General features: G+C 38.2%; 1 long non-coding RNA gene across 1 annotated transcript; it reads right to left on the bottom strand.

Annotated features, from left to right (window-relative positions):
- Positions 1–17,852: 17,852 nt before the first annotated feature.
- On the bottom strand, positions 17,853–70,708 carry LOC124387830. The gene is made up of 3 exons (XR_006926237.1): positions 70,531–70,708; positions 21,646–21,805; positions 17,853–21,563 (listed from the first exon to the last, which is right to left on the bottom strand). It is a non-coding gene; the product is annotated as an uncharacterized LOC124387830 (long non-coding RNA).
- Positions 70,709–72,089: the final 1,381 nt, after the last annotated feature.

Below are 72,089 nucleotides of genomic sequence, written 5' to 3'. Positions count from 1 at the left end.
TGTGTGGTGGCAATTAGAAAAAAGCCAAGTGTTTAAATACCCAAGTCTGATTCTGGGCTTGTTTAGATTGGATATACACTACAGTATATGAACAAAAGTCGGACGTCTACATGGGAGTTGAAAAACCTGGGAGTAGGGGAAATTTTCCATGCTGACTCCACCCCAGGCCTCCTCACCTCTTTCTAGTTTCTACAGTTGCTATGGTTTGATAATAATGATTTAATAATAGATTTCAATACACTATGTAAGTGTAATGGTTTTACTGGTTCAAAGCTGAATTGTAATGGGATTTGTAGTGAAAAACACTAGAATTTCTGTGATGGTGTCTATTTCTGCAGGAAGAATCTGCCACCTGGTTGATACCTAGCAACCTGAGAAGTGTAGGTTTGTATACTTGTCAAATCGAGTCCAAGATGTACTTTTTGCTCCTAAGCAACTGAGCGAATAATAGGCAAGTAAAGACAGTTTAAATCTAATACTGACTGACAGTAGCAGTGAAAACAAAATGGCAGAGAGGTAATAGTTCAGCGAAAGTACGCTGTGGATTAATAACAATAGTTGAAGTATACAAATAAAAAATGGCTACTGTGAGTATTTAGTAACAGTTCAGTGTTTTAGTGATGGGAAGATCGAATCGTTTTAGTGACTCGGTTCTTCGTTAGTCAAAATAAACAAATCAGTTTCATGACTATGGCTACAAAGGTTGCTTATTAGAAATCTGGTAAATAACCGCTATTTATCATTAGCTAGAATGAAACATGCTAATTTAATGATTAAATTAAGTTTCCAATGAAATGGATAATAGGCTAAACTGGTATTAGCAGAGGCTAGCATGGCTAAAGACAGCCAGTTAACATTAGCAAGTTTGGCTAATGTGACTATACTGGACCTTTTTTTCCCCAAATAAGACTTGGGTAATGTTTTCTATGAAACATAAATTCTATAAAACTTTAGGTTTTATATAGGAGGCTTTTGATGTATTTGACTGACAAAGGCTCAGAGACACTCAAGGTTCAGTTGTAGCTTAGTGGTTAAGACTTTTGAAGGGTTGTGAGTTCAAATCTCATCACCACCATGTTCATTTGAATGAGATAAATATATGCAATAAACACAAGTGTAAATTTGATGGAAAACTCGATTGGACGCTTTAAACTGAATTGTAAATCAAAAATAAATAAAAAGTGTAGTGTTCTGTCATTGGCTGCATGTGTAAAGAACAAGAGATATTTTTTTATATTATTAAGAATAAAACTTAAATCATACAATTGTCACAACTAATATTTAAATATATTAGCAAAGTATATTTACTGAGCTTTGTAGTAGTTTTTGTTTGTTTGTTTGCGCTAAACTGCTCTTTTTATTAGGATTGCACCAGCATGACCGTTGCAGTAGTCCAACCTGCTAGATACAAAACTGGATTTTCAAGACTTAAATGCTAAAACGGTTAAATATATTTGTATCTCAATATTTGCGCATGACAGAAAATGCCGTTAGAAAGCATCTGCCATGTGTTGTTTAGCATCTGGCGAGAACAGTTCCGTTAGCAGATTTCCAGGTTCCACAAGCAAGCAAAAAAAAAAAGCAAATGCTCGATAATTCACACAAGGCCAGATGTACTAAGCAATTTATTGTGGCAGTAAAATGTTACTCAGATTAGATTCAGATTTAATAATCATCTTCATCCCCTTCTTTTTTACAGGGTGCCATTAATTTTTTATATCTAGTACATATAATTAAGTACTCAAAAGACTTGGCAAACAACAAATAGAAATCGGTGTGCTGCTAGGGCAGTCCAATGTTTTGGAGAGAAAACCACACACCTGGCAACCCACCTCAAAATGCAGTATGGATTATGGTAATTTATGTCATGGTGTTTACATATTTGCAGTTGCATAGAAGTTTTAAATGATACAAAGTCAATAATATAAAAAAAAGTAAAGAAATTGTGATGTCATACTGTAGCCTTTAAAAAGGGTGCCATTACTTTCAGATATCTAGTAGATATGTCAATATATAAATATAATTACGTATAATACCACACACTGAGCAAACTTCTAGGCAACACAATATATATATATATATATATATATATATATATATATATATATATATATATATATATATATATATATATATGGGCTGTCAATTGATTAAAATATTTAATCGCTATAATCGCATGAATGTCATGAGTTATCTGGTGATTAATTACCAGTTAATCACACAATTTTATCTGTTTTACATGTACCTTAAATTTATCATTATATCATTTTGAATACTCTAATTAACATGGGCATCGATGCTTTATGCAAATGTATGTTTATTATTAGTAAGTAAATCATCAAGATACCAAACAGAACTTTTGCTTTAGCGCGGACGGTTTTAATTGCGGATGTGTTCATCATGGCGGATTTTGGTGCTTGATTTGAGACTTGGAGCATCAGTAAAACAAATGTTTAGTGATTAAATATAATGAAGGTTTATATATATATATATATATATATATATATATATATATATATATATATATATATATATATATATATATACCTTAGTAAAGAAAGGATGTCATGAATGAAATGTGTTTTAAGGGTTTTAATTTTACCTTTTTTTATTTTTTTATTAATATTTTTAATAAAATTGTCAAATAGAAATGTGCACTGCATTAATCTTGCATTTAAAAAAATGTGTTTAATTAATTTTGCAATTTGTTTTGACAGCACTGATATCCTAATATACAGAGTTTGTGTAGGTATATCAGGAATGTATTTAGTGGTGGATTTCAGTTATTTTTATTTTTATTTTTGTGTCAGTAATATCAGTGCCAGTATTGTCAAGAGCAGTAGTTTTAGTATCAGTAGAATTAAGTAACAGTTTCAGAAGTTTTAGTATCAGTAAAATTAATGTTATTAATAATAAGGTCACTAATATTAGTGTCAGTAGGATAAGTATTAGTAGTATTAATATCCTTAGTATTAGTGTCAGTGGGATAAGTATCAGTAGTTTTAATGCCAGTAGTATTAGTGTCAGTGGGATAAGTATCACCAGTATTAATGTCAGTAGTTTTAGTGTCATTATGATAAGTATAATTAGTACTAATGTCAGTAGTATTAGTGTCAGAATGATAAGTATCAGTAGCACTAATGACAATAGAATTCGTGTCAGTATAAATACCAGTAGTATTAATGCCAGTAGTATTAGTGTCAGTAGAATATCAGTAGTATTAATGTCAGTAGGATAAGTATCAGTAGTATTAATGCCAGTAGTATGTGTCAGTAGGATAAGTATCAGTAGTATTCGGGTCCTCCCATTCGGCCTAGCACTCTCGCCCTGCACCTTAACGAAATGCGTCAACGCAGCATTGACCCCGCTGTGGCTCCAGGGCATCCACATTTTGAATTATATTGATGACTGGTTGGTACTGACTCATTTGGAGCACCAGGCGGTTTGGCATCGAAATGTTGTTCTCGCCTGCATGAAGGTGCTTGGGTTCCGACTAAACGCAGGCAAGAGTGCGTTTTCTCCGGTGCAGAGAACCACTTTTTTGGGCGTGGTGTGGGACTTGACCAGGTTGCGGGCACGGTTGTCTCAAGCCCGGATCGAAGTCATCCTTACCGCAGTCAGGAGGGTGAGAAAAGGCCAGCCACTCACTGTGAAGCGGTTCCAGAGGCTGCTGGGTTTCATGGCGGCAGCGTCCAGTACAATTCCACTCGGCCTCCTCCACATGAGGCCCCTCCCAGGGGCAGAGGGTTCTTCCCCAGGGGAAATCCGCATCGCAGCATGCCCTCCGAGCCTTGGATGAATGGAAGGACCCAACATTTCTGTCCCAAGGCCCTGTTTTAGGGACTCTTTGTCGCTGCGTAACACTAACGACGAACGCTTCCCTCACGGGGTGGTGAGCGGTCATGAGTGGCCCAGGGTCTGTGGAGCGGCCCACGTCTTTCGTGGTACATAAATTGCCTGGAGATGATGGCGGTGTTTTTGGGGTTAAAGCACTATCTCCCAGACCTAAAAGATCGCCATGTGTTGGTCCGCACGGACAATACTGCGGTGGTCTCATGCATCAACCACCAGAGCGGTCCTCCGGTCTCGCACCTTGAACAAGCTGGCGCGAGAGGTCCACTTGTGTGAATGTCAGTGCAGACGCCCTGTCAAAGTCCTGGGAATCTCCTGGGGAGTGGAGCTTGATTGGCGAAGATTCTACAGAGCCCAGGTGGATTTCTTTGCGTTGGGTCTGGATGCTATGGTACAGTCGTGGCCGAGGTTGACGCCTGTACGCCTTTCCCCCAATTCTGGAGAGAGTTCGCCGGGATGGAGTCCGTGTCCTCCTGGTAGCACCTCAATGGCCAGGCAAACCATGGTTCGCGGATCTGGTGTCCCTACTCGAGGGCCCTTCATGGGAAATTCTCCCAGGAGGGATCTCCTCTTGCAGGCGTTCACCCCCGCCTGGAGTTTTGGAGGCTGTGGCAGTTCGAAGCAGCTGGTCTCTCTGCCGAGGTAGTAGAGACCCTTCTCCACTCCAGAGCTCCCTTCACGAGGAGGTCATGCGCCACACGTTGGCAACTGTTCACCTCATGGTGCGAGCACCATGACTTGGACCCAGTTAACTGCCCAATCGGTTTGGTTCTGGGGTTTTTACAGGGTATATCACACTGCCGCAGGGTTGACCCCTTCAACCCTGAAGGTTTACGTGTCCGCCATCGCGGCATATGTCACCCCGCCTGCGGGGCAGTCACTGTGTAGGCACCCATTGGTGATGCTTTTCCTCCGCGGCACCTGGAGGCTGAGGCCCAGGACGCAAACCAGAGTGCCTGTCTGGGACTTGGCAGTTGTGCTGGCAGCTCTATCTGAGCGCCCCTTTAAGCTCTTGGCCCAAGGTGACCCTTGGTTTCTGTCGTTTAAGACCGCCTTCCTTCGGCGGTTTCCTCACCAAAGCGAGTCAGGGATCTGCAGGCTCTGTTCCTGGCCTTGTCCCACCTGTAGTTTGCCCCTGGCATGGCCAGAGCGTTTCTCTATGCGAAACCTGGTTACATACCTACGGTGCCTTCGGCTCCCACCTGACCTCCCCGTACCGCTGGGGTCCGAGCTCACTCCACCTGGAGTGTGGCGGCCTCTACGGCCTGGTCCGCTGGAGTGTCACTCCAGGACTTTTGTGACGCTGCGGGTTGGTCCACCCTGCTGACCTTTGGCAGGTTCTATGATGCAGGGGCGTTCCCAAAGCGTTACATCGCAGCGTCTCGTTCCCTCGGGGAACTAGGGTTACATTTGTAACCTAGAGACGTATTCATGCCAGTAGTATTAGTGGCAGTAAGATAAGTATTAGTATTAATTGCAGTAGTATTAATGTCAGTAGGATAAGTATCAGTAGTATCAGTGTCAGTAGTATTAGTGTCAGTAGGATAAGTATCAGTAGTATTAGTGTCAGTAGGATAAGTATCAGTAGTATTAGTATCAGTAGTATTAGTGTCAGTAGTATTAGTGTCAGTAGGATAAGTAAGGAATTTATTTGCTTTGCATTAAATTTTAGAATTAATCCTTTACAAGGAACGTTTTTTACTTTGGATCACAAATAACTCAAATACCTGAAAGGCTTTTCTATGTGCCATTTTTCGATCTTTTTTGTATGCCTTTATAAACGTAATATCATAAGAAAGTGGGAAATTCTCTTGTGTGTGGTAGATAAACTGATACAAGTGATACTAAAAACAGGGTCAAGGTCACATCAAGGTCAAACACATTTGTGTAAGTGTTTTTTGGATTATTGAATGTATTTGTAAACATTTCTTACCATTTGTGGTTATGATTATTATCTATGATGTTGCCTATAGAACGTGAATACTGATTGTGAGAAATGTTCTAGATGCAGCATCATGAATACATTTGTTACATCAAGATCACGAGAAAATTAGGTCGTAATCACAACAATACAAGAAAGAAAAAAAATTACACAGTTTAATAATATACAACATGTATAACAATTATTTGTATTTCCTTATTCAATTTTTTTACATAATCCTTTACATGAGTATGTAAGTAAGTAAAATAAATAAATAAATAAATTATTATTTTTTTTACAAAAAGATCATCACATATGATTAATACACCAACACACCAAAAAATCCCATACTGACACATGTTGTCGGTTATGTCAGTGCAGAACGAAAACAAATTGAGCCATTGTTATAGGCAAACAGCAAAACGCACGCCCCTGCCAAATATCTGCCAAAGGATACAGACGTCTCTTTATTTCCACACCTGTAATAGAATGTCAAGTGGTGGGGTCAGATGACAAGGCCCTCAGGTCACGATTCGCTTGAATGCCTGTACGGATTCGGCTCTCATGGCAACCCGAATGAAACAAATACAGATGTAGGTGTGTGTGTGTGTGTGCGTCTGTGTAGTGTGTGTATGGCAGTTAGGAAACCAGTTCCAGAGAAGAGAAGCCATGCGATTTGGAGAAGTTTTAATAATGGCATCCTTGACGTGTTTGTGGTTGGACTCGATAATCACTCGGGTTATAAATAACACCCGGTAACAGCTCGAGTGTCAGGTGAAGTGTGATTTATCGCTGTTTGGGTTGTCGATTCCTGTGTAATACGCTCAACTATGTAAATGTGACTGACGTCGGCGGTTATAGAGAGGGCATGCGAAAACATCGCTTCGCTTTCATTTCGAGATTTGGGATCCGATAGCACTCGTGACACACCCATGACATTTTCTGATGTTATATAGAAATAAGTAGCTACAAGTCCTGCTGCAGATTAGCATTTGTTAACTCTTTACAACTTTTAGATATTGAGATACAAGGGTTTTTGGGTTTTTTTTTTGTTGCTATGAATAGCCATAATTATGGACTACATTTCCCAGCATCCACTTGGCCAAGTGTCACTAATCACTCACACATGTTCTTTGTCACAGAAGCACTTGCAAATAGTGTTGTTTATTGTTTTAAAGTACTCTTTAGGTCACGTTTGTCTTCCATGGTTGTTGTTAACTTTCAAGGTTTTCTTAATCACGTTCTGTATTTATTTTGTTTTCATGTCTCGTTTTTTTTTGTATATTTTTAAAACAATTAATCTTCTTTGATCCTTGTGTTACATCATGACAATTAATTTCATTTTTTATAATTATTATTTTTATTAAAACATTATGGGGCCAAGTTATTTCCTAGTATTTATTATAATTCTTTTTATTTTTCACCATTTTCATCATACCTCTTATTACTGGAACTGTAATGATTAGATATTCAGTGTTGAGGATGAGGACTGGTTCCATTTTGAGTCTGGTTCCTCTCAAGATTTCTTGCTCATGAAGTCTCAGGGAGTTTTTCTTGCCATAGTCGCCACTGGCTCACTCTTACAATTATAACTCATAGGCACTATTCTTTTATACGACTTTATAGGCACTTTATCTGTGTAAAGCTGCTTTAAGATAATGTCTATTGTTAGAAGAGTTCTAGAAATAATAACGAATTTGATTGAATTATGTTTTCTTGTATATTTTCAGGCTGTGACAGTCATATCTTTATAATACTGTAGATGCTTATGCATGTACCATGAACAGTACAGCCTATATATATTTATAAACTTTTATATACCTGTCATTCAGATCCCATTTATTGTTTTAAAGATTATCTTTATGTCTATATTTTATATTTTGGAAATCTTCAAATCTTCTCTATTGCTGAAAATCGACCAGGAAAGAAAAGGGATAATTGTTCTATATTTTCCACCCACTGTTGAATCATCTTCGTTTTTCCATCGAATTGAAATAGGCTGAAAACCGGCTCCGTCTCAACCTGCTGTTATACAAAACAGACCTGAGCTCGCCGACCCGAATAATGACATCATACAGCGACGAGCGTTCCTGTCTGACAGCTACGAGCTCGGCGATGATGTCATGCGAACCCCTGGTGCATGGTTTTTGCTTCCCTGACCCTGCAGGTGATGTTATAGTTATATTACGTTATATAGTTAACTTATGTATAGTTTAGTTTAATTGCAGTTCTCAAATCTGATTGGTCAGCTATATTTTTTGTTGAAAGCGACTGATGAACACATTTGAAATATTGTGATGTTTTCAGTAATGAGAAGTTTTGTGAACATTTGTGGAAGGTGTCTTCAGTTTCAGGGGTTTATTACAGCCAATTGAAATTACTATATATCTAGCTCAGAGGGTAAGATGTTCATGTGTTCAAATCCCAGCACCACCATTGTGCCATTGGGTCCAGCAGTGAACACCCTTAACCTTGGTCAGTTGTATAAATGACATATTTGTGAATGTGTGTCTCCCAAATGCTGTAAATGTAATGAAAATTTCTTTCTTTGTTTTGTACTGAAGTAGTTTTTTTGTGTATCTGTACTTTACTGAAGCACTTTTATTTAGAGAGACTTTTACTTTAAATTCACTACATTTCAAAATCGTACTTTTTGCTCAACTACATTTTGTGAAATCAGTTTTTCCTTTTTATTTATGAGGATAAAAATGTAACTGGTCAAACATTAAGAAAACCACCAATCAGGGTCGAGCGGGTGTTCTGTTTTGATTGGCGCTTGGTGTATCTACTGATCACCAACATACAGTTAAGTGTCAGTTCAAAAGCAAGCAGAACCCCTGAATTCCCAACAACACACATGACCTTATTTGCATGATTCCTTTTTAAGTAGTTCATGATCATTTTAATAGAATCAGTGTTTGACTCATTAGTATCATTCTAACAATAGATCAGTGTGCTGAGAGTAACTGAGTACACTGTGTTGATTAAGTAAAGAGTCTTGTGATAAAAATGATAACAGGAAATTTATAGTCATAATAAATCATAGTACTTTGGAGGTGAAAAATTTAGTACTTTTACACAAGTGAAAGTTTACTTTTACTGGAAAAAACATTTGTATCTCTAATTTTAGTCAACTACGTTCTTTGTGTACTTCGTCAACCTCTGGTTGATTTCCACACAAGTTTATTAAACTATCGAACAGTGAGGCCTGCTGTCTGTAAAACACGTCACTGAAGCCAAATCAACTCCAGGAAAGACCTCAAGCAACCTATACTGAGCCTATACTTGGAGTAAAAGATCCTGCTTAAACAAAAAAATTTAATTCTATCAATCATTTAATAAAATTCTCGACAATTCTTCATCTCGAAAAATTTCATGTCGAATAGGATAATGATATTGTTTTCATAAAACAGACACTAAACATGAATACAGTCTACACAACACAAAACCTAGTAACAATAATAATAGTAACAAGTAACAATACCAAATAAAATAAATAAAACATTTACAATTAAATACATAAATAAATACAGTCATCAAACACTTTTTTTCTTAGAACATAACACCAATAACTAAAACATAACTGAGATTTTTTTTGTGTATAAAAACAGACAAAAACATAGACACCATTTTCCAAAACTTAAAGTTAAACAAAAGAACAAGTCTAATAATAAAACAAAAAAGATTCAGTCCATCATATTTAAATTGTATTCATTTTAATCCGCAACAAATGTATACACGATTTTAAAAAGCCTTTATTTATGTGTTTGTTTGTTTGTTTACTTGTTGGATCAATTGTATTTATTTCTTTATTTGTCTCATGTTTATTTATTCTTTCTTTTTTAAATGATTATTTTTTAATTCTTTTGAAAAAATCTTTGTTTAAATTTTTTAGTTTTTCAATTAATTAAAATCATTTTTTGTTTTTGTCTTATTTATCCTTTTTTTTTTTTCAGCGAAAGCCACAGACAAGATTTTCATGTATTTAGAATAAAAGCAATCTTGTGTTCACGCCTACTAAGAGACACCCCACACACACACACACACACACACACACACACATACACAGATTAAATATGAACCTCTGAACTCCTCACTCTAAACCGTTGCTCTGTGACTCAGTGTGTCGCTCCAAGCTGCTCTTTAGCTTTTTATCCCTCTGTCGCACATATCCCTCTGAATTCACCCCGTGACCTTTCACCCCTCGGCCAGATCCGAAGCAGACGCCATTTTAGGAGGTAAATCACAACCACCTGAAGCCATGACCTCCATCAGGTGATGCTCGGAGCGCTGGTCTGGGACTAATTAAAGCCGAGGGCACAACCTCGGCCGGGTTAAACCAGCACATCCAACCTGCAGCTCCTCGCTCCCTTCAACACGTCTGCTTCCAATAGCCAGCAAATTACAGCAGTATACAGAGCGACCCAGGGCCATGTGCTCGCCTTTTATAAGACTGATGTGAAACAAAAGGGCGATCGTCGAGTAATTAAGGGGAATCTGGTGAGTTAGGATAATAAGAGAGTGAGTAATTTGGTCAGAAGCGCGCCATCAAATGGCGGCGAGAATTAATTATTTATTTTGTCTAAAAAAATGGGACAATACATCAAAAAATGACGTCTAGACACGACGCATGGGGAACACGGCATCAGTCATTCGAGGATTTACTCTCAGCTCTGCTACGGGGTTTCTCCAGGATTAAAGGAGTCAAATGTGTGATTGTGTGTGTGTGTGTGTGTGTGTGTGTGTGTGTGTGTGTGTGTGTAAAAAAGAGAAAGAGAGTGTGTGTGTATGTGCTTTCACACTCACTTAACAGCCATCCTCAGAGAGCCATTCCTTACTGTCACAGCTGAATCAACATGTCCAGAAATGTCAATTATTTCACTTTCGGACGTTTCCAAATAAATCCACAGAACCTAAAAATAAACGCAGCCCTCGTTCTTTCAGACAGAACGGGATAAATGGATTTTAGAAAACAAAAAGCTTTAACAGGAACAAAGGTATTGGGACACCTGACTTTTCCTCCCATACATGGATGCTGCCATCTTTGGATGCTGCGGCATGAAATTCTCCCTTCGCTTGAACTAGGAGACACAAACCGCAAACCTCCAGCATGACGACACAAAGCTCCAAGAAGATCTGCTTTCCATGGGTTGAGAGATGTTAAATATCTCCTGCTATAGAGCTCCAACCCTGTTAAACATGATGAATGTGAACACCGTCTGAACCCCAGGCCTCCTCACCTTCTCACCTACATCAGTACCTGGCTTTACTAACAGCCTTCTATCTATCTATCTATCTATCTATCTATCTATCTATCTATCTATCTATCTATCTATCTATCTATCTATCTATCTATCTATCTATCTATCTATCTATCTATCTATCTATCCTGTCTGCCTCTTTGTGTTATTATTTCTGTTCATTTTTTTATTCTTCTTTGCATCGCTCTTCCTCCCTCTCTCTCTCTCTCTCTCTGCAGATGAAAAAAACCCAAATAAATAAACATGGAATGGTAATGCACATTATAACCTGTAGAATATGAAGCAAAACTACAATAATGTAAAAAATGTTATAAACTGCTAACGTTGCCAGGTAACTGTCGAATCAGGGTGAAAATGGTGGATCTGGCAACACCATGTTATCAGTGCATAGCATCAGGAAGGACACGTTCTGCCCTTTAGAGTCATGTGTGACTTGTTTCCTTACTCCTAATTCTTTACAGCATATTTGATCACACACACACACACACACACACACACACACACACACACACACACACACACACAGCTCTGAGCTTGTGTCATTATTTATGGTGGCTCCAGTGTTCTTGAAGGGTGCAAAGTGTTTCTAATAAACGGTTTCAGATTTCCCCACGCCTCAACTGCATCCGTGTGTGTGTGTGTGTGTGTGTGTGTGTGTGTGTGTGTGTGTGTGTGTGTGTATACACTATCAAAGAATCCCAGACTGCTGACAACCCAGGGGTCATCCAACTCTTCTCCCTCTGAAAGAGAGAGAGAGAGAGAGAGAGAGAGAGAGAGAGAGAGAGAGAGAGAAATCGGCAAGCAGACAGAATAAGACAGAGGGAAAGACACAGAAATAAAAAAAAATTGAGGGAGATAGGAAAAGACACAGAATGGTAGAGAGAGGGAGGAGAGAGAGAGAGAGAGATAATAGATAGATAGATAGATAGATAGATAGATAGATAGATGATAGATAGATAGATAGATAGATAGATGATAGATAGATAGATAGATAGATAGATAGATAGATAGATGATAGATATAAATTATGTTATAAATTCTCTCATTTATAAGTTCCATTTTTATTTAATTGATGTTTCTTATTTTTCTCTCATTTTAAAGTTTTAATTTATTACTACTTATAATTTATTTAATATATTTTTTATTGTACATTTTAGTTTATCGACATGTTTATTAATTCTGTTTATTCACAGTTTTGTACATTTGGATGAAATAGAAATCCATAAATTGATTTAAATTAGAATTCACTTTGTTTAGTATCTGATTCTGAGTTTCAGCTTCTAAAGATTCTCTGCTGATCTGAGTGAGTGTGTGTGAGTGTGTGTGCAGGTATGATGGACTGAGACGCTGTTATAGAAACTCAATCTTCAGCTGTGTGTCTCCATGCTGTGGCATGAACCGTCTCTCTCTCTCTCTCTCTCTCTCTCTCTCTCTCTCTCTCTCTCTCTCTCTCTCTCTCTCAGACCATCACACGGCGACAGCAGCTCTTACAGCAGAATTTAGCCAACAGAGAAGATGAAACCTGAGAAACATTCTGCATGTTATCTCTGTGCAGCATCGGAGGCCAAACAGACGAGGAATTAAAGAGGTAATATTTGATATCGGTGGGTTTTTCTCTCACTGCTGGATGGTCACTGTGAGGAGACATCTGTCTTTTGGGGACAAAGGAGTGCAAAGCTTTAAAAAAGTCTGTCTGTCTGTCTGTCTGTCTGTCTGTCTGTCTGTCTGTCTGTCTATCTATCTATCTATCTATCTATCTATCTATCTATCTATCTATCAATGCCTCCCTCTCTGCCTTGTTCTCTATCTATTTCTTTGTCTCTATGTAGTAAAAGTAACTGTTCACATCAGCATTGTTAATATGAAATGACCATTACATGCTTCCTGAACAACCTATTCCACATGTATTCCCCATTTGCTGTTATAATGAGCTCCACTCTTCTGGGAAGATGTTCCTCCAGATTTAGTGGAGATTTGTGTGAGATTTCTTTCAGAAATGAATCAAAAACATGAATCAGGCAAGAACCCCAACACTCTCCAAGTCTGGATCCTACTGTATCATCCTGTACTCATTTGCATATCAGATGTGATTGGATGAAATGTGCTGAGCCTTAGTGACGATTGTTAATTTTTTTCTCATGCAAAAGAATGTTGTAAGTTTTTATCTATTTGTTTATTCAGTTGATTTTATTTGAAATAAATAGATACATTTAGAAAAATACCCCCCCTAAAAAAAAATTATAAAATATATATATATATATATATATATATATATATATATATATATATATATATATATATATATATATATATATATATATAAATATATATATATATATAGGGTTTTTGACTTTTTGTGAGTTTCTTTTTGTGAGGGCATGTCGAGAGCCTAAATGATGTGAGAAGAGATAAAACGAGCAGCAGGCGAAGTTTCACAGCAGAAACGGGAAAATAAAGACACACGTCTGCAAAAGTACACCATTAACCCTCAGCTTTTTTTCCCGTATTTTCCCCGCTCCGCCGTCTGGATCTTACGTGGGAGAACCGAGAACGTCAGGCAGAGGGGTAGAGATGGAGGGCAGAAGGATTTATATGAGCAGAGGGCAAAAGGTCACCGTCTTCCTCTCTATGGTCAGCTGACTGGCTCCAGGAGGACCTCGAGAAGAGCTCTGTGCCATCGAGTTAAGTCGATTGTGGGGTTAAAATTCTCATGAACTTTGGTCTGTTTTTTTTTTTCATGAAACAAAAAAAAAATCTGACTTAACTCTGATTAATTAATGTGAATAATATAATGTTGTTGTTTTTTTTTTTTTAAGCTACACATTGTGGCCAAAAGTATTCGCCTTTTCCAGCTTTTGGATGGTCTTTTAATGCAGTAGCATGACATTTTCCTTTCACTTTAACTACAAGACCTAAACGTGTTCCAGCGTGATGATGCCCCTGTGCACAAAGCCAGCTCCATGAAGATCTGCTTTCCATCAGTACCTGACTTTACTTACACCCTTGTGGGTGAATGAGGTCTCACACAAATCATAGAACATCTTTCCAGAAGAGTAAAGGTTATATTATGGTCAGGTGTCCATAAACTTTCAACCTATAATGTACTTTATTAATTAATTAATTAATGCTGATCTTCTGACCTTTTTTTTTTGCCCCAACCTGTTCAATCAAACCTTTGCCCTTGTACATCTTAATAAATAATCAAGTAATGATCAGTATATATGTATATAAGGGCTGTCAAAGATAATGTGTTAAATAATTAATTTTGATGGTTCTGTTTTACCATTATTAAAAACAATAAAAAAAAGAGGTGGAATTACAACCTTAAACTTCTTTTCTTTACTTCTTAGATATAAAAATAAATAAACTCCATTAAAAATGTTTAATCACTATACATTTGTGTATAAACATTTTTTTCCACTATACACTATACATTGATGCGCCAAGTCTCAAATCAGCACCAACATCCGCCATGACATCCGGCAATTAAAACCGTCCGTGTGGAAACATAGCGAGTTCCGTTTGATGTCCTGATGATTTACACCATTCAAAACACTATAATTACTTTCAAACATTTACAAGAATATTTTGTCTTCATGCTCTGTGTTAAGTTTAGTTTCACTACTAATAAACATACATTTGCATAAAGCATCAATATTTGTCCATGTGCATGTTGATTGGAGTATTAAAAACTTAAAAAATATTAATTTAAGGTGCATTTAGAAGCAGTTAGAAGTCACACACTTAGTATTAGCATTTCGGCTCAAACATCAAGAAGCTGCTTCAAGCAAAGTTCTTAAAAAAAAAATAATAAAACCCAAAAGTACACCAAAATGGGCAAAAATAACTGGAACACCCTTATTGTAAAAAATTACATTCAATTTCACTTATTTTTGCAAAAGTTGTTGATTAAGATATGAACGCAAGTTTGGGTGCAAATTGAAGAAGAAGATGAAGAGGAAGAAAGCACTGTTATATATACACTTTTATACAGCATAAAATTCAGTGTTTTTTCCATACTTTAGTCACAAAAACATTTTGCTACACAAGGGTTTATTCCAAATAACTGCACCACAATAATATCTGCACCATATTGATGTATTTATTTTGTCCAGTAAAATAAAATGTGTAAAATATTCACCTGCTACAATTTCAATTCCAATGTTCATAATCCACATTATCCAGATATGCACTTGTTTGGTCATTTTGATGTATTTCCTAGGCCTATTTTTAAAGAATTTTAGAGACCTGCAAGTCTACATGACCCACATATTTACCTACTACTACAATTCCATCCACTATTTATCTATAAAAATGCTACCTATGTAAACCTTCAGTAGCAGCTGGACATACAGGACATGAAACTACAAAGCTATATGGTGTCCTAACTTCTGGGCCAACGAGTTCAAAATACAAACCCAGGGAACATGAACGCGGTGTGTAAATTTGACGATGATTTCATCGCCGCCGAGACGGATCTCTGTGACAGAATGCGGACCATAATGGAGCTCTGTGCCGTACCTCACAAGTAATGAACCATGAGGTATTTCGAAGGCATCTGTCCGTCTGTCAGCGTTCCGAACAACGTTCTGCCTAAAATTAGCAACCTGTGAAACGGTGCGAGAGTGATGTCTTGCATCATGTCATTCATGAAGGACTTCTTTGTTCTTTCTTTACTTTTCTGCAATATTTAATATATAAGTTCATGTGAACTCGTCCGTGTTTCGGTTCAGCCGGACATCTGCAAATATGCACACAAATATATACACATATACACACTCATCGCACAAGCACACACACTGCGCTTCCTCGCTCAGCTGCAGAGTATAAACTACTGTTTTAACGTTCGTCTTTGGCATTTATTACTGTTTCAATAGGATCAGGTTACGCCTCCGTCTTGGGTTACGACGCTACACGCCGAGCACCGAAACCCGAGATACTTAAGGCATTTATCTCACAGTGTCCACACACAGAACACTTGGCGCTCACTCACTCGGTGTGGCCCCTATAAAGCTCAATCCACATTAAATCAACGCTTCACCTCTCGTGTTTTTTGTTGAAGTTGGACGCAGGCTCTTGAGCGAAGATGGACTGCCTGAACGGCTTATCTGCACCACCGGCCATGCTCAATCACACATTCCTGCCACTGCATATCCTTAAATAACACCGTCTGGAATATTTAGGAAAAAGCCACTTTACATTCCGAAAACACAAAGAGAAGGAAAAACATGAAGGAAGGAAGAAAGTCTGATGATTTCTCCTACATTAATGTAAATAAATGTTCAATATTTTATGCTACAGTATATAGTAATAATGTATTTTTTTTTACAAAAGCTCCTATGTCATATTTTTATTTTTTATATATATTTTATTATTATTATATTATATTATTGTATTCTCTTGTATATCCATAACATCCTTTTTTCCTTAAAATGGTATATTTCTCCAGTTTAAACATTTTGATATGTTTTGTTGTTTTATTGTGAATGGAATATGGATTTATTGCATTCTGGTTTTATTTATATTTTCTCAACTTTTTGGGAAATTGGAATTGTATATGAAACACGGTATTAAGTAAAGATCAAATCAAAGCAAAAAATATATATTTTTGTTTCTCAATTTATGGAAATGTCTTTGAGATTTATTTATTTATTTATTTATGTTATTATTTATTTTTGATTATCATTTTTTTCTGGCTAATGAAATTCGATTCCTAAAACTTAAACTCTAAAATGGATACAAATTAAGGTGCAAAAACCTTCAGTTTACATGAATATTCATTCAAATATTCCTAATCTGCCTACTAATGTTATATGCTTACAGAAATCATTGTGATAAAGAATTGGTTTCTTGGTGGGTGAAGATATTGGACTTCTGATCAGAAGACCCCTGAGCAAAGTCCTTATCTCTGAACTGCTTGGGTGCAGAAATGAGATGAGTGTAAGTCGGCAATCGCTGTAAATGTAAACGATAAAAACCCGACTGTCTTTAAATTGAGTCTAATAATTAAAGAAATAAGAAAGACAGCCTACAGGGAAGAGGTTCAGGATCCGAAACATGGTGTGTAGGTAACAACCTGGACCTCAAACTGAAGAAAAAAAAACATTGAACTGATTGTGGACTATCGATCAAGGCATTGACGAACCGCAAACACACCTGTATGAAAATGTTTATTTATATATATATATATATATATATATATATATATATATATATATATATATATATATATATATTTATTTGTAAAAAAGGAGTGCTAATTTAAATAATGCTGAAAGAGGTAGATATTTAGAAATGGTCCTTAGAACCTCAGCTGTTTGGAGATGAAGTAAAAGTTTATTGGCACCAGAACAGAGAAAAGTCTTGATTCATGTCTTCCCTGTACCCTGAGAAATGGTGGGATTAGTGTTTTGGTGGTTGAGGATTGGGGGGGTGAAGTGGGAGAGATTTATTAACACAAAAATGAATTCAGCATTTGCTGATATTATTTTATATTGATGCTTATCAGTGTTTCATGTTTGTGAAAAATATGGCCTCTTTTACAAAATGGCCATTTCAGGACCGTAGTTTCACCCAAGAAATGTTTTTCATATTAAATTTTTGCCCATTTGTGGTAACAGTTATTGTTGTAGAAAAAGATATTGGGACACATGACATTCCCAGCCATATCTGGTTCCTCCCCAAACTGTATATAATGTCTTTGCTGTAACATGAAATTTTTCCTTTACTTGAACTACAAGACTCAAACCTGTTTCAGCTCCATGAACAAAACCAGCTTCATGAAGATCTGCTTTGCATGGGTTGGAAGATCTCCTGCCATTGAGCTCTAAACATATTGAACATGATGAACTGGACCACTGACTGCAGCCCAGGCCTCCTCACCTCACCTATATCAGTACCTGTCTTTATTAACAACCTGGAATAAGCACAAAATCTGCAAAATCTGAAATGCTGGTGGCTTATTGGTTAAAGCATTGGACTATGGCTCTGAAAGTTTTGAGTTCAAATCCCAGAACTATTAAGTTGCTACTGTTGGGCCCTTGAACAAGGCCCTTGACCCCATAGCTGCTCAGGTGTACGGATGAGATAAATGTAAGTCTGTCTGAATAAGAGCGTCTGCCAAATGCCATATATGTAAAATGTCCTTAGTGATAACATTAGAACGACTACATACGTACTTCTTCAAAACGTGATTCGCACATCAGCTGCATCTACTGTCAGGCTTCTGGAGGTTCTGAAGGAACGTAGTTTCATTTCACTGTGTACTGAATCAGCTATTATATGGTTGAAATGACAATAAAAGCTTCTTGAATTGACTTGACTGTGATAGAAAATAAATCAAGACTTCAGACGCAAAATCAAGAATCAGTAGTTAAAATCAAGAATCCATAATCAGGGATCTATATTAAGAATCAAAAACAGCTCAGAACCTCAGTGAACAAATGCATTATAAACATGTAAAACACATTCTATAAATATAAAATCATTTTCACTATTTTGAAACCTTTTTTTTTCCCATCTTTCAGTCTCGCCTTCACAAAGCTGTTTCATGACACATAACTTAGATTCACAGACTCGTCTCTCCACTTGCATTATCGGATAATACGACACCCGCGTATCACAAAAACTCTCAAATCCCACTCATCTCATCTCATCTCATCTCATCTCATCTCATCTCATCTCCTCTCTTTTTGTCGGCTCTGAGACAGAGACAGACGGAGCGAGTCCAGGGTAGAGCTTAAGCTCTTCCCGGCTCGTCTGAGGTCGCCGTCAGACGAATGTTGCCCTCTCGGCCTCGTCTCCTCCTCCTCTCTTTATTCTTTATTGCGGCGCTGCGGCATTTGTTCCCCCGTCTGATGGGCAGGAGGGAGGGAGCGAGGAAAAACAGATAGAGCTCAAGAGTACATGATATTCTTCATCTCCTCCCTACAGCCTTAATGTCTTTCAGAGAGAGGGGAGGAGAGAAAGAGAACGACAGAAAAAGAGACAGAGGGCTGAGGCTACGTCTACGCTAATCCGAATAAATTTGAGTAAAAACGCTCCACGTCCACATTATCGGTTTCAATTATTTTCAAAAAGTTGCGGATTCACACTGAAATGTCTGAAAAGTTTTACGTTGCTCTACTGCGCGTGAGCAAAACGCCCGCCGTTTATTTACTTCCCGGTTCTTCGAAACGTCGCGGCAACATCGCGCCAACATCAAATTGCTCCCCTTGGGACCGTTTTTAAAAAGCTCAGTTTGCCTTGTCTGAGTGTGGACGGAAGGCCAAACCAGGGGAAAAAAATGTAAATGTATTAGTGTGGACATGACCTTTTTACATATTACGCGGTTGCTATAGTAACAAATTAGACGTAAAAGCTGTACTTTATTTGTTCTACGGGAATGTTTTACAAGACATTTACACGTTACCGTAAACTGATAAATTAACGACCCTACTAGCTTCTGGGCGGAGTTTATAACTCCACCCCCAAATTAATTGGAAAAATCTAAATTATTTGACAGTATTGTGCATATGATTAATGCTCATCAGCCATCTCGGGCGTTCTGATCAAAGCCTGCAGCACCGTAACGCTTCCCTGGCGTCAGGGAGGCAGCGCTCGGTGCTCACGCTGCCGTAACACACATGATGAGTGGCCGCGTAATACTCACACTGTTTCATGTACAAAGGCAGAATCCAGCTGCGGCATGAGCTTTAAACCTTTCAGAGGACAGGACGTGGATGGAGGGAGGGAGGGGAAAAAAAATGAGAGAAAATAATGCGGGGGTTCCCGGGCCACTGGAGAGCTTTCAAAGTGAAGATGGAAAGCAATCTCATATTCATCCACCACGACCTCCACCTCCCCCGCTATTCCTTTAATACACATTGGGGAATAAAAACGCAACAAATAAAACGTGGAGGGTCAGACTGCATGCCGGTCATTTTTCTCCCAGGAAAAAAAGAAAAGTAGGAGAAGAATCTGCAACGGCGGGTCACAATTTTCCCGACATTCCTGGCGGGAGACGTCGTAACGCAGCCCTTTATCGCAACAGCTCCCGGGTTGGTTTGGCCAAAAGAACTCTTAACTCGGCTCCGACGCTGGATTTGTTCTATCGAAGAAATTAGACCTGAGCCATGGTCAACAAGAGCATTGTTATTGTAGGCAGCTCTAACGGCTTCTCTCCTCCTCTTGTACTTTCACGCTCTTCTGTCTTGTTAACTCGTTACAACTTTGGCAGCGGTGCATGCGACGCCATTGTTTTTGTTCGGATTTTTTTTTTTTCTCTTGTACGTCCCGCTATAAATCTCTGGATATACAGTGTCGCAGCATTAAGGGTTTAAATCCTCCTCGAAAAGTTGGGAGTTGAGAGAAATCTCACACACAATAGAAGCGTTAGTCCATGAGCGTAGCTCCTAAAAATGACAATTTTTCTAAACTTTGTATTAAAAATCTCAATTATAATATTGTTTACAAGGATTTGTTATTTTCTACTCTTCAGTAACAAAGAGAAGTTACTTTTCTTTATCTGGGGATTTTCAAGAAATTCGAAGGACGGCAGATTAGTTAGTTAGTTTGTTGGGTATTTAGTTAATTAGCATTTAAATTAGCTAGCATTTATTTTCCATAGAGTGCAAAGTTGTCTCACTATATTATACAAAAAACTCATAGTAATCTCATAGTTTACAAGGACTTGTTATAAATCAAGCATTCTTGTCCTAGTGATGTCATCATTCAGTATCACAATACCACTATAATAAATAAAAAACGAAATTGAGATAATTTCCTTTCTTTTCCTTTCCTTTCCTTTCCTTTTGTCCAAAAAATGCAAAGTTGTCTTTGGCTTCACAATCTTATAAAACAAAAAAACTTATAGTAATCTCATAGTTTACAAGGACTTGTAATAATTTATTTTTTTAGTAATCAACTGGATTGTGGGTTTTATTTTTTTTGCTTGTTTAGCATCAAATTTGTAAAAAAAAAAAAAAGAAAAAAGGAAGAGGATATTAGCCTCCTTGTCCTAGTGATGTCATCAATAACGATTACAATATCACATAATAAATACCGCCGGCACCCACTCGCAAATCGACCCGCCTTTCCCTGACATCCACCTGTCTCACTCGCTTTCTCTGGCATCCCCCTGAGTGCCCTCGCCTTTCACCGCCACCCGCCACTCGGCAACCCTTAGGCCCGGTTTTGCTTGGTGGAGGTTGGCATCTTTCCCCTCTTTATTGGCGTCACCGGACTGAAACAGAGCGCACTGATAAGTCTCATCATCTGCAGGTATTTCTTACTGCTCATTCGGTCTGGTTTTGCCCTCCACTTTCACTCTGCTGGCACATACCCCCAGTGCCTGAATCAGGCCAGGGAACTGTCCGGCCTGAGCTGATTCCCCCCAGCATGAGAGGCGAAAGCTGGTGGAAAGTGCTCCCAGAGTCTGAGGAGCGGGTGAGTGGGTGGAAAAGGTTGGTCCACAGCAAAGTCCCCCTGGTGTCATTTCTCTCTTCCAGCATGGGTTTCGGCACCACTGTAACACACCACTTGGTTCCGTGCTGGAAGAAAGAGGCAGGCAATAGTTCAGCTTTCTTTATTTACTTACGTTTTCGCCCCGGTGCTTTTCTTTCCAGTACTCACGGCCTGCCTTTCTCTGTCTTTCACCTGTGTCACTCGCGTTCTCTCTTTAGCTCCTAACCATGTTTCTACGTGGACCGGGAAGCCCAGTCACCGTTCGGCGGCCCTTGGTGGCTCTCTCTCCGAGGCTGGCATCTCTCTCCTCTTTATTAGCGTCGCTGGACTGAAACAGAGCGCACTGATTAGTCTCATCAGCTGCAGGTGTTTCTTACCGCTCGTTTCTTCCGGCTCCGTCCTCCACTTGCTCACCGCTAGTACAGCATGCAATTGGGGGTCTTTGCAATTAACCTGTAAAATGCAAGCAAGTCAGGTACACAGAAGTTACAAGAAACTGTAACCTGAGCATGAGGTTTATTGGACATGTAGTAAAGTTTCTTTACAGCATTATCCTGAAAGGTACTCCATGTATAAGATCATTTACCCTATTCTACATTTCCAACGTTGCAAATAATTTATAGAATATTTCTAAACAAAATAGTTTGATATTTTAGTAATTGTTATCCAATTGACAATACAGTAATCCCCCTTTTATCGTGGTGGTTACGTCCCTAAACCGCCAGCAATAAACGGACGCCACCCCAAAATGTAATGTATATTTCTACTTGCTGGTTTCCGGAAATTACAGGTTTGTGATTGTATTGTTGTTGTACTCCTATACATGTTTCCAGAAATCCTTTAAATAGAAAAAGTAAAATAAATAAATAAAAAAAAACAAATCTATTAAAGTGTGACTTTAAAAGATCTATTAGGTGTAAAATGTCCACTAGAGTCCCATTGATATTCCCAAAACATCCTGATCTAGTTTCCACTAACTTTTTAACAATGAAGTGCCACTTCTATGACGAAAAATAGCACAATCCACCATTCTGACATGTTATAGTTAGAGAAAACCGTTCTGTAATTGAATTAGCACAAATCCTAAACAGCAAGTAAACAGTGACATTATTACATTCGATTGCATTTATAACATCATCAAGACGTGTTTGTTTAAGAGCCAAACAATACGGATCAATGTGACAAAACAAATGTAAATAAATATGCTAATTTTTCAGTTCAAAAGAACGAGAATATACACTATCCTATGTGTGTGTGTGTATATATATATATATATATATATATATATATATATATATATATATATATATATATATATATATATACCAATTTTAGCAAAAACAAGTCAAGCTGTTTGTTTGTTGAATAATTCATGTAATTTTTTTTTGTAATTACTTTTTATTTTAATTTTTTCATAATTCTCTTTTTTTTTATTATTATTCATTTTTCTTTGACTGAAAGCTTATGTGTTTATTTCATACTTTCCTGACTCAGTTTTTTAGCATTCTCTTTATGTATTTATTTTATTTTGAGTCGATGTTTATTAGTTACACAGAATTTGAAAGGGTATAACAAGAAGGGAATAATAATAAGAAGAGTATAGGAATAAGAATAAGAAACAATACTTTGGAACTAGAACATAATTTTACCGACATTTTGAATTAAATTAATCTCTTATATAATGAATCTCTGTATAATTTGTTTTTTTTTTTTTTGTACACATTTTTTATTCTTAAATTTTCATATATAACGAATCTCTGTGGCAGATGAGACTCCAGCCAGACTATAATCAGCTACACTGTTCCTCACAGATAATTAAACTGTGTGAGGTTTGACCGCAGAAGAGATGCTCGTATTGTTTTTTCCCCCCAGCTTTAGTAGAAATGATTTTATATATAAAGTTCGAATAAGGACAGGGGGAGCGAGCGATACCCAGACAATCTGCGAGCCACAGATCGTCTAACGGCAATGAAACACTAATCGTTCCACATCATCCATCTGCAGAATTAATCTGTCAGATGAAATAGTGTACATTCATCTCTCAGAGCTGCGTAATCGTCCGCTGGCTCAGCTCGCCAGTTCTGAGGCTGGAATAAACCGGTCTCGGGTCCTGCTGAAAGCCGTGACGGCCTCGCTGACAGTCATAAGCCCTGCTTTGACTCTACTGTCGGGGCACACTGGCCCTTTGTTTCTCCCAGTGACGAACCCCCCATCACCCCAGCTCTCTCTTACACACACATACACACACACACACACACACACACACACACTTACTCAGGCTGACTGCCAAAGCACCAATGTGTTCGCAGAACCCTGGAGTAAGCAGCCATCAGCGAGCTCGTCAATATCCAGGCCTAATGTGACAACATGGCACAAGGACACTGACAGACACGGCTGTGGGATTTGTCCGGGTTTAATGCACTAGGAATGAACGAGGATACACACAAACCCTTTCCCTTGTATGGGTATAGAAAAAATAAAAAACATGATATTCAATTGTTTTGTTACTTTTTATTTTATTCTATAAGTGGAAGTCAATGATGTCTCTCTCTCTCTCTCTCTCTCTCTGCTGTTGTTTCTCCCTTGAATAATTGACACAGATGGAATTTCCTAATTACATTTTTTTCTCTTCATTTTTCAACCATATGCCCACATTCAGGATTTTTTTTTTACTTTTCTCTAATCCTCTGCGGTGTGACAGCATGAAGGGATTAAAGGCATCAGAGCGCAGACAAATTGCCCCAATCCTGTGCAGTTATGTAAGTGTTGTTGTGGCAGGAGAACGCCTGAAAGGCAGGAAAGACAATATGGCTCAGGTTCTAGTCAGAGGTGGGAAGTAATGAAGTACAAATACTTTGTTACTGCACCTAATTATATTTTTTCTGGTATCAGTATTTTACTTTACTATTTATTTTTCGGACAATTATTTACTTTCGCTTATTACATTTTTACACAAATATCTGTACTTTCTACTTCTTACATTTTCGAAACAGACTCGTTATTTTAGTTTTAAACTATTCGGTGACATGATCAATATTTTTTCTTCTCATTATGTGCCATTTTCAGACCATCAACCTGTTTCTTCTTATTGCGCAATTATTTCAATCTTTCTCCGGTGTTTATTTCCTGTCAGATGTAGGCTAGTTTACAAAGCTAACAACAAGCAAGTCAGAAGGCAACAAGAAGTATGTGGTTAACGTGGATGAGACAGAGGGAGTCAGTGATGTAAACAAGACTGAGAACAGAGACATTCCTGATCACCTGATCATCATCTTCATCTTTGCTCTGCTTGTGTTCTATATGGTTGTTCAGCCTGGATACATCCATTAGGTAACACAATTTAAAATTAGTTTTGTAATTTGTAAATTTTGTAAGTTAGAAGAGGTACAGTTTCTCCGGTATCACCTCATTAATCGAGTTTACTCATGACAATCACGCCATTAATCACGATTAAATATTCAAATTCAATTGACAGCCCTAATATTAATATTATATAAGGTCCAGTTATCAGTGTGACACTAAAACAGGTAGTAGTAAAGGCTACTTTTTACTCAAGTATGTCACACCCCAAACTTCTTTACTTTAACTTGAGTTAAAAAACATGAGTATCTGTACTTCTACTTAAGTGAAGGATGTGTGTACTTTTGCCACCTCTGGTTCTAGTTGATATCACATTCCTTACATCTCTCACTCTCTCTCTCTCTCTCTCTCTCTCTCTCTCTCTCTCTCTCTCTCTCTCTCTCTCTCTCTCTCTCAAATGCCTGTATTGTCCAGCATGATCTATTTATAAAAATCACAAAAAAAAGTCTTTCCTAATATATAAAGGGTTAATTCAGGGCTCAGCAAGCACAAGATAATTTCACTGCATGATTTGGATTATCACTGTATACCAATGGCAGGCTGTACATTTGGCATTGGCTATAAAAAACATTAATGTTATAGAGGAGTGCAGTATAACAGAGAGCTGCATCACAGATGGGTATATACAGCGAGAAAAAATGTTATTGGAAAAATTGAAATGAACTTTCCCTAGATGTCCGTAAAGCGGAGTCTCAATCTTTAAGGCGACGGTTGGATGGTTGAAACACTTAAATGAGCACTTTCCAAGTTTGCTTTGTAGAAATCAAGAGTTATAGTCTGATTTATATTAAGGTTGTAATCCAGCATACCAGTGTAGATTTATTAATTGATAGAGACTCGAAGCACTTTTGGCGTCTGCTAAATGGCGCAAATGTAAGTGTAAAAATAGCATTACTAAAGCAAGAAACCCAATGAACACCAATGAACACAATTCATTACATCTCCTTTCACTGGAGCCACAGCTGCACCGCCCACATACATCATCTCTAGGAGAAGGATCGATATTAAACTCATAAAATCATCCCGGGTTTTCCCTGCATTCTTTCTGTTAATTTCTTCTCCTCTGTTAGTCAATAAAAAAATAAAAATAAATAAAAAATATCAAATCCACACAAATATATTTGAGCTTGTGCAGTTTGCTACAGATGCAGGTTGCGAGTTCTGACTAGCACGTTCTCTGACCGTCCAATCAGCACTCTGTTATACTGCATTTCTGTTGCATTGTAAGGAGGAGGAGGGGAGGGGGTGTATCAACATTCAATGTGGACAATCGCTGACACTGAAGACTCCTTCCTTTGAAATGTTTCGGAAATGCTACAGACAATGTATTTTAGAATGGAAACACATATAATCCCGCGGTCAGAGTGAGACAATTGAACAGTGTAAGACTTTCATGCAAAAGATTTGCAGCAGGATTGATGATTTTGGAAAGCTAATTTAAGCTTTAGAAATGTACAGAAAGGAAAAAAAAAACCCAGAATGCTCTGGAAAGAATGTAAAAAAAAAATAAAACATACACTTGAAAGCAATCTTTTTTGGCCCAACTCCGAACCATCCTGTGATTTACAGATTTATTTACATCCACATCCTCCAACAAAAGCTGACAGCTTACTTGCTAGACACGTTTCCACCAATTGACTCGGAACAAGTGCAAGACATCTGTAGGAAAAACAAAGAACACAGAGGCGCAACCGAAAGAAAAAGTCGGCCTGAGGTGCGATCGATAGAAAAACGGACGTGTTTATAATATAGCTTCTGTTTGAGAGATGAAAGTAAAGGATGTTCTCTATCTGTTTCCCCAGAGGAAGCCCTGTATAAGGAAGCACCACTCTTTCCAGATCATATAAGAAATAAAGAAGTGTGTGTGTGTGTGTATATACACATTTTTCCATCCACTCTCTGGATGAGAGCAGCTGCTTGACCCTTGTCCCCTTTCGCGCTGTGTGAATTCGCCCACTTCAAACCAGTAGCTTTCCAAAAAACCTCTCCTAGGCTCTATAAATACTTCGAATCGCCACGCTTTTTAAAAACAAACACGACGCCGAAATAAGGAAAGAAATGCAGCTTTTAAAGCTCAGAATAACCCGGGCTCTGGGCGCCGTGCTTCTTTCATGTCCGAGGAAGCAAGAAACAATCTCATTGTTACATTGTTACATTTCCTCCTCACCCCATGAAACTTCTCTACTTCTTTATTATGAGGTCACCGCCAGGACCCGAGTCCTCCACCGGGAGCGCTCACGAATATGGCGGCATCCTTTGAAGGTGCAGAAGATCGTGTTGAGGGTTAACGGCGAAAGCACTCAGGTATTAGGATCGGGTCGGGGTCAAACATCGAGTCGATGCTACGGATTTTCTGGAACAAAAATGATGACGAGTCAGGGCTTTAGGAGGTTGTTTTAAAAAGTTACGCTGGAATGCAGATCACAACCTTGTGACCGACATGGGTCATGCTATGGGGTGAAACCTCGCTGGCATCGGGAATTTTTTAGTCTTAAATTGTTTTAAAGACCCTTATTTGAAATTATGTCTTTAAATATCATGGTTTATCTTTTAGAAAGAAAGAATAAAAATGTTCGTTATAATCGTAAGTTTGTCCATAATGAGTGAGCCGGTGGCAACTGTCGTGAAGGAAAACCCCCTGACATAGCATGAGGAAGAAACCTTGAGAGGAACCAGACTTAAGAGGGAACTCAACCACATCTGGGTGACACAGAATGTTAATTTTTTAAAGATAAATAATGTTGAGTTGTGCAGTGATGGTGATCAAATGCAAACTGTAGTCCTGTAGCAGACTGTTGACATTAAGTACAATACATAATTAAGGGGGAAGATCCGAGAAGAGGAGAGGGACAGGAACAGTCACTGGTACCTCAGGAGCATGTTTACCTCAAGAGAGAGAGAGAGAGAGAGAGAGAGAGAGAGACAAGAATCGTGACAGGAAGAGAAAGATATGGATTATTAATTATCCTTATTGTATAAAAGTTAAAGACACTGTGCAGTGGAGACTCCGGCTCCTCGCTATGGCAGCATAACTAAAAGGGAGAACCAGAAGGTAATACAGACATGAGGGATCTCTGGGATAAGAGACGACCCACCACACCACCGTCAACAAACCTGAGTGAACGTGTGAGAGTGAGGGGAGGACAGCATACACATATCCCAGTTCACCAAACACTCTATATCCATGATCCCTCCAGATCTGAGCCTTTACCTAAGAAAAAATCTTGACCAAATAAATATGTTTTCAGCCTTGACTTGAACACTGAGTCTGTGTCTGAGTCTCGAACACTGGTTGGAAGGCTGTTCCATAACCGAGGGGCTTTATATGAGAAAGATCTGCCCTCTGCTGTAGTCTCCATTATTTGAGGTACCAACAAATAGCCTGCACCTTTTGATCTATATTGGCGAGGAGGATCATAATGGTACAGAAGTTCACTCAGATACTGCGGTGTGAGACTGTTAAGTGTGAAAGTGTGAAACAAATGTTTGTTAATATATATATATATATATATATATATATATATATATATATATATATATATATATATAAACATTTGTGGACACCTGGTATGTGTCGTTTTACCATTGCATTCCACATTTAGTTCCTATTTGCTGTTATAATAACCTTTACTCTTCTGGAAAGATGTTTCACTGGATTCTGGAGTGTGCTTGTAGACGTTAGTGGATTTTCTATTTATTTTTTGGTCAACAGACAATAAGCAGCACCTGTTCAGTAGTCTGGGGTGGGCCTAAGCAGTTGGTCAGGGTCTGTGAATAACCTATTTGCCTTTTACAACCTTGTAAAAATCAATGACCTTTTAAAAAGTGCACCACAGGAGCATGTAAAACCTCTGAATGTAAAAGCCAGAGGCAACAAAAGAGATGGGGGAAACGAGTAAAAATGTGAAAGAGACAAATTGAAGGAAGGAGAGAATTATTCAACAGGTAAGCAAGTGTCAAACTGTTACAGCAGGCACAGGTATAGCAAGCAGAGACAGGGCTGCCAAATCCTGTTTAATTACCCCTGAACAATCCAGCAGTTCACTCACTTGGTCCCTTCCACATCCACCCAGCTCTGGCGAATGAATGAGTGCCTGTCTTTGTGCATGGGAAGGATTAAGCAACTGAATAATTGTGTGACAGAGTTCCCTGGAAGGGAAAATAGAGGGGAAAAATGAGTGCAAAATGTTTATACATTTAAGCATTATCTCAGTAATGGAGAAGCATTATGGAGAGGGGGAAGAGTGTACACTGATGGTTTGAGTCTGGGAATGTAGGGACTCTATAATAGGTACACTATTGCAAAATGTAAATAAATGTACTGAAATGAGGCTACTACACTATGAATACATTTAAGTGGAATGAGCATTGGTGGAAAGATGGCCCTGACCCTTACCACTGTTTGGAATTTAGATTTGACTTGAGTGGCAGATTCAAAACATGGAAAAGGATCAAGAGATCTAAATCTAGATCATTATGAGACCTGAAACACCTCTTATATCCGGCTATTACACTTTTACATTTATGACCATTTGTTTTTCAGATACCTTTATCCAGAGTGACTAACATTTATCTCATTCATTCTGTACAGCTAAGCAACTATGGGGTTAAGGGCCTTGTTTAAGGGAATATGGGAATATGCTGAAACTTACACTATAGAAGCAAAAGTTTTTTCACACTTCACACCTTCACACTTCATCTCTAAATGATCAACCTGTTGCCACAATGTTTAAAGCATTTACCTTTAATGGAACTAAATGGTCTGAACCTGACAATGTCATTGTGCATAAAGCAAGCTTCATGGAGATATGGTTTTAAAGTGTTTAAAATTTTTGGCGTTTGGCAAATGCTCTCATTCAGAGCTTATAACATTTAGCGTATTCGTCCAACTAAGGTTAATGGAAGGGATGAATTCAAACGCCCTGAACCCTGCTGTATATGTGTAATATGAACTTGAATGTTAACGTGCCCCAGGCCACCTCATGTGAAATCAGTACATAACCTGACATTTGAGATATCAAAACAATGATTGGCTATATTGTGTTAAATTAAAAAAAAACTTGATTGTTATAAACCCTGAAAGAAAATATGCTTTGATTGATCACTTAAATGTACTTTCTTTCTATCTGTACAAAACATTGTTACAAAGCAGCTTTATGGAGCTCCAAATGTTGATCTCAATTCCTAATAAGCAAGCCAGAGGTGGCAGTGCTGAGCAAAAACAATTACTTTAGAGACAAGGAAGAACCCTTGAGGGGATCCAGACTCAAAAGTGAACTCATCCTCTCATGGCCTCAGACTTTCTTTCACAATTACTTTGCGAACTGCATGATAAATTTGCTCAGATCCATCATCATCCCTGACACAGTGAGGACAGATGAAGCTCTGGTGGAAGGCTAAATTGTTGCCAGGGGAAATCCCCAGGTGCTGGCTCTGGGACTCCTATAAGAGGTGAAGAAATGGAGCACAAGACTGAACACATGTAGGCATGCTGCCTGAGCCACTTCTCTGAGGAATGAATAGAAAACCCCCCAAATTGTCAGATGTGATTAACGGCACTTCTTACCCCAGCCGCCTAGAGAGACTATAGGTCACCTGTGGCAGTAATCGCTGACATGACAAATATTGCTAATTTTTTTTCCTCCGTCGTCTAATTGCATCTAAATAATCTCATGTATTCCCAAGGTCACAGACTGGGAAAGGTGAGAGCGATGAACCAGTTTTCAAAGATCTGGGTGAAAGTTAGATGCGTTTATGTGGGTTTTCATGCCTTGCTTGTGCTTGTGATCGGCTTCAAATATGAGATTTTTACTTTATCATTTTAAAAACAGCCAGCAAGTTCACAAGCTGTATAACTATAGCTAGCAATCTGAACCAGGCATTACACTCTGATTGGCTGTGGCTTTTTTAAAGAGTCATGTAACATTAAAAAAAATGTACTAGCATTCAGACATTGCAGTACTGGACAGAATCATCTGGAAACCAAACACTGCCCTGCTGCCACTGCATGCTCTGCTGCCTCAGCTCCATTTGGATGTAATCACGAGCAGACCAGGAGCCCTGCTTCCTGTTAGCACTTCCTGATTAGCACCAGTAAGGTCTTATAAATGCGCCCTCCTGAGTTGCCCTCCTGTTAAGTATTCTGACTCGGACCTCCCCAAAAACCAAAGGCACCGTCAGAGTGATGAATACTGCTGTTGTGATGTGAGCGTGGAACTCAGGGCCACATGTACTTTGAGAAACCTGATCTTTACTCAAAAAGAAGTAAAGAAATTATATATATATATGAATATATATATAAAGTGGTGAAATAGGGGTGGGGCAAAATGAAGACAGAGTGAAATGAACATCAACCAGGCCAGACCCACTTTTCTTCCATTTTTTGATTTATGGCTTTCCAGCGTCTGTTTGTTTACATTCCTAAGCGGGCATGGCAGCCACGTTTTCAGCTTCAAACGAGTTGACGCCCGAGTGGTTTGTTCCCCATTTGGCCTTTCAAGATCTGCTGCTGTTCTGATGCTTCATTACGAACAATCTGAAGAGTCTGCACGAAGCTGTGACCAGGATATAGACCAAATCATTTTCCATCAACTCGCCAACCCATTTGTGGTTTAGTGTGACGATGAAAAAAAAAAAAAAACTAGCTAACGTAGAAACCAAGAACAATAAACAAGTGCCAATTAGCTAGTTTTTGATGGTTCTGCTTGGGTTCTTCAGAAGGAGCAGACAGATCAGAGCCTGTTCGACTGAATGTTTTAAAGAACAGACAAATAAGAAGGTAAGAAGCACCAAAACCTACACAATTAAATTTACAGCTGTTACACTGTTGGTTTATTAGGAAAATATTACATATTCTTTGGATGCAGCAAAAGTATTTCCAGAAAATAAATTTACAATCCACCATTTTAGCAAAGATACCAGTGGTGGACGAAGTACACAAAGCATGTACTTGAGTTAATGTAGAGATACAGTAGGTAAAATATAACTCCAGTAAAAATAAAAGTTCTAACTTAAATGAAGCCCTGGGTAAACCACGCCATGACCCAACGTCTCCCCCATTGATTAGTTTCAGCTTCAAAAAGTTTATCTCTGCTTCCGCTACCATCACTGGATAAGTAAGACAAATTCTCAGAGCAGTCCACAAATCTGGATACATTTCTGAGAGCCCAATTTCATATATAAATATCACTCTAGATTTATTGCACATCTGATTAAACATTTTATTGTGCACAATTTATCAATCGCTTAGAACCAAGCAATATGAACTCCTTTGCTAATTGTAACCATAAGATACAGTACATTCAACATCTATATCCATATAATATGTTTTTTAAATGAGCCTTTTAAGCTGCACTGGAGACTCCCTTCACTAAACTCAGATCAGGACCCATTCAGTACCATCACAGAAAACCTTTGACATCACCTCAGTAGTTTGGTTGTTATTGTTTTGTTGCTACACACATATTGATAAAGTACATACTATAAATTACAAGGTTATGCAGCTAAAAGATATATTGTAATAGCGACTGTTTTATCCTTTCTGTGGACGCCCCGTACCCTGGCAGCTCATACAAAGGGTGGCCTGGTGGTGCAACCACCATCAAGGTGGCGTTTTACAGCTCCAGATTCTCCAACATTGAGGTGGAGTTACTGGCTGGCTGGTGTTTTACATGTTCTCCCCATGTCAGTGTCTGTTCTCTAGTTTCACCTGCCTCCCAAAAACAGTTTTAACGCACCCACAGTTCCCACGCTCTGGATCCACAGCTACAGACTTCCACAGTAGATCTAGATCCCCACAATAGCAATGGTTCTTCATTTCCATGTGAAGTCATTGAACTAGAATAATAATGCAGAACAGCAGACACCCTCACACTCGCTCAAATCCTAATAATTTACACAGATTAGCAGTGTCAGTGTACCAGGATGGGGAAGAGGTCCTCGTTTTTCCTTCCTGACTGATGAGCAGACAGATAGATATATAGATGTAGGCCACTAGATTCGTTCTCTCACCCAAGCAAGACATGGATGTGGAGTAAGGAAAGAGCGCCACCACACCCTGGCTTCATTACACTTAAAGGACAACTCTAGGACATTCAAGAATATAGATTTTACTCTGGCAGAACATTTGGGACTCGACCTCAATTCACTTTGGCTATCAGTATCACAGTTTCTCTCAGAATTCACAACCATTTCTTATTTACGGGATTTTGGTGAAAAAGGTTTTATTGGGAAATTGCTATATAAGTATTGTATTTAAAAAAATAAATAAAAATGTATATCTTTCAGGCACTATGATGGCAGTTATTATTGTAGAAAATATGTAGCAATCCAAGATAAAAGGCTGATTGGACTCATAAAGAGGTGTGTTTTTTTGTAATCCACCACCAAATCGGAGACATTTTTTTCTTGATTGTTTCGTCTCATTTCTACTGTTATCACACCTTTACATGGTCCGTATAAAAAACGTAGCAGCTAGCAAAACAGAAATATTTAGTTATTAGTTAGCAGCCACGTTGCCAATTAGCCTAGCACCAGTGTTCTCCGTAAAATGTATAGGAAGTATGTAGAATTTATTATTCCACATTTTGAGTAAGTCTTCTGGTTTCACACATTCACACATTAACAGGCTTTGGTATTAACAATAAATTCATATTTTTTATATATTTAATAATAATGAAGATTACACACATTTATATAGTGTATGGAATTCAGATCGGAAGGTCATGGGTTCAAATCCCAGCACAACCAAACTGCAACTGCTTTGTCCTTGTGCCCTTAACTCTTAATTGCTCAGCTGTCTTTTTAAAGGGGAAGGTCGTAACGTTAAGAGCCCTCTGCTGCCTCTGAAAGGAATTGCAAATGTAATTTACCAAAGGTTCTTTCCACAGTGGACTTGTACACCTTCCTCCAACTTCCAATACTTTTTTTCTATAGGAAAAGGGGCGGGGCTTAAGAGGTGGCTGAAGGTAGGGCGAATTTCAGGGCCACAATAAATAAACAGGAACCTGACATGAACATCGTTTACTCTATATCTTTATCTCATTAATCATAACTATTTTTAGATATCTCTGAAATAATGTGAAGAGTTTTTGATAATGTGCAAATAAATAGACATAATAATCACCTTTCAGGCATTAATATGTGTGAATAAACAGCACTATAGCTGTCTTGGAGAAAATATGGTCTATTTTATTTCGGCATTTTAAAGAGTCAGTAGAAGAGAGAATTAGCTGGAAAACATTTGGCAGGGAAATTAGGTGACTAGGAAAATGTAAATGGTGTCCACCAGGTGCTTGATGGTAGATTATTGAGCTGATTAATCTGCAGCATAGCAGGTTTATGGGTTAATTAGGCCCACAAGTCCACAGGAAAAGTGATGGATCCTGAAATGTAAACAACTCCCTCAGTGCTACACACATACAACGTTTTTAAATAAACAATAAAACTGACCAAATGAGAATGTATGACTAACCTCTGAAATAAAGGAAAGGGGAAGATGAACAAGGACATTTCACAACCATCCCTTACTCCATTCTTTCCAAAATAAAAGTGGGTGGGGGGTGCAATGATAGAAAAAAAAGATAGACATTCTTCTCCAGTAATTGAGTATTAAGAAAACTATGAATCCTTTAGAAAAGTATTTGCAGGAATGTATCTGCTCCTGGATTTCCTGTTCAAAAACGTGATTTCCTACCATGAGAACTTGATTAAAAAACTCGGTTGAAAGTTTGTGTTCAACCCTCTAACTTGGAAAACGAGAGAAAGAGGGAGCGGAGGAAAAGAGAGAACGGAGAGAGAGAGCGCCTGACTTTTTATACTTTCTGCACAATTTCCTCCCTATTTCCTCCCTAAAGACCAAGTGTCTGCAGAATGTGCAGAGTAGGCTTTCTGTGAAGCAGAAAAATGCTGGGACCTGCTAGTGGAGCACGAAAGAAAGAAAGAAAGAAAGAAAGAAAGAAAGAAAGAAAGAAAGAAAGAAAGAAAGAAAGAAAGAAAGAAAGAAAGAAAGAAAGAAAGAAAGAAAGAAAGAAAGAAAGAAGAAAGAAAGAAAGAAAGAAAGAAAGAAAGAAAGAAAGAAAGAAAGAGTACAAAACATCCTGCTTCTTTCTGTCCAAATGGATGCTTGAATTCTTCGCTATGTTTTGGGCTCAGTTTATGTAAAACAGAACCACAATTCCACTTGACACACACACACACACACACACACACACACACACACACATAAACACACATGTCTCACAGATGAATCCAGTTCTGGGCCATGCTGCCTAGTGAGAATGTGTGTGTGGAAGATCAGTTAGCAAACAAAGCTAAATGTAATACACAGAATTACAGCACACATAAAGAGTATTTTCTATGTAATACAACAAATCTAAGAGAAACATAAATTTTAATGAGGGTTTTACCTCATTTCTGCTGTTATCACACCTTGACATTGTTTATATTAAAGAGTAAACAGCTAGCAAAACACAGTTATTACTTAGCGGGCATGTTACCATTTAGCCTAGCACCAGTGTTCTCAGTGTTCTAACTGTATAGGAAGTATATAGAATTTAAATTAAATATTATTAAGTTAGCCTTCTCTTTTCACACATTCGCATTTGATAGGTTTTAGTATTACAAATAATGCATACTAATATATTTAAGTTTAACAAGGATTTGACACATTTTCAGGACAAAATCGATGCTAATGATTAGAATTGTCAGGTAAAAATATGCTATACAAGTCCAAATTATGTTGATTTGTGTCACACATCTCTGGATTACGTTATTTCTGGCTGTATTTTTTTTTTATGTGATGTTTTCTAATACAAGAAAGTCTTTAGGACCCCTTCATCATTTACCTCCATAAGAGGAAAAAGAAATGATGAAGGAAAACTATTGTAGTTATTATCATTGCTGTGACATATGTGAATTTCTATACATTAAATGTATAGTGCTTTTTACTTATCACATACTTTACAGCCCAGTTAAATTCCTTCTTTACAATTAAGGGGTGAGATATGACACTGCATACCTGGAGCACAGAGGGAAGAGGGCCTTGCTCAGGGGGCCAAAGAGTGGTAAAACCTTCCGATCAGTAACCCAGAGCCTTAACCGCTGAGCGACCTCTTCTCTCAAAACGTTATTAAAATCAGTCAAAATGAAGGACGTTTAATGCTGATAAGGAATTGAAATCTGATTCAGTTCTTTTTGAGTTCCATTGTAACTCAAGAGGCAAAAGGACGCTTGAGGAAACTCGAGGTCATGCTTGCTGTCTGCTGTCAGGAAGGTGTCAGGAACAAAACACCTTTTCACAAAGCAAAGGGCTTTAAAAACACTTCAAGTTCCTGTCCACTTCCACAGGGGAACCAAGTGGTGAAGCAGTGAGTGCTGTTTAGTGGTGTCGCCAAACACTCAAGGCCTATGTTAAGGCTGATCCATGACAAATGCATGGATCCCAAGGATCTGTTTTTCTGACCTTGATTGGGGAGGAAAACAATATTATTGCGTGTGCACAACCGTGGAAAAACTAACACGAAGAAACCTTGCTCTTGATTTACAAGGGCATGCTCTCAGGTTGAAGATCTGAATTTTAAAGCTATATTTCAGATGATTTATTCAAAAGAAACTGTGTAGACTATTAAAGATGGATAGTACCATCATATTCTAACAAATCTCCGATAGTTTCTTATCCTTTTTACACCAGAAGAAGTGTGTATTTGTGGGAAAATAAAGATCTGGATGTGCTTGAGGTCAGGTTAAAAAAAAAGACTCTAAAAGGAAACATCAAACTCCATTCTTTTTAGACATTGGCAGCTCAAATCTTTGAGCTTCAGGAAACCAGGCTTTGGGACATTTAGCCTTTTGAGGTCAAAGGTAACATATTTATACCTGGCATGTTGCTGGGATGTTGGGTAAAAAGGCTTGAGGACGAGATCATGTACAGGGCTGAAAAAAAGCAAGCTGATCACATATGAATAATAGTAGAGCAGTTTGGATTTCTTAAGGAAAGCTAGAAATGTTAATTCTACCATTTTAACATTATTTCTTCCAACATGCTTCTTGATATTGAATATAATTTTAATTGTGTCACTTTTTTGAATTTGCAACAAAAAATTATTTGAATTACAAATAATTAATTAAAAAAGTCAACTGACTTTTTCAAATGACAAATGATAAGACTCTAGAGAATTAAAATGCATCCTAATAAACCCACTAATTAATTTGCTTAAATCCAGAAAGAATCTCATTCCAAAACACCAATCTACCTACGATGAAAAAAAGCGATTCGTTGGTTCAACATCCACAACTTATAAAGGTAAATAGATTAGACTAAAAAATTTACATTTCAATCTCCACTTTATATATATATATATATATATACAAATTAAAATGTGAACATAAATGTATGTGTTAAGAGAATTTAAAAAAACGTGCAAACTCGATTCCAAGAAAGTTGGGACAATGTACAAATTGTGAATAAAAAAGGAATGCAATAATTTACAAATCTCATAAATGTATATTTTATTCACAATAGAATATAGATAAGATATCAAATGTTGAAAGTGAGACATTTTGAAATGTCATGCCAAATATTGGCTCATTTTGGATTTCATGAGAGCTACACATTCCAAAAAAGTTGGGACAGGTAGCAATAAGAGGCCGGAAAAGTTAAATTTACATATAAGGAACAGCTAAAGGACCAATTTGCAACTTATTAGGTATATATTAGGTATATTAGGTATAAAAAGAGCCTCTGAGAGTGGCAGTGTCTCTCAGAAGTCAATATGGCAGAGGATCACCAATTCCCCCAATGCTGTGGTGAAAAATAGTGGAGCAATATCAGAAAGGAGTTTCTCAGAGAAAAATTGCAAAGAGTTTGAAGTAATCATCATCTACAGTGCATAATATCATCTAAAGATTCAGAGAATCTGGAACAAAGTGCGTAAGGGTCAAGGCCGGAAAACCATACTGGATGCCCGTAAACTTCGGGCCCTTAGACGAATGGGACAACATTCCTATTCCTAAACTTAAGCAACTTGTCTCCTTATTCCCCAGACGTTTGCAGACATTTGCAAAAGATGGGGATGCCACACAGTGGTAAACATGGCCTTGTTCCAACTTTTTTGAGATGTGTTGATGCCATGAAATTTTAATCAAATTATTGTCCCTTAAAATGATACATTTTCTCAGTTTAAACATTTGATATGTCATCTATGTTGTATTCTGGGTTAATAAATATTGAAATTTACAACTTCCACATTATTGCCATCTGTTTTTATTCACAATTTGTACAGTGTCCCAACTTTTTTTGGAATCAGGTTTGTAGAAAGTAGTCCAAAAATTACTTACATACAGTAATAAAGTACATTCACTCAAATATTTTACACCATTGTGAAAAAGCCAGTAATTCAAAAGAAAATTATACAGGTTTAAACTTATATTTATAGCATGATCAACAAAAGAACATCAAGTTTAAAACCCGCTGTTTGCAAGATGCTTCCCATCCTTTTGGGAAATAAATTTGTCTGTAAATCTCTTTTCTCAAATTGATTTAAATTTATTCGTAATGCTAAAAAACAGAGTTGGCGCAATGAAAGTCTGAGAATGATGTCATAAATGAGAGGTATCTCTGGCTCCATTTTCAACACCTCTGTTGTCAACAGGGAGATTAACAAACCACAGGTATGTCACAATCGGCAGGAAAATCGTCTAGGAAAAAAAAACAAATAAACTCTCATTATGTCATCAGGCATAAACGTTGATTGTTCTGTAAATGTCGATTTTGGCATTGACATTGCAGGCTGCTGGGGAAATCTGTCAAATACAGAATGGGTCTGTGGGCAATGTGTGTGTTTATACAACTACACTATGATTAGCATCATTTTCACTACTTCATCTTAAGCATAATTTCCACTACAGGACATAGTGTTCCAAATTGTGCTAATTAAAAAGTAACATTATCGCTGATTTATTTCTGGTTTCGCCAATGGCTTTAATAGAACCGGGACAAAAAATGTTTGGTGATCAATTGGCAATAAAATGATACAGAATAAAAAGGTAATAATAAAAAAAAAAAAAACATATATATATATATATATATATATATATATATATATATATATATATATATATATATAAAAACAAAACAAATGCTAACCAAAACCATGTCCTTACTATATTGAATTACTAATGCAATATATTTAACAAATGTAGCAATAAATAGTAGCAGTGTAGTACAAATGAACCTACAACAGAGGATTCAATAATAATGGAAGCAGGGAAACATGGTGGTAGGACTGAATATATCTCCGCTTTATCTCTGTAAAGCTGCATTGAGACAATTTACATTGTTAAAAGTGAGATAAAAATAAAAATGAATTATACTGAGTATGTAGCTTAAGCCATCTTCTAATACTAGGTGGTTTACCTCCAAGTACTAACCAGGTTGACCATATTTCAGTGCATTTTTTTTTAAAAATTAAGAAAAACAGGGAATTATAGGAAAATCATAATGATAAGCAACCTAAGAAAGTCTTAGTCAGAGTTTATACCTACAGTAGGCTGTGGAAAAATTGAGCTTTTTACTCTAGCACAGGTGTTAAGGTTCTCACAGGAATATCTGGCAGGGTATCTGGTTTGAATTATGTCTGCTTTCTTGAAATTGGGTACAAACTACTTAAGGTGGGTGGGCCTTGGACTTTGTCAAATTGCTGCACTTATTTGTGGTTTCCACAGCCAGAATGTCAATGTTGGAGAGCCATCCAGCATAGACGGACTAAAGATAACATCCAAAATAATGGCATATCATGTTTTGTTGGCGGCACCAAATGTGAAACTGTTTTAATGAGAATCAGCAAGTCTAAAACTCTGGTATTCTTTAGGAAGTGAGGGGGATGATGCCATCAGCCTTCAGATAAGGACAGAGTCCTTGCACCTGTCAGACAAGTTTAAATATATTGGGATCGTATTCATCTAACCTGAGCAGTGATATAATCTGGGTAACACTGTCTTGATTCTGCCTTATGGCCCCACGCTGTGAGTAGGGACCTGAAAGATAAAGTTGCAAGATCATAGAGCAGAAATGAGGGCCCTCTAAAAGCTGGGCTTACATTCCCATTCTAAGTAAATCTGTATCAGACAAGTCCCACTTAAAAAACACACCAGGGACAACAGGAAAATCTGGGAATCCCCCAGGAGCTGTTGATATCTGAGGCCATAGCTGGAGAAGTTTAGACTTTCCTTTTATCTGACTATGATACCCTTGAGATCTTTAAAATAATAGATTTTACAAGTATACAGTACTATTTATATATAATTGTATTGGGCTGGCCCTATTTAATGCTCATCATGGTGTCGTGTCTCTTCAGGATACACAGCGGTTCAACTACGCACAAGCTTTACCATTTACTTTTGCTGACATTTTGGACTTTCACTTAAACTTTCCTAAACTTTTTAAATGAAAAATGTACCTCCTGTCTCACTCCCTGAGCAGTATTAATGAGTGAGGTCAGCTCTCCCTAATGAAACGGTGGGAGGCATTAAGGTCGAGGCTGAGAGCCAAGGAGAGAGAAAGAGGGAGCTTCTTTCATTAAGATAACACGGGTGAAAACAACATCCATCTGCCTACACCCCACTACTGTCATATGACAGCAATATTCTACAAACTACCAATCAAATCAACACGACTCACGCTTACAGCATATAGTATCTGTCCAGGTTTTGCTTCAGCTTCTCGTTCATGATTTGAACCACACCAAACCATCCATAGACATTGGTATGGTACTTACTTTAATAGTAATTGACATGGTGTTGATTTTGATGAAATGGTCACTACAGATTATGCAAAAGTCTCTTAAAAAGCTTTTCATAGTTTGACCAGGAATTAATTTTTTTAAAGACAAAAACATAATTGACCTTATTATATGAGAAACAGTGTACATGGATATATTGCATATATAAACTTTAGACATTTCCTTACATGTAAGAGCTATGAAAGAAATAACCACAATGTTATACTTAGGTTTTTATATTTTTATATTAAACACACATTTTTTACACTGAAAAAACCTTGAAATATAGACAAGCAATACTGTGGTGGACATATCATACATTAGCTTGCAAAATCATTAAAAAACTATTTATTTTGTGTTAGTTATCTGTTGTCTTGTGTAAATTCTGTGTTATTTGATGTGGCAGATTGATCTTGAAGGAAAGTAGTTTAGTTTAGTTTAGTTTAGTTTAGTTTAGTTTAGTTTAGTTTAGTTTAGTTTAGTTTAAATAGACATTCATGGAGGAGGATGGGTTTCCTCTTAAGTCTGGTTCCTCCCAAGGCTTCTTTTCATACCATCTCAGAACATTTTTCCTTGCCACAATCGCCACTGGCTCAATTAATAGAAATTATTTTTAAGGAACAAACGTATAGACAATAAACTTATATACCAACTTTACAACATCTTTACCTCTGTAAAGCTGCTTTGGGACAATGTCTATTGTTAAAACTTGAATTAAAAAGCTAAAATGAATTGAATCATTAGCTGTATCGGCTGTATGTGGTTACAACAACAATAAAGCAATTTGACAAATAGCAAAATCGTTAGCTACTTAAAAGCATTAAGACAAACTAAGTGAAACAAATGTATATATGATTATTGTCCCCTTTTAATGTTACTGTTATGGTAGGCCATGCTCATTTTAATAAGTTTTAAGCAGGAGGTCCACATATAAAGAAGATCCTGATTCTGAAATTATCCTCTGAGCTGGTACAGCTGTGTTTAGGCTTTGGGTTTCAGCTGCGAGTGCGTTTAATGCTTTAAGTAATAAAATGCTTTGTATAAAACCATATTATATCATACTATAATATATTATATTAGTATAAATATTATTAATACTTGACAACCAGCAAAAACAACCAGCAAAGTATCATCTCTTGCACCACAATTTACTTTGTTTTGCTTTCTTGTTTTTTTTTTTTACATCAGAGAGAGGCACCTTATTGCCCCCCACCCTCAAATTGTCAAAAATGGTATTTGATATGTCAGTGCAAAAAAACACGCAAAAAAACACTGTTTCCCCCCAGAGTATGATGGATGAAGCTGTCACTGATGCGGCCTCTCAATTAAGTAGCTGTGTCTAAACACCGTTTATCTCCAATTTGCCTTAAGTAGCAGACCACAGCATTCCACGAATACACATACACACACACACACACACTGCGGTTCTGACACACAGAGCTGTAATTAAGGGCAAGTGTGAACATCTGTAATGTCTTCACCGAAACTCCAACTCATAAAAGCATTGTAAATTGCAGGGTGTCTGTTTATTTACTCTTGAGGGTTTTTCCCTCTTTCCAACAGGAACTGATCAGATGTATAAAAAGAATTTGAGTTGTGTAGCATTCCAGCCACAAAACAAGACAATTTGAAGGTTGAACTGAGCCTGTGTCAAATAATTGGCTTTATTTGATATATATCACTTTACATGTATTCAGGATGCCTCTTTAAAAGAAAACCTTTTAAGTTGTTGCTGTGTTTCTTTATTTCGAGAAGTTGTGTGTCACACTGAATAATTTGCTAACACAGTTGTGGAGTTCAGGAAAAAAAAAATAGAAAGATTAAGAAAAGACAATGAGTCAAGCTTTTTTTAAAAACAGAAGACAGCATGGAAGTAATGGAGATGTTTATGCAAACGTCTAAAATTTCAAGAATGCATTTGCCAAGTTGTAAATTGGCCAATTCCTCAAATCAGCTAATTCCTCAAATCAGATAGTTCTTTAAATTAGCTAATTCCTCAAATTAGCTAGTTCTTCAAATTAGCTAGTTGAAATGTGCTAGCGGTGAGGGAGTGGAGGACGGAGCCGGACGAAACTAGCAGCAAAAAAACCTGCAGCTGATGAGACTAATCAGTGCGCTCTGTTTCAGTCCGGTGACGCCAATAAAGATAGAGCCACTAAGCAGAGACGAGTGGAAGGGTCACCAAACAATGACTGAGCCGTGCCGGTCTGCAAGGAAACTCGGGCAAACGCTACAAAGGGAAAGCGTGCCGATCTGCAAGTGAGACAGGCGGACACTGTAAAATAGCAGGATGATCCGCGAGTGCCCACCGGCAGACGTCAAGATGGAAAGGCATCCCGAACCGCAAGTGTAAAGACAATAAAGAAATCTTTGCTTGGTGAACTTTTGCCTGTCTCTCATTCTTCCAGCAGGGAACCAGTGAGGTTTGCTACAAACAAATGAACTAGTTTCTCAAATTAGCTTGTTACGCAAAAGAGCTAGTTCCTCAAATCAGCTAGTTCTTCAAACTAACTAGTTAAGCAAAATAACTTGTTAAACAAATGAGCTAGTTCCTCAAATCAGCTAGTTCTTCAACTTAGCTAGTTAAGCAAATTAGCCAATTAAACAAATTAACTACTTCCTCAAATTGAATAGTTAAACAAACCTGCTAGTTATTAAGAATAGCTAGTTTCTCAAATTAGCTAGATAATTAGCTTGTTCCGTAAATCGACTTGTTTTTCAAATGACCCTACTAAAATTAGATAGTTACACAAACTGGACAGTTAAACAAACCTGATATTCACGTAAAATAGCTAGTTCCTCGAATCAGCTAGTTACACAAATGAACTAGTTCCTCAAATGGGTTAGTTACACAAATGAACTAGTTCCTCAAATTAGCTACTTCCACAAATGAACCAGTTCCTCAAATAAGCTAGTTCCACAAATGAACTAGTTCCTCAAATCAGCTAGGTGCACAAATAAACTAGTTCCTCAAAATGGGTAGTTACACAAATTAACTAGTTCCTCAAATCAGCTAGTTACACAAATGAACTCGTTCCTCAAATCAGCTTGTTACACAAATGAGCTAAATAAACAAATTAGCTTGTTAAACAAATCAGCTAGTTCCTCAAATGAGCTCATTACACAAAAGAGCTAGTTCCTCAAATCAGCTAGTTCTTCAACTTAGCTAGTTAAGCAAATTAGCCTGTTAAACAAATCAGCTAGTTCCTCAAATTGAATAGTTAAACAAACCTGCTAGTTATTAAGAATAGCTAGTTCCTCAAATCGGGTAGTTACACAAATTAACTAGTTCCTCAAATTGGGTAGTTTCTAAAATAGGCTTGTTATTGAAATTAGCAAGTTAAATTAGCTAGTTACTTAAATCGGCTATATACATTTCTTAGATGCCTGAATGTTGCATATCGATTATAAATCTTGCTCTGCTAAGGGTGGAGGTTTTTTTTGCAAACCTCAATGACTTGACTTTACAAAACATGTCAGACTTTTGAACCTTGCCAGAATGCTTCTCATTACTTAGTTTTCCTCTCTGCATTACTCACGCACACTGTATAAGCTCCATACATGTCGATGCAGAGCGTGCTCTGTGCAAAGAGAACACAACACAGGGTTTCATGTCACTCAGCAGTGCGAGCACGGACGACTGCACTCGTTTCACCAGCGGCCCCGCACACAACCTGGCTTTGTTCGGATATGAAAAGTCGCCTGTGACGCCCGGCGTCTGAGGTGCTAAAACGCTGGGGTCAGAGACGAAGGAGGTCTGGTTAAATGTCCTGAAATCTCCCGAGTGACTCTCTGGGCGAACGTCAGAAGAACAGGGGAAAGGTCTATATAATCTCAGACATATAATAAAGGCGTCTCGAGATGCATAGTGCTGTGGTATAAGAAAAATGGATTGCTGTGAAGTGTTTTACTGCATTTATACCATTGATAACATTCGTTTTTGATCAGTGATCAAATAATCATCAAGTCCTTACTAATGAATGAATAACAGTTATTACTAGATGATTATTGGTCAGCATATATTCTTAGCACGTAGCATTGGAAATATTTCAATGTATTCTACAAACCCGCTCTTGAAAAGCCATTTATCAAGTCGAGGGAAACTTTAAAGTGTTATGTGATGGCCAGTTGTGCGAGCCCACAGCCTGCATGCTGAGTTTTTTGTTCAGTCAGTGTGCATGAAAGACTTTATTATATCCACGGCAGGTGTGGACTCGAGTCGTGCGGCAGTAACCTGAAGCCTCAGAGGCCAAGCTGCAGTTTTTAAGAGGTGTTCGACAGTAAAGAGGCCATCGTGGAGAAACACACAGCCGTGTGTGAGAAGAACAGACACACCCTGACCTGTTCAGAGGTCAAAGTCAGTCAGTCAGATTAGTGTGTACAAGAGCCTACAATGATACATTTATATTAAAAGGTTTTATTTTAATAAGTGTTATTGATTTATTAAACATTATTAGTAGAAATGATAGTATTTTATTTATCTTTACTACATTACTAGTTGTTACTAATTATAACAGTTTATAAAGTATTATAAAGTAAATGTTACAGTAACCAATAACTGGACATACGATAACATAATACCTGGACATTTTACTGATAACTGGACATATGAGGACATGCAATAACTGGACATTTTACAGATAACTGAACATATGAGGATAAATATTAACTGGACATATTACCAATAACTGGACATACAAGGACATACATCGACTGGACATATTACTAATAACCAGACATATGAGGACATACAATAACTGGACATATTACCAACAACTACCATACAAGGACATACATTAACTGGACATCGTACAGATAACTGGACATATGAGGATATATATTAACTATAAATATAAACTAAGACTGGACATATGAGGACATACATTACCTGGACATACTAATTATTGGACATATGATGACATACATTAACTGGGGTGGTGAAGAGTAGGGATTCTTTCTTTTCTTTTCTTTCTATATGTCTGTGTCTAATCTTATTTTACCAAAAAACAATTGCTGATATTACTCTAAAAATATATTTATTTAATCTGGACCTCTTCAACGTGACACACTCAGAGTTTTTTTGTCATATAAACGAGAGAAATAAAAAGAATTGGTAAGAGCTCAACAATATGAAATGGAACGAAAAATGGAGAGTGATTTCTATTTGTATTATTTTATTCATGTTTTAATTATAAATTAGATTTAATTTATTCAACCACAATAATATTTTATTATATTATTCATTCTATTTTAATTGATTCTATTTTATTTCATCGTAATTACGTTTTAAAATATGATACATTTTTGAACCTCTGATATTCTGATTAGTAACCCAGAGCCTTAACTACTGATATTTTTTTTTTTTTTTTTTAATGTTACTAAACAGTCATTTAAATCATGTACCTACATGTTGTAGTGTGTTTGCAGACAAATATACCACAAATGCAATCTGAATTTAGGCGTGAAGAGTTCCTGTAAAGGGACACTTGTTTATTTTTAATGTAATTACACTCATATTTGTCATCGCTATGAAACTATCGGGTGTCATTTCATCCTAATATTATTCATCAACATAAAATATTCCTGGCCCCGAAAAAGCTCCATTTGCACATGTGAAGTCTGATATTTGAATAAAGATTAACCTCAGCGCCAGTGTTTTAAATCTGAGCTCAGCTACATCTTCTAAAGCTCGGCCATGACCCGGAAAAATGCCTTCTGATGTCTATCAGCTAAAAGGGATGCTATTGCAAGGCAGGCAGAACATGAAAGAAAGTCTGGTATGAAACATTTCGGGGTGAAGAAAGATGCTTTGATTTAGCGTAGCAATGCACGCTGTACCAAAAAAAAAAGGAGAAGAAAAAAAGAAAACGATTCGCCCCGGCCAAAAAGTATAACTATGAGGAAAGTCATTATGCCCATGCAGCCAGACGTGGCCTCCTACTCGGATCTGAAACACTGAAACACACACACACACACTTGTGTAAACCTACACTCGACAGACACGCTGCTCCTTCCCGGCGCACCACTTCTGCAAGTCACAGGTTACAAAGCGGCTGTTTGCTGACAGCTCGGAGGATTGGTGTAGCCCACATCCCCTTCCCTTCTGCTGATAAAGTGCTGTGATAAGCAAGCCGGCCCCCAGCCCCCAGGGCCCGAGTGAAAGAGCAGCCTGTCTGAAACAGGAGCGGAGAACCAGAAAGGGGAAAGAGGAATGGAGAAATGAGGAAAGGGAGGACTCCGGTAAGAAAAAAAAAAAAAAGAAGAGTGGATACACCCTCACATTTGCATTCTGTACGATCGCTTTTTCTCGAGAAAATTCCGATCGCCTGCATTTCAGAAACCGAACTTTCAAGCTTGGAGAAACCGAGGAGGTAAAGAAAAAATAAATAAATCACCGCTTCCTTCCTGCTGTGGTTTCATGAATTGAGGAAATGCATGTAAATAAATGCAAGGACTCAATTTTATTTTTTTTTTCCAGAGAGGCGGAGAATTAAGGAATACAGAAAACCAAGAAATCCAATCCAGTTGCAGCTGAAAAAACTCTTCTTGTATTTCTTTATTTGAAAAACAATAATAATCATTTTACGTTAATGCTAATCCAATATCCTCATATTTCAGTTTAGTTCGATTTTATTTTGACACTGCTTCCAAAGTTGTCACAAGGCCGCTTTATAGAAACCCAGATGGAGATCTGAATCCCAAATGAAGCAAAAGGAGAAAGTGGTGAAAGGGAAAAAAAAAACCCTTCATGAGGTGACGTGAGGAAATAGAAAGAACCCTGACAGGAACCAGACTCTTCTGGGTGACTTCGGGGAGCAGGATTATAAATCATTAGTCTTCAAAGTGTGTATACTTTAATGTCAAACAGGGCTAAGTGTGTCAGAATTGTGAATAAGAGTCCTGAGATGAGAAGAAGACAGTCGTTTTGGAGACAGCAGCAGGATTTAGATATAAATCGACACACGGAAGGTATAGGATTAGATTTAGGGGGTTGGACTAAGAGGCGTTGGATATAAACTGTTTTGTGGAAGTGTGCACTATGAAGGATAAAATATTTGGACACCTGCCACTTTCAGCCATATGTACTTCTTCCACATAGATAGAGGCATACAATTGAGTATGACGTATTTTGATGTGACAGCATGAAATCTTTTGTTCCAGAATGACGAAGTCTCAATGAAGATATGCTTTTCATGGGTTGGAGTGGAAGATCTCTTGCTATAAAGCTCTGACCCTCAACCCTAATAGACATGATGAATGTAAACATTGACTGAACCCCAGGTCTCCTCACTTCACCTACATCAGTACCTGACCTTACTAACACCCTTGTGGCTGAATGAGCTCAAATCTTTTATGTTCAAGAAAGCCCGAAAAGGCCTTTCACTGCATGCTGATGGTGTATGGCAGGGGTCCCCAAACTGCAGCCCGTTGGCGGAATAGGGCTCCGCCAACGGCTCGGAACGGCTCTCTGAACAATGCCAGAGACATATTTAAAAATTTTAATTTTTGATAATAAAGGTTGGCTTTAAAAATTAAATCTCCCTAATTATTTGTTAGATTCCCCCACCAACCAACAGAATGGTACATTCAACATAACCTTCCATCGTGATCGAACAGGTGCTACTGCAATCGAGACGGTCAGGAAAGAGAAACGTTAATTCAGAAATGTTAATTTTTTTGTTCAATGTAAAGAAATGGCTGTTTGTCTCATCTGTCAAGAAACAATGAATACACTGATTAATACGTGTAAGTAGTGTACGTTTAATGTTTTGATTTAAATAGCGATGAATATGAAAACATTGGCATTATTATAGTAATAAAGAATTATCTATTAAAGAAAGGACAAATTATGTGGCCATGAACGAAGAAAGTATGGACCCCTGATGTATGGGGTAAATACCTTTGTATTTGAATTTGGTACCGGTCCTAAACCCCTGACCTTCTTATCTGTACCACAGAGCCTTAACCACTAAGATACCACCTCCCTGTGATAGATAGATAGATAGATAGATAGATAGATAGATAGATAGATAGATAGATAGACAGACAGACAGACAGACAGACAGACAGACAGACAGACAGACAGACAGACAGACAGACCTAATGAGCCAATTACCCCTATTTGCTATACTTGTGTAATTTCAGAAGAATGTTTTTGCATTCAGATCATGAGGCATCTGTCAGAAAGCGACTTTAAGGCTGTCTCATTTTTTTTCCCTCCATCCCTCCTTCCCTTTATCCCTCCCTCCCTTTGTGAAGCCTTCTGACACCCTGATCCGTTACTGTAATGTATAGAAGAGGGATTTTCAGTCCTGTCCTTCAGCCTAACACACCTGATTCAGTTATTTCTGCCTTTGGGTGTGTCTGAGTGTCAAAGCCAGGTGTGTTGGAGCAGAGTCAATCAGAGAGTGTGGAATGGTGTTTAGAACATGGAGCCGAGCACTACAGAACCTTTACATCACGATTACACTCATTTTGTAAAGTATACGCTCAGTGCTAAATTTTATTACCATGGGATATTGATTATTAGACAACAGTGTGTCTGAATACTCGATTCTGATTGGCTGGAAGGAGCGAGTTCAAACTGGTGAACACAAAATTTATCACACTCTCAATATCGCTCGATAATTCTCTCATGCCCAATTTCTTTTTTTGTCTTACTTCAATTCTCTCTCTCTCTCTCTCTCTCTCTCTCTCTCTCTCTCTCTCTATTTCTTTCTCCTATTATCTTTATATCTCTTTCTGTTTCTCTAACACTCTCTCTTTCTCACACTCTCTCATTTGCTAATTCTCTCATGTTTACTTTCTCCTGTCTTTCTAGAATTCTCTCAATCTCTTTTTATCTCTCTCAATCACTCTTGTTCTTATTTCTTTCCCCATCTCTCTCTTTCTCTCATGCTTACTCACCCTTTTATGCTTTCTCTTTCTCACACTCTCCTTTGCTAACTCTCTCACGCTCGCTTTCTCTCGGTCTTTCTAGAATGCTCGCTATCTCTCATTATTTCTCTCGATCACTCTTGCTGTGCACTTGTTTCCCTGAAGCACAGACACCTTCATGCAGTTAAGTTGTGGAATAAACCTACTTGGCATGCTAAGACTGAACACTACATGATAAAACACCACTCAGCACCTGGTCTATGTAACACTCGAACACCTCCCCGTGCTCATAAAAAGCCCTGTTGATTAGCTGATGAGTTTAATCAGGCGTGTTTGTCGACTCCACACAAGTGTGAGTTAATACAGGTTCGCGTACGACGCCTCAGGCATTGTGAGCGCTTTCAGTATTAGCACCGTACCATTGGTTAGCTTCACACCGCTTTTAAACCGTATTTGTTCCTCTTTTTTTTTTTTTTTTTTTTTCCAGGGAAACGATGTGGCTGTTTTTTTCTCACCTTAATCACACCCTTGTTTTCTGCTCATCGCTGTAAATCAGGGCTTGAAGAAAAGCAGCTAACGCTACGTGAGATGCACAAGCATCAAAGTATTAGCATGTTCAGGTGTGTGTGGCTCAAATATCCTATAATCCCTCAAAGGATCACAGGTTCAGCGCTCAACATGAAGACCTTGAAGAGATACCAAAGCTGAGCTCTCCTCCTAAAAAAAGATCTCATAAACTTACACATACAGTACATATTTGTTTTATCTGCATTTTCAGCTTTCTTCGATTAAAAGGTCTGAGTACAAGTCTAGCAATTCAAAGCTCAATAAACCAAAACAGAACCGAAGAAAGAACCAAGGAAAATCCCTCATAGGGGGTTATAGAGGAAGAAATGATAGAAATTGAAGGAAGGAGTCTCCAGTGTAAAAGCTTGCATTTTATCTGCATTTGTAATTTCACAAGAGACCAAAAAATGAGAGGCCAGTGAAAGAACAACTGGACAGGATCTAAATTAGATGGAAAAATGTATTAGGACACTTGACTTGCCCAGTCATATCTGCTTGTTCCCCAAACTTTTACCACAGAGTTTGAGGCACACAATTGTATAGGATGAACATTTCCCTTTGCATGATCTAAGAAACCCAAATCTGTTCCAGCATGACGATGATCCAGTGTGCAAAGCCATTTCCATGAAGATAAACTTTACATGGGTTGGAGTGAAAGATCTCCTGCTATAAAGCACTGAACTATATAGGAACACTGATTGCACCCCAGGTCTCATTGTACAGTACCTGACTTTTCTAACACCCTTGAGGCTGAATGAGCTTCAATCTCACACAGATCTTCACAAGCACACTCCAAAATCTAGGGGAACATCTTCCCTAAATGTGGAATAATGTTCAAAAATCACAATCCTATAGTCAGATGTCTACTAACGTTTGCCCCTAACGTGTACATTAAATTTTAATCTAAATGAATAAAGCATTTTCCAACATCATTATTCATCAGAAATTGTGACTGCTGTCAAGTTGCCTTGATGATGATGATATAAAGAAATTTTTGTGTGGAAAAATAATTCCTGTTTTCCAGAAGAAGAGATGATGAATCCGCTAGCTGGGTAGAAAAAGTTCAATGATAAAAAATGGAAAAAAAAAAAAAAATGGACGAGCTTTCAGGTTTAGTCACGAGCCAGTGTAAAGCTCTAAACACGGCTTTTTCCAAGACGGAGGCGTTCAAACGAGAGATTTCCTCAAACACTCAGACAGGAGGCACGTCGCTGTAGAGTTACGCAGCTCTGTGTTTGTTTTCTCTCCCTGACCCCGGTGTGTTCACGCAGCTCCAGAAGAATGAAGTGCATCTTTTTGAAGCTGGTCCGGTTGAGGAACAGGAAGGAAATCTTTCTTTGGTTGATTTTTATTTTTTTTTTGTATGGATGGAATGACTTCCTTCTCAAATAAAAAAGGAAAGGTTTAGTCTGGTTCGAAATCTATGTGTGGAACAAGCTGCATGTTTTCCGCTCAGAAGAACCCTCCCCGTTCTAAACAATGAACATGACATTAGGCCAAAAAAATTCAGTTCTGCTTCATAGTACAGAAGCCCTTTTTCTATTTTTTTCCACAGAGTTGAAGGAACACAATTGTATATGACGTGTTCGGATGTGGGAGCATGAAATTTTCCCTTCACTTGAACTAGGAGACAAAAATCTGCTCCAGCATGACAATGCACCTGTGCACAAAGCCAACTGTGGAAGATCTTCTGCTACAGATCTCCAGACCTCCACACCTTTGGGATGAATGGATAAAATAAATATCTCAGACCATCATTATTTATGCATAACAAATATTTTTAATATTGTTTATATTAATTACAGTTCAAATCCATCCTCAAAGTTCTAGAGTTGCTCAGTAACTTCAAGGATCTTTAGGCTGTTCATGTGGAACCATCATTAGCTGGACAGAGTGTCCGAAGAGATCCAAAGAGAAGATAGAGACACTGGTACCTCAGTTATTAGGTACTTCAGGTATTCTAGTTTCCTGTTTATAAAATCATTGAAAAACTCTAATCATCTGATATCTTTGAAGCGACACGCTTCAGATAAAGGTTAACAGAGATGGAGGCGGGGGAAAGTGCATCCTAGATGTTGTCTGTAATTGAAAAATGAAAAATCTCAATCGGCCAATTGCAGTTTGGAACGATTCTTTCTTTTCTTCTGTATGACCATAAATGATGCAGTATTTTATCTCATAAAATTTGATCTATAAGAAAAAATTCCAAGTGGCCCCCTGCAGTTGCAAAGACTTGCAGGGTAAATAAATATCTGCACTTGCACCCACCTTCGCTTTAGTATATAAGACCCCTACTCAGTCATTGGTTATTTTCCTATATTAATATGGTATAAGACATGAGAAGGTGCTTTATGTTTGTTTCATGTACATTACAGCACAGTACAATTCTTTCTTTACATATATCAGCGATGTTAGGAAGCTGGAGTCAGAGCTCAGGGTCAGCCATGTTACAGCCCCCTGGAGCACAAAGGGTTAAGTGCCTTGATCAAGGGCCCAAGAGTGGCAGTTCGGCAATACCCCCAACCTTCTGATCAGTAACCCAGAGCCGTAACCACTGAGATACCCCTTCCGCAAATGGGCAAATGGGAAATTTGGCATGTTCTGAGGAAAACTATGCACTTTTATCACTTTTAAAGCACTTAATTTACACCCATGTGCATACAGGGTAAAGGAAAAGCTTCATATGTTATATTAACCTATTACAAGGAGGAACCATTACAGGGAGGAATCAGTGTTCGAATTGAGGGGAGGCTGGGGGATCCGGGACCCACCATAAGCCATTAGGGACCCCCATGACAAGTAAAAAATAGACTATTTAACCATTATTTTAGTAAAAAAAATATATGAATTTCGCAACAACTGGGGACCGCCCATAAGCCATTACAGGGAGGTGGTAGCTTAGTGGTTAAGGCATTGGACTTTGGATCAGAAGGTCTCAAGTTCAAATCTCAACACCACCAAGGTGCTCTCCTTAACCCTTCCCTGCTCAGGTGTAAGTCGCTCTGGTTCAGGGTGTCTGCCGATGTGAAAAAATTAAGGCACTATGAAAACAAACATACACACAGAAGTTCTATTAATAACTAAAGCTCCATTTAAAACACTTATACACACACTATCTTTTTCTCCTCAGTGCCTTCAGGAGGTTCTTACAGTTGGCTGCCCGATGTCAGGTTACACTCCGGCTCCGTTCTGTCATGTTAGCAAACAAAGCAGTCGCTGCGCAATCATGGCTTAATAGTCTGAAATCTTACACACAATGACACCTTTCACTTGTACAGCCACACTGAGTGTGTGTGTGTGTGTGTGTGTGTGTGTGTGTGTGTGTGTGTGTGTGTGTGTGTGTGCGCATTCGAGAAACTGTAGACATAAGAGATATCTGAGATACTGTGTGGAAAAAAGTGTGTGTGCGTGTGTGTGTGTGTGTGTGTGTGTGTGTGTGTGTGTGTGTGTGTGTGTTTTACTGTAAAATAGTGGAACTGCATCAAACGAACTGTAACTATAATAAAAATTAGATATTAATAAAAGAAATTGAATAATGTCAGCCATACTAAAATAATGAATAAAAAAAAAATTAATAAATAAATAAATTAAAAGAGTAATATATTGAAAGGTATATACTGTATATATAACATTAATATATAAATAAATAAATACATAAATAAGAATAATCTAGCCAAATTATGTACACTATATAAATAAAGTAAATAATAAAATAAATTATATGAGATATATTAATAATACTAAAACAATGAATAAAAAACAAACAAATATATAAATAAATAAATAAGAATAATCTAGATTAGTTGTGTGCAGCAAATAAATAAATAACCAAACTAATTAATTCATTTGCAAAATGGTTCCAATCTCTAATTGTGTAATTATAAAAAAAAATTAAAAATCAAAAAATCTAAGACCTTACTGTTTTTTTTTTTATTATTATTATTTCCCTGAAACCATACAATGTTCACCATATGTTAAATTAAACCTCATCTACTTCCCACTAATTTACATGTAAATAATAATAATAATAATAATTATTATAATAATAATTATAATAATAATTATAATAATAATAATACGTTTAAAAAGATAAAAACCTGAAAACACAGAAAACTGAACTCAGAAAAAAGGCTCAGGATGGAACCTACATTAAAAGCAGTGAGACTGTGAACAGCCAGGCTGCGATCCAGTCATCCAGTCATATTCCAAACTCTAACAGGGAACAAGTGTAATCTAAGAGTCACTTAGTGTAGAATTCCGAGTCGGAAACACTCTCCGTGCAAGAGATCTTAAACATACACACATCAGTGTTGCGACACACGGCAGCATAATCTAATTTCCCTCCATCAGACTGGACTGAGCTTCAAAATCTAGATTCTTTTTTGTGAAAACTTTTTGACATTTACCTCATTTTGGCAGATGTTCTTATCCGGAGCAACTTACAGTTCTCCTAGTTATACATCTGAGCACTTGATGGCTAAGGGCCTTGCTCAAGGGCCCAGCAGGGGCAGCTTGGTGGTGCTGGGATTTAAATCCATGATCTTCTGATCAGAAGTTCATCATCTTATCCACTGCTATTCAACATGCACACACACTTACACACACTAATAAGGGACTAAACACACAACAGGTAAACTCACTGCTACAGGTGTTCGTGTGTAACCATGGCGACAGATACCCTGTCCAGGGCAGAAAGCGGGGTTCTTTATATCTGGGTGTCCCAGCTGCTGGTGATTGCTGACTGACTCTTTCTCTGTAGCCCACATTCGTCGGCGTGTATTTTTGGGCTTCATGGTCTGGCTGTTGGCAGTCGAGCGTGACGGTGTCTCACGTCCAGACACACACACACACACGCGCGCACACACACACACATGAGCATACACACATATACACAGATGTTGTGTGCACATGTGGGGCTGGTTAAGTGATTCAATCCTTGGTTACGTAAGAGCAGGCTGTGTAGAGCTGGCAGTGTGTGTGCGTGTGTGTGTGTGTGTGTTTGTGTGTGTGTGTGTTGGGGACTGAAGTATTGGCACGATGTATCTTGGATGATTTTACTTATGATTTTTTATCATCTGTCAGCATGTGAGCGAGCGACACTCCTGCTGCTCCTCAGGTCTTCCGACTCATCTGATGTTTGTGCATCGTAAGGATTTGCGTCGTTCCAAACCCCATTTTCCGGAGGATGAAAAGCAAGAAGACACTCTGCCTCTCAGGTTTCACGAATGCGGCGCTGATGAAGTACACAGAAAGCGTTTCTCACGTGACTTGAATGTTCAGCTCTGTCAAATGAAAGTCTCCAAGGCCATTCCTCGTCTGCTTTGTGACGGCTGTTTGCTTTTCTTTTTAATTCCCGCAGATGCTCAAGTGAAAGATGCGCAGGGCGCACGGAGGAGGAGGAGGAGGAGGAGGAGGAGAAGAAGGTGGAGGAGGGGAAAAAGGTTTGGTCATGGCCTTTTTCATGAAATCTGCAAACCAATGAAGTTATTAATAGAAGATGAAAAAATACGCGTGAGAAGGAGCAAGGCGGGTTTGTGGTGGAGTCTGAGAAGAGAAAGAGGAGGAGGAAGAGGAGGAGGAAGGAGCAGGCAGACAGATGCATCATCTGTCCATTTCAGGGAATCTCTGCCGAATGGTACGTTCAAACATTTGAGAAGGGTTTTGGAGATTCAGTAGCACAGCTGAAGAGCAAACACGGATAAATGATCCCTGGAGGATGATGAATTTATTACCCATATATTTCGATTTCAAGCTATAAAGTAAAGCCTCGGAAACAGAATTTAAAATGCAATACAAAATATACAGGACTGAGCTCCACTTCCTTTCAAAACATTATTCATTTATCAACACGAGAAGCTTTTAAATACCTTTTCACAGGGTTATGAATGAATTAGGGAAAAGATTTATTATAGATATATAATATATATTAGAATAGGTGAAAAAATGTAAATGAGGACTGAGAGACCTATTGTTTATAGATATGCTGTGGATTTGATCAGATATACAGTCATTTTTATATTTTCACAAATATAACAGGAAATTATGTTCATTTCCTTTCAACTTATTACATTTTCCTTGTTTTCCATGTTGAATGTGAATTGAGACAATTGCAAAATATACAAACGTATATCAGACTTTCAAGAAAAATAATAATAATGTATTTAAATATTATCATTATTATTTGTAATATTCTAAATAGCAATTAAATTATGTTTCCAGGAAATAATAATAATAATGGGGTTTTTTATGTTTATTTTATATTTAAACTGGGTAATAATAAATAATTATCATGAAACAATCAGACCACTGGTTTAATATTTTTTATTTATTTTTTTTTTTTTATATATTTTGAACAGATTTTATCTTCGTTTTATAAAATTTTATAAAAAATCTTTTGAACAATGAAGTACAACTTAATGAAGCTTTTACTCCTGAAATCCAAACATTTAAGTCTGTGATGGACATTTTTTTTTTTATTAATTTATAATTTAAAGCTTATTCAGCATTTTTTTTGCTTTGGTTATAAAACAAATTACGAATAAACACATAATAATTGGAATAAAACTGGTGTTTGTGTGTGTGTGTGTGTGTGTGTGTGTGTGTGTGTGTGTGTGTGTGTGTGTGTGTGTGTGATTCACAAAGTGTGATTAAGTGTTGATGAGTATTTTAAAACCTGCAGCATGAAGCTCACTCCTGAGCGATAGATATTTTGCAGTTCAGCATTTGTCATGCATCGAAATGTGTACTGCACGATCAGCACAAAAAATATCCTCTCCGATTCGTTTTCTTTTGACGAGCCGAAAACCTTTCTCGCCGCACAGCCGAAGAAGACTTATTACCAAAAGGAATGCACTAACGACGGCGTTTCGCGACTGAACCCAGAGGCCCAAACTGTGATTTCAATTAATATGTGATTAACAGAGCAGGCCTCTATTATGGCATGTTTCATATGTAGGTACTAGTGTTACATTTTGAACCGCGTCCGTGCCAAAGTCGTTCCAGTATCCTTATAAAAAGAAACGAAATCGCCGTGCTGTTTGGATTGGAGCGCGAGGGAGAGCGGTGCAGCCGCTGTGCTGAAATATGTTTGATTTGGAGGTGCATGGAGTGTCGTTTAACCCCGTCTCGGTCATGAACTATCCCACTATGACTCCAGCTGCCCTGCACTGCCCTACTGTAGGGGTTTGGGGTGTGTGCCGCACAAAGCAATAACTCAATTAAACCAGGACGCCTTGCTTTAACACAGCAGGTGTTTTTTTGTTATTATTCTTTAATCAAGAACAAATGTCTGAGGATCACATTGAGATGGAAATGTTTGATCTGAGGTTCTTCATATATACACTGCTGACAAAAGAGAAAAATCTGCCGAATGTATAATTCTCTATATTAACAGTTGTTAGATCTTTAGTGTCTGCTTCAAGAAAATGCGTCAGGAAATCCAGGTCTAATCATTCCTTACCTAGAAAATAATACCTTTACTGAAAATCTTTTTTATTTTCTAATGGTTTGAATGCTTATACTGGAAATTGTATTGCTTTAGTAGAAACCCTAATGGTCCCTATAGGTCTCTATTGCTAATTCTATTGGTTATAACTGATACCTTAAGGACCAATAGAACATTACAACATTGTAGACCATACTTTGATATCTACAGGACACCATTATGGACTATTGGAAGATCATGGAGCACCTACGTTCCATTCTTTAGTAGTTTTGTTGGCTTGATTAAAATGATTTGTAGGGGAAATCAGACAGACAGACAGACAGACAGACAGACAGACAGACAGACAGACAGACAGACAGACAGACAGACAGACAGACAGACAGACAGACAGATAGATAGATAGATAGATAGATAGATAGATAGATAGATAGATAGATAGATAGATAGATAGATAGATAGATAGATAGATAGATAGATAGGAAGTTGCAGCCTTCTGTTCAAGATATTGTACTTTGAACCAGAAGGTGATGAGTTCAAATCCCAGAACACCAAATTAAGCTGCCACTGCTGGGCCCTTGAGGAAGGCTCTTCACATTCAACTGCTCAAATGTAATGTAAAGTTACAAAATCTAATTGAAATTTACAGTAAATCTGGAAAAGATTGTCTGCCAAATGCCATAAATGTGATACTATACTGATGTGTACAGTCATTATAGTTTAAATGCCATTTTATATATTTATTGTAAATATAAAATCATATTAAATAGAAATGTAACACTGTACATTTATAAATAACTGACTATAAAAATGAACCACTCTTACTAAAACAGTTGAACTAGTTGGCAAGCACTCGATTGTGAAAGGTCCAGGTGAGATGAATCAAACTTGGTCACGTCATTTACTTCTTTTTTTTTTTTGATAAGAAGCAGCAAGAATAATGTTCAACAGACAGACGGCTTATTTAAACCCTTTAAAAGAAAATAAATCAGACGTCCATTTGTGGACTGACAAAATATTGCAGCCGATTCCAAACGAACGAGTTTTGGCTGAAATGTCGGCGGTTTTTCGAGTTTGCTGTCCATGTGCAGCTGAAAATTCACTCATCAACAACACCTTGTGCAGGATTAAGCTGAACGGACGAATTCAGAATGACACGGAGTTACCCAGTGTGTAGACACGCCAAGCATTAATAACTCACTGAGGTAAATGTGTGTGTGGAGTTGCATAAACAAAATATAAATCTGAGTGCTCAAAGATGAAAAGCAAACAAGAAGAATATGATGAAGTTTGTTTTGTTTTTTCGGAGACTTTCGTCACTCGTGTTCTTTTCACGAACGCGCCATTACACACCTACAGCATCAAATAATCACACCGGGAAAATATGTACGGATTTAAAGAGGGGGGAGGGGAGGAAAAAGTGACAAATCCTTCAACATGACCTCAGTATCCACAATAGCTCATAATAATGTAGAAATAAAATATACACTATACAAACAAAAGTATTTGGACGGCTGACTTTTCCAGCTATACTGAATATGGTTTCTTCATTAACTGTTACAACAAAGTTCGAGGCACACAAGTGTACAGGACGTCTTTGGATGCTGTGACATGAAATTTTCTGTTCCAGCATGGCAATGCACCTGTCCCCAAAGCCAGCTTCATGAAGATCTGCTTTACATGGGTTGGAAGATGTGGAAGATCTCCTACTGTTGAACATTATGACTGTGAACACTGACTGCACTCCAGGCCTCCTCACCTCACCTACATCAGTACCTGAATTTACTAACACCATTGTAGCTGATTGAGCACAAATCTTCATATAAATCTAGTGGAACATCTTTCCAGAAGAGTGGAGGTTATTGTAACACCATACTCTTATGGTCAGGTGTCCACAAACTTTTGGCCATTTTGTCAGTTTTTCTCAGGTGCTTTTGAGAGTTTGTCAGATCAGAAATAAAATTCTTAAAACTACTTGTTCAGCCTCCATTTGTGATCATCATAAAAACATTTCTTGTTGCTTTAATCAAATTGCGAATGCTTTTGTACATTTGTAAATGTACATTAATTTAATGGATTGTGTACAAGTGTCTGCTGTTTAACCCAGCCATTAGGGGGGCACAAGCCAGTGCACTCTTAGTGCCGGTCCCAAGCCCGGGTAAATGGGGAGGGTTGCGTTAGGAAGGGCATCCAGCGTAAAACATGTGCCAAATCAAATATGCGGATCACAAATGAGAATTTCATACCGGATCGATCGAGGCCCGGGTTAACAACGCCCGCCACAGGTATCGTTAGCCGACAGGGTACCGGTGGAAATTGGGCTACTGTTGGCCGAAGGAGGGGAAGGAGAGGAGGAAGACGTCTACAGAGACGGCAGGAAAAGGAGCAGTGTAGGAGAGTGGAGGTTCGGGTTGGTACTTTAAATGTTGGTACTATGACGGGCCAGGAACATTGGAGGTGGGTTTAATCTGTTTTATCATGGTGTGGATGGAAAGAGAAATGGTGTAGGGGTGATTCTAAAGGAAGAGTACAGTAAGAGTGTAGTGGAGGTGAAGAGAGTTTCTGATAGGGTGATGATCGTAAAGGTGGAAGTTGAAGGGATGATGATAAATGTCATCAGTGCCTATGCTCCACAAGTTGGCTGTGAGATGGAGGAGAAGGAAAGATTCTGGAGTGAATTAGATGAAGTGGTAGATGGTGTACCTAGGAAAGAACGATTGGTGATTGGGGCAGACTTTAATGGGCATGTAGGTGAAGGGAACAGAGGTGATGAGGAGGTGATGGGTAGGTATGGTTTTAAGGAGAGGAATGTGGAAGGGCAGATGGTGGTAGATTTTGCTAAAAGGATGGAAATGGCAGTGGTGAACACGTATTTTAAAAAGAAGGAGGATCATAGTGTGATGTATAAGAGTGGAGGAAGGTGCACACAGGTGGACTATGTGCTATGCAGGAGATGCAACCTGAAGGAGATTGGAGACTGTAATGTGTTGGCGGGGTACAGTGTAGCTAGACAGCATCGGATAGTGGTCTGTAGGATGGTTTTGGAGGCGAAGAAGAAGAGGAGGAAAGTAAGGATTGAAAGAAGAATAAGATGGTGGAAACTGAAGGAGGAAGAGTGTAGTGTGAGGTTCAGGGAAGAGGTCAGACAGGGGCTTGGTGGTGGTAAAGAGGTGCTGGATAATTGGGCAACTATTGCAGGAGTGATGAGGGAGGCAGCTAGAAAAGTACTTGGTGTGACATCTGGAAATAGAAAGCAAGACAAGGAGACGTGGTGGTGGAATGAGGAAGTGCATGAGCGCATTAGGAGAAAGAGGTTGACAAAACAGAAGTGGGATCGACAGAGTGATGAGAAAAGTAGGCAGGAGTACAAGGAGATGCGGCAGCAGGTAAAAGGGATGTGGCAAAGCCAAGGAAAAGGCATATGAGGAGCTGTATAAGAGGTTGGACACTAAGGAAGGAGAAAAGGATTTATACCGATTGGCCAGACAGAGGGACCGAGCTGGGAAGGATGTACTGCAAGTTAGAGCAATAAAGGATGAAGAGGGAAATGTGTTGACTAGTGAGGAGAGTGTGTTGAGAAGGTGGAGGGAGTATTTTGAGCAGCTGATGAATGAGGAAAATCACAGAGAGAAGGTTGGAGGATGTGGAGTTGGTGAAGCAGGATGTAGATAGGATTAGTAAGGAGGAAGTGAGAGCAGCGATTAAGAGGATGAAGAATGGAAAGTCGGTTGGACCAGATGACATACCGGTAGAAGCGTGAGATGTTTAGGAGAGATGGCAGTGGAGTTTTTAACCAGATTGTTTAACAGGATTCTGGAAGGGAGAGGATGCCTGAGGAATGGAGAAGGTGTGCTGGTACCGATCTTTAAGCATAAGGGAGATGTGCAGACCTGCAGTAACTACAGGGGAATTAAGTTGATCAGTCACACCATGAAGTTATGGGAAAGAGTAGTGAAGCCAGGCTGAGAGAAGAGGTGACCATCTGTGAGCAACAGTATGGTTTCATGCCGAGGAAGAGCACCACAGATGCCTTATTTGCTTTGAGGATGTTGATGGAGAAGTATAGAGAAGGACAGAAGGAATTGCATTGTGTATTTGTGGATTTAGAGAAAGCGACAGAGTGCCAAGAGAGGAGTTGTGGTATTGTATGAGGAAGTCAGGTGTGTCAGAGAAGTATGTGAGGTGGTGCAGGACATGTATGAGGACAGTGTGACGGCAGTGAAGTGTGCAGTAGGTACGACAGACTGGTTCAGAGTGAAGGTTGGACTGCATCAAGGATCGGCCCTGAGCCCTTTCCTGTTTGCAGTGGTGATGGACAGGTTGACGGACGAGGTCAGACAGGAGTCTCCTGGACTATGATGTTTGCAGATGATATTGTGATTTGTGTTGAGAGTAGGGAGCAGGTTGAGAAGAGCCTGGAGAGGTGGAGATATGCGCTGGAGAGAAGGGGAATGAAAGTCAGTAGGAGTAAGACAGAGTACATGTGTGAATAAGAGGGAGGGCAGTGGAGTGATGCGGTTGCAGGGAGAAGAAGTGGGGAAGGTGGAGGAGTTCAGGTACCTGGGGTCAACAGTGCAAAGTAATGGAGAGTGTGTTAGAGAAGTAAAGAAAAGAGTGCAGGCAGGGTGGAGTGGTGGAGAAGAGTGACAGGAGTGATTTGTGATAGTAGGGTATCTGCAAGAATGAAAGGGAAAGTTTATAGGACTGTGGTGAGACCTGTGATGTTGTATGGATTAGAGACAGTGGCATTGAGTAAAAGACAGGAGGTGGAGCTGGAGGTGGCAGAGCTGAAGATGTTAAGGTTTTCATTGGGAGTGACGAGGATGGACAAGATTAGAAATTAGTTTATTAGAGGGACAGCACATGTAGGATGTTTTGGTGACAAGGTGAGGGAGGCGAGATTGAGATGGTTTGGACATGTGCAGAGGAGGGACATGAATTATATTGGTAGAAGAATGCTGAGGATGGAGCCACCAGGTAGGAGGAAAAGAGGAAGGCCAAGGAGGAGGTTCATGGATGTGGTGAGGGAAGACATGCAGGTAGTTGGTGTGAAAGAGGCAGATGTAGAGGACAGGGTTGTATGGAGACGGATGAACCGCTGTGGCGACCCCTAATGGGAGCAGCCGAAAGAAGAAGAAGAAGAAGTGTACAAGTGTCTGCTGTTTCCTACATTATTAGATGTTTATGTTCATGTTGATCAAAATATATTATACTGGTTTCACCTGAATAGTTTTAACCCCCAAAACATCTCAGCATCAGTTCATTTTATACGTCATTGAATGTAAAATTATTAAACCAGTCGTCATCATCTGTCATCTAATATTTCTATTAAACTTTATGTAAATGTGTTGAATTGATGAATTGTGCAGATGAATCTTGAATGTCACTCATGCATCAGATCAACCAATGATCAACCGGTTCTCTAAAACAGGTCAAAGGTGAATCTTGTGAAGCTTCAGTTGGAGGGTAAAAACAGACAAAACACAGAATTATACATTCTGAAAATGGATCAACAACTAAGAGGCTAACAGACACGTGTACAGTAAAAGTGTGAATCCTGTCTGGTCTCCTGCAATCAATAGAAATCAAATATCCAATCAAATAAATACATTTGTGCTGCTGGAATTCATAGGTGCCAAACAGAAGGAAGTCGATTTTTTTTTTTTTTGCATTTTTAATTATTACAATCCAAACCATAGTTTATATCAAGAAATCCTGAAACTGTGCATCACACTGACAACGTGAATAAACATTGTGACGATCGTGTTTGTGAACAATGACGAGACTTTTCATTCTGATGGGAATGAGATTTACATAAATACTTACTTTAGAGAGATGAACTGAGGATTTTGAGAAAAGTTCAGACTTTTGCAAGAAATCCAGTGTATTGTGCTGTTTGTTATGAGAAATCACTGACTGCAAATATTAATGATGATTCGAGAAAATCATTCTGGACCTTTCAGCAGCATTTGACACCGTCAACCACAAGACACTTTTGTCAACCCTCAAGAGCCTTGGTATCTGCGGAACAGCATGGGAATGGTTTGCTTCCTACCTGGAAGGTCGCTCATACCAGGTAACATGGAGGGGATCCACATCTGCCCCATGCAAACTCGCCACCGGTGTCCCACAAGGCTCTGTACTTGGTCCCCTCCTTTTCTCCCTCTATACCCACTCCATTGGTGAAGTCATATCCTCACATGGGTTTTCTTATCACTGCTATGCAGATGACACTCAACTCATCTTTTCTTTCCCTCCATCAGATACCATAGCTTCCACTCGGATCTCAGCATGCTTGTCAGATATATCTTTATGGATGAGTGCTCACCAACTTAAACTCAACCCCAGCAAAACAGAACTGCTGGTCATCCCAGGTGATTCATCCCCAGGTCAAGATCTACAAATAACACTTAATGACTCTCTGCTCTCCCCTTCAGCCACTGCTCGTAACCTTGGGGTAACTATGGACAATGAACTGTCTTTTTTTCCACATGTCGCTAATGTTGCTCGTTCTTGTCGATTTCTTCTCTATAACATTCAAAACACTGATGCTTGCCTACAAGGCCAAAATTGGACCAGCACCATCTTACCTCAGTGACATCATCACATCTCGCACTGCACCACGCTGTCTGAGATCCTCCAGCACTGCTCGATTGGTGCCACCTTCTCTCAGAATGAGAGGTAAGTACAATTCAAGGCTCTTCTCTGTTCTGGCACCGAGGTGGTGGAATGAACTTCCCCTAGATGTCCGTACAGCAGAGTCCCTGATTATCTTTAAGCGACGACTGAAGACCTACCTCTTCCTAAAATACCTACATTAGCACTTTCCAAGTTTGTAGAATTCGAGTTATAGTTATATTGAGTTTGTAATCTTGCGTACCAGTGTAGATTTATTCATTACTAGAGATTTAAAGCACGTTTGTACGTCGCTTTGGATAAGGGCGTCTGCTATATGCCGCAAATGTAAATGTAAATGTAAATGAGAAAACGCCCCAAAGCAGCTAAGAAAAACTGTAAATATAACAAAAAATATATAATAAAGTATTTATCTATAATTACATTTTACTCTGAATGTATACATCTATCTAGTAAAATTAGTCTATCTATCTATCTATCTATCTATCTATCTATCTATCTATCTATCTATCTATCATCTATCTATCTATCTATCTATCTATCTATCTATCTATCTATCTATCTGTCTGTCTGTCTGTCTGTCTGTCTGTCAGTCAGTCAGTCTGTCTGTCTGTCTGTCTGTCTGTCTGTCTGTCTGTCTGTCTGTCTGTCTGTCTATCTATCTATCTATCTATCTATCTATCTATCTATCTATCTATTCATCTATCTATCTATCAGTCTGTCTGTCTGTCTGTCTGTCTGTCATGATCAAGGAGCACCTACGTTCCATTCTTTAGTAGTTTTGTTGGCTTGATTAAAATGATTTGTAGGGGAAATCAGACAGACAGACAGACAGACAGACAGACAGACAGACAGACAGACAGACAGATAGATAGATAGATAGATAGATAGATAGATAGATAGATAGATAGATAGATAGATAGATAGATAGATAGATAGATAGAGATAGATAGATACTATTTCACACTTGATCATTTTGAATTTATTTATAATTTCATTAGATTTGGGTTCCAACAAATGTTCCATTTTATTTGATCTTCCATGTGTATTTATTTTCACTTGGTAAGATTTAATTTGTTTTTACTGTAAACTATTTTTGTGAGCTTTTCTGTGGTTGATCAGTTTACAGCAGTGATATGGTCATGTTTCATTTTTACAGTTTATTAGTTCTGACTTCTACACTACATGCTGTTTTCTTTCTCTCTCTCTCTCTCTCTCTCTCTCTCTCTCTCTCTCTCTCTCTCTCTCTCTCTCTCTCTCTCTCACTTAAAACACACCACACCGTCACCGTATGTTGCCAGCGTACCCACCACTAAAGCACCCAGCAGTTACAAGTTATAGTGGAAAATAGCAAGACATTTTTAGAAGCAACAGAAAAAGAAATAAGGACAGTGAATTAGCTTTGTGTAATACGTTGATTTACAGATCAGCTCGATGCAGTGGAAGAAGATTCGAGATCAGAATTACTGTAAGTTCAACAGCCAACACAATTTTCCCTTATTTAATAATTAAGAAAACATTTGTGTTCAAGAAATGAAAAATAGTTAAAAAAAAAAAATAAACACAAGAATAGTTTTACTTCACGTCTTACACAACTACACATTGGGATTTCTCATTCACTGATATGTAGATAAAAGTCAGCTTAGTGAATGCAGAAAAACTAAAATGCACTCGTCTAGAACGTTCTAGAACCTCTCTTGCACAAAGCTACAATTCAAGAGGTCTTGCTAGCAGGTCAGAATTGCATATGTTTCTTTATAAATTGTCAACCTGTCAGATTTAAATAATGATTTTTTTTCTTTTTATTAAGCCAGGAAAGAAAAAAAATAATAATCAAGCAGATTTGTTGTTTGAGATAATCTAGTAATAAAATCATGAATGCCACCTAAAGTCTAGGCCAGATTTTAGCTATCACACATCTAGGTAGGTGTTAATGGTAACCTAATCAAAACCTGCAATTTGAATCCAATCAGAGAGCCTGAAAATTAAGCCCCACCTTCTGACCAATCAGAATCGAGAACACAGCCTTGGATTTTTTTGGTGTAATGATAAAAAAAACTCATTATTTAGTATTGCTTAGTTTCGTAGTCATTATTTAATATTCATTTTGTTTACTTTCAACTGTATTTAGATGTATTTGATGTGTCACAATCCCCATGTACACACACACACACACACACACACACACACACACACACACACTTTTATTATCCATAATGTGGAAAGGACGCACTCACCCCAAACACAGATTCTCAGCTGGTGTAAACACAAGTCCTTCCCACAAACTGAAATAAATGGGCCAGACACAAAATCACAGACTTACACACACACACACACACACACACACACACACACACACACACACACACACACACACACACTGTCTGGTCTGGTCTGGTCTATGTAAAAGTCTGAAATGTATCCATTTTTTCCCAGAAGGATACAGTTGTGGAGGATTTTGGGAATGGAATATTTAAAGGTGCAATTATGTGTGATTTTACAACAATTCATAGTCTAAAATTTTAATCTATGATCCCCCATCGACTATCTATTGGGTTTGATGGGAGGAGCTTGATATGTTTATTATATGTTAATTTTATATCTATTAGATATGTGTATAACTATATCATTATCTATAAGTATATAAGTATAAATAAAATATACGTTTCTACCTATAAACGTATCTACTGGGTTCAGTGGGTGTAAAGTGGAGTTAAGTCTGACCCCACCGTTTTATAATTATCTATGTATAAGATATGTGTATAAGTATCTGGTATATAAGTTCTGTAAATTATAATTTCAGACTTTGCAAAGTATCTATTGGGTTCAATGGGAGGAGCCTAATATGTACATTTTAAGTCGGACTCCACCCCTTTCCCAACTACCCACCCAAACCCATAATTTGATTAGAATTATCATTAGTAAGGACTGTCGTGGAATCCATTTAACAACAAGCCACAATAATCACGACCTATGATCGATGTTCCTTCACTTCAGCTGCGTTTTCGTGGTAACAGGATGAGGGCGTGTCTGTAAAATGATTGACAGCATGGCCATATAAACCAAAACACACTTAAGGGATCTTAGTTTTCTGAAATCATATTGAAACTGAGGCCAAAACACTTTTTTTGCACTTTTAAATGCAATTCTTTTTCTTACAACCTTTCAAGTCTCTATTTTCCAGTATTGTTACATAATGTGATTTTCAATATTTCCTCATGTGAAAGGTTTACCCAAACAGACACTTAATATTTTGTGCATTGGCAGTGTAAAAAGTAGCACGTAAAAGAAGCTTTTTCTTTGGGATGTAGTTTGTACTACAGCTTCAGGCTACTATTAGAGAAGTGTAAAAGCTGCACTAATTACACAGGAGACACCCAGCATGCAACCACAGTTCAACTTCTACACCCTGGTGCTCCGGATTGAATGTTTACAAGCCATAAAACTAATACGCCACTTAAAACACAGTGTATGTAATTGGCTTTAAACACAGCAGCAGCGTTATTTGAGTAAAATCCCTTATTACACCTTTAATCCCGCAGCTCGCTTGTATAAAGCGGAAAGAATTCGAGAGATCGGTGTAAAAGGTGACTCTTTAGTGTCTTTGATTGCTTTGCAGTTCTGTGTCTTGATTTCCTGCCAGACACGTCGAAGCCTATCGCCATCGCTCGGGATTGGTGTCAGCCCTGTAATACCTGAAGATTACACTGACTCAAAGGCAAACAATTAGGTCTTACACTAAAAAAAGTCACAGCCAAAAAGAAAAAAAACAAGGCGTCTATCACCAACCCAGAATCCTCTGCTCCATTACAAGGTACGTCTGTAAGCACCACGCCATGGAAACCGACCAGCCAGACAGCAGCAACAACAACTGAAACCCCGGACAGAACAGACAAACGTTCTGTACAGTATAGACAGAGCTGTTTCCATGTTGCGTTTTTTTTGTTTTGTTTTGTCTAATTAGAACTCGGCAGCTCTGTTCTCTCGCACGCTAAATTTCTACGGATCTGTTTGTGCAAGCACGCAAAGTCACGCCGCCGTTTTCCTCTCCGTCATTCAGCACCTCACTCCCCGGCTAGTCGACTGGGAGAATTTCCAGAGGGTTCCGCGAGCACCTCGGGTACATTAGCGTGAGACGACGAGGATTACATTTAGGACTCGTAAATCAGATTTGTCAGAACAACAGCGATAGATCATCTCGTCTGAAGAACCGAAACAGACGGTCTGATTGGCTGAACAAGAAATGGAGCCCGGGCTATACACGTTTGCCCAAAAACCTACTGTTTTTAGATCTTTTCTAGATCATAGAAGGTACACCGATTATCCCTGTAACACTAATCCAAATAAACTCAAAAAGCGGACATGTTGTATAAAGTCTGCACGTATTTGATGTATATCTTTTTGTTCCATCGTATAAAATGTAGCTTTTTTTTTCTTTTTTTTTTAGAAAGGATTAACAGTTCAAAGTGTTTTTAGAACACATTGTATCCTGAACAGGGTTTTGGTTGGTCATATCTATTCCAGGAACACTGGACTTAAGGCAGATATAATTACCCAGAATTTTAATTTAAATTAAACTTGAACTGCTTGCAAATCAAGATTCACACCAGGGCCAATTACTAGCAGCGAATACATCTCCTGACATGTTTCTGCAAGGTCAGAAAACCGGCTCAATCACCAGAGCTGGGGAAAAAAGTATTCAGGACAAATATTTTAGGGAAATAATAGCATCTTCTCAAAAACAATACACTTGAGGTTCACTATTGTTCACAGTTAATGTTTGATTATGATGAAGCGAACGACCGGAGGACTGCTGGGAGTTTACCTGAGACCTTTTGACCGCTTAGGTCAGCATCAACATGGCTCCGACGCAGGCATGCAGGGAAAAGTTAGTGCCAGCCGTGTCACATCGCCATAACTCAGCCTGTTGCTAGGGATGAGACTTCATTAGAAAGGCTATGACCTACAAATAGCACCCCTGCCTGCAATAAATTCCCAAAATGGCGCCTGCCAAGCAAAGCCTCTCTCACTCCTTTCATTAAAATAGTTAACACTTAATCAAGCAAGACATCCAACTCCCACAAGTCCACGAAATTTGGAACCATAGCCATTTAAGTGGTGTGTCCTCTTTAAAACATGATGAATTATTTTCTGGTCATGAATTCCCATCATCCCCTGCTCCCTGTGATTTCTTTTTAAAAGGATTTGCCAGAGATTTCCGTGGCCGATAGGCCCCCTGGGAGACCACAGTGTGAGTCTGAGCCATGCAACCCACCAAAATATTTTGCATAATAGTTAGTTACTGTGCTATAAGCACCAGGAGAAGCTGTCAGTCCAGTCCCTCTGGCTAATTAAAAAAGGTTGAGGGTTTGGTGTTAGATTCCACGCAGAGTGGGCAAATTGCCGGAGATTCGTGACGGAGGGTTGGAGCACAGGATCATCACATCTTATTAAATCACACCTCATCCTCATTAGAAACACTGATACACAACGTAAACGCTGACTAAACAATCATAGAGTCGAAAAAAAAGGAGACAGAGACTGATTAATGCTAAACCTCATCAGTTATGACAAGCCTCTGCTTTTTCCTTTTAACAAAGACATTTCTGGAACACATCATGACACCTCCAATCACGTTATATATGAAATGAAATTTATTCGGTGTAGGCATCTCGACAAAACTCTCTGCTATTGAAAAACGTTTTTCTAATATTCAATTTCCTGAAGCATCCAGTAATTTCTCTCCAATGACCACATCTTCTCAGGACTTTTTAAGTGCAGGCCTCGGGTCCAGAAAAACCACACAAAAAACCCATCAAGGTGTTCTGCAAGATGTTCTGAGAACATCTGTTTTCATGAAGACGATGAGGATGATGTGATGTGGCCACCATGAGTTTGATTATTTCCCCCAATTGAAACCATATAATTTTTGTCTAATTATCATTACATTTAATGTTCTGGACTTCCTGTTTTTGCTAATAGAAACAGCTAATTCCTTATTAGAAATCATTATTATATTTAAATTTTATGTTAATTAGGCACAAAAAGTGCCTTGTGATGTCACTAAGAAACCACAGAACTTATGGTGTATATATATATATATATATATATATATATATATATATATATATATATATATATATATATAAAATGCACACACACGGGAAGGTGGTAACTTAGTGGTTATGGCATTTCATTTTGTCATAACTTTGTTATGAGTTTAAATCCCAGCCACACCAAGCTGACACTCCTGGGCCCCTGAGCAAGGCCCTTACCAGCATAGCTGCTAAATTGTATGAATGAGATACATATTAGTCGTTCTGGATACAGGTGTCTGCCAAGTGCCATAAATGTAACTACACACACACACACACACACAAAGCCTCACTCTCTCACCTTGATTTTATCTCCTCCCCCCGGAATGTCACACTGTCCACATCCTTCACTTCCTTCTTGTCCTCCATCTATGTGATGTCTTTCCTTCTTTGTGGCGTTGAATCAGACTGGAGAAATGATGAGACTGAAACAAAAATCAAGCGTGCTGTAAAAGTCACTTGTGTTGACCAGATGCCCCAGTTTGCCATTCTGAACTGTGGATCAGTGCAGAAGCTCACTGCTGCCATCTGTCTATGAGGAGACAATCTACATGTACTTGTGGGTTACAGCAGTGTTGAAATGAAAAGGTTTCAGCACTTATGTTCAACAAGAGTTTAAGCTAGTTATTGAAATGAATGCACCCATTTGCACATTAGAGCTTCATAAATTAACACTGTATGTGCCTGGCTATCATTAACAGTAGAAAAATAAAAAATATATATTATTTTAATACATTTATTACAATATATTATCTGTGGTATATGATATTTATTTATTTGTTTGGCTGTTTGTTCATTTTTTTTTAGCAGATTTGTCACTTATTATAAAAATATACTAGTGTACATTACCCAGAATGCCCTTCAACTACCCACTGACAGTGATGCAGTTGGATTTCAATGCAGCAGCGCTTTAATCCTTTATCTGTCCATCTCCCTCATCTACTCATGTGTACACTTAATTCAAAGCAGCTTTATTTAAAAAAAGGAGTTTAAATATAACTTTTAAATTCATAAATTAGCATCTAGGTTTATTGCTAATAAGTGAGCCAGTGGTGATAATGGCAAAGCAAAACTCCCTGAAATGGTATAAGGAAGAAACCTTGAGAGGAACCAGACTCAATGGTTGGCACTGAATATCCATTTACTACGTTCCAGCATTGTTGAGGTTATAATTATTTTACTGATGAAGACTCAAGTGTAAAGCTGTTCATTGTAGTCCTAAGCCATTGTAGCAAACTGTTTATAGACCATAAGCAGCTCATCATACAAAACTTAAATTTGATGCTAATACCACTGTCAATATCATCACACATACTCTCATAGATCACCAAGTACGCCAGGCCGAGAGTCAAATTCAGGAACAGTGTTGGTCCTCCAGGTCCTGGAGGCAGATTCAGGAACAGTTTTGGTCCTCCAGGTCAAATAGTATTCAAAAGCAAAAAATGTCAACAATGTCAAACAGGTTTTGCTCTTAGCTCTTGAAAACAAGTCTACTTTTTAAACTTACCATTTTCTACTCAAATTAATGAGAAATTCATTTTAGAAGTATTAGAGATACTAATACGGATGCCAGACTCAAAGTACCATCGTGCACTGCAGTTATATCTGATGGTTGGAGTTTGAAAAGTAGACTCACGGTACACTTTCAAAAGCTAATACCAATACCTGTTTGACACTGTTGACATTTTTGCCATTAAACACCAATGGACCTGGAGGACCAAATATCAGTAAACATCTTTTCCAGCAAAGTAACAAGAAGCATTTTTAGGAATGCATGTTACTAAGAGAAAAAAAAAACTCAATAAAATTTTGGAAGTTTCTCAGGAATGTTGATCTAAAATGAATTTAGTAAAAAAATGC

Source organism: Silurus meridionalis, chromosome 6 (genome assembly GCF_014805685.1).
Source record: "Silurus meridionalis isolate SWU-2019-XX chromosome 6, ASM1480568v1, whole genome shotgun sequence".
Classification (NCBI taxonomy): domain Eukaryota; kingdom Metazoa; phylum Chordata; class Actinopteri; order Siluriformes; family Siluridae; genus Silurus; species Silurus meridionalis.
The sequence above is the reverse complement of the archived record's forward strand: the minus strand, read 5'-3'. Positions and strand labels throughout refer to the sequence as shown.